General features: G+C 35.5%; 1 protein-coding gene and 4 pseudogenes across 11 annotated transcripts; 4 read left to right on the top strand and 1 right to left on the bottom strand.

Moving 5' to 3' along the window:
• Positions 1 to 22,652: 22,652 nt before the first annotated feature.
• LOC127090961 (polygalacturonase-like) lies at positions 22,653 to 28,021 on the top strand (annotated as a pseudogene).
• Positions 28,022 to 31,231: 3,210 nt separating this feature from the next.
• On the top strand, positions 31,232 to 51,608 carry LOC127101216 (polygalacturonase). 11 transcript variants are annotated; one of them, XM_051039251.1, is made up of 4 exons: positions 31,232 to 31,380; positions 31,455 to 31,775; positions 31,861 to 32,379; positions 46,493 to 46,932. In XM_051039251.1, exons 1-4 carry the CDS (start codon positions 31,261 to 31,263, stop codon positions 46,727 to 46,729), a joined length of 1,197 nt encoding a protein of 398 aa, XP_050895208.1. In that variant the 5' UTR covers positions 31,232 to 31,260; the 3' UTR covers positions 46,730 to 46,932. The 11 variants fall into 11 exon arrangements, with proteins under 11 accessions (XP_050895208.1, XP_050895154.1, XP_050895113.1 ...); XM_051039197.1 differs by lacking the exon at positions 46,493 to 46,932 and adding an exon at positions 41,815 to 42,252; XM_051039156.1 differs by lacking the exon at positions 46,493 to 46,932 and adding an exon at positions 37,137 to 37,571.
• A 2,995-nt stretch (positions 51,609 to 54,603) lies between these two features.
• LOC127101862 (polygalacturonase-like) lies at positions 54,604 to 56,283 on the top strand (annotated as a pseudogene).
• Positions 56,284 to 59,727: 3,444 nt separating this feature from the next.
• Positions 59,728 to 60,738, top strand: LOC127101933 (polygalacturonase-like; annotated as a pseudogene).
• A 944-nt stretch (positions 60,739 to 61,682) lies between these two features.
• On the bottom strand, positions 61,683 to 63,627 carry LOC127090953 (uncharacterized; annotated as a pseudogene).
• Positions 63,628 to 72,089: the final 8,462 nt, after the last annotated feature.

Below are 72,089 nucleotides of genomic sequence, written 5' to 3'. Positions count from 1 at the left end.
CTCGTGACTCTCAACAAACCCATGATTCATGGTTGAGTCGTTCAGACATCCTTAATATCAATGGAACTTGGGTGTTGATAAGGTGAAAACCGTAATCCACCAAAATGGATGATTGATATTAAGGATGATTGCGCCGGTTCATGTACCGTTAATATCAATGGAACTTGGGTGTTGATAAGGTGAAAACCATAATCCACCAAAATGGATGATTGATATTAAGGATACTATGAGCTTTCCCATGACCTTTGTATGGTGTGATTTGATTGATCCTTGAGTGTGATTGCTGCATTCATGCATTCATGCATTCATCTGCATTCATGTCATCAGAAAATGAGAAAATTTTCAAGGAACTTAAAGGGCTTATTTGCAAAATTTTCAGACATAGAAAGACCAAAAAGGCATACAAAGAAGTACAGCTTTAGACAACCCGATGTGAAAGAGTTAAGGAATCTAACATCTTATGTACTAGATCCCTTGGGTTTCAAAGCTCGTTATGGGAAGCTTCTACCTCTGTTGACTACTCAGGTTGATGAAGGGTTGATGAGTACTTTGGCACAGTTCTATGATCCTCTGTATCACTCTTTCTCTTTTCTGGACTTTCAGTTGTTGCCTACGCTTGAGGAGTATGCTCATCTTGTGGGTATTCCTATTTTGGATCAGGTGTCGTTCAGTGGCTTAGAGAGTATCCCGACTTCTCGAGAGATCGCAGACTTGTTGCACATAGATGAATCCCTGATTAAAGCTCATATGACCACCAAAGGTGGAATTTAGGGTCTTGCTTCTGAGTTCCTCATCGCTCAAGCTACCGTTTATGGGAAGGCCATGAGTGAGGATGCCTTTGAGGCTATATTTGTGCTACTCATCTATGGATTGGTATTGTTCCCCAACATCGACAAAGTTGTGGATATGAACGTTATTAGGATCTTCTCTGTTCTTAATCCCATTCCGACTCTGTTGGGTGATGCCTATTTCTCTTTGCATCTGAGGAATACAAAAGGTGGAGGAGTTATTATGTGTTGTTTTCCTCTGTTGTATAAGTGGTTTATTTCTCACTTACCGCAGACGGTCACTTTCAAGGAAAACAAGGGATGTCTACGGTGGTCTACGAGACTCATGTCTCTCACTAATGATGATATCTCTTGGTATGATCGTGTGTATGATACCGTTCAGATCATTTATTATTATGGTGAATTCCCTAATGTGCCTCTTCTCGGTACATGTGGTGGGATCAGCTACAACCCTATCTTGGCACGTCGTCAGCTTGGGTTCCCCCTAAAGGATAAACCTCATAACATTCTGTTAGAAGGTGTGTTCTTTCAGGAGGGTAAAGATCCCCAAGGCCTGAAAGCCAGGATAGTTCGCGCTTGGCGCAAGATTCACAAGAAGGGTAGAACTGAGATGGGTCCGAAGAACTGCATTGCTTTGCAGCCGTATACTTCTTGGGTCAGACAGAGAGCATCAGAGTATCTTATGCCATATGATTATTCGAGACCTACACCTTTGGATGTGGCTGGGCCTTCAACCCTCCCTAACCAAGGCGTAGAGGAGTTGAGAGAAGAAGACCTTTCACGTGCCTGGATCCGTGAAAGAGAAGAGTTGCTTCAGCAGCTCAAGGAGAAGAATGCTCTGATCGAATTCCTCGAGCATCAGGTGATAGATGATCCGAATGATACCTGGACTTCTCTGCTTCCTCAGTCTTCCAAAATACTGGAAGAGGAAGTATGATTGACTCGCTAAGGAGAAAGCGAATATGGAGGCAGCATATGAGAGAGAGATCAAGAAGCTTTATGCATCTCGTCTTCCATCATCTCGAGCTTCTAGGGATCCATAGAATGTTTATTTTCCTTCTCTCTTGTAATAATTGACAATGATGTACTTCTTTGTTTCGAATATATTTGATGAGATATTTTCCATATGCGATTAAAATAATTAATATTCAAAAATTGCAAATAATACCCTAAAAGTTCCTTGAAATAAAAATAAAGCATATGCACGAGCATTGCATGCATCATTTTGCATAAGCAGGTGTTGTTCCGGTCTTCTTGTCTATGGCCTAACTCTGTGCTCTTCATTTATTTTGAAGACAAGCTGACTCATCGGTACTACACCCGAGCTAATTCTGCAAGAGTGATGGATCAGTTAGACCAAGAGAACCGAGAGCTGAAGGAAGAGGTCGCCAGACTGAGCGCTCTGATGGAACAATTCTTAGCTATACAGAATCAACCATCTCCACCTCCTGCAACTCCTCCCCAGAGGACTGTTATATCTGAAGTAGTTGCGTCAACTGTGCCAGCTGCCAGTGCCCATTTCATGCCAGCCATGCCAGCCGGATTTTCGTGGGGTATGCCTCCTGGTTTTATGCCTGATATTCTAGCTCCTACGTTTGCGTCCATGCCGGCATCTAGCCCGGTCCTTGCGATGCCTCCTTCTGTCGTGCATACCATTCCTAGGGTAGACGACACCATCTATCATTCTGAGCTATCTGAGGGCCCAGATGTTAACGAAAAGATGGATGCGATGAACGACCAATTCCGTGAGCTCCGTAAGGAATTGAAGACCCTCCGAGGGAAAGATCTGTTCGGCAAGTCTGCTGCTGAATTATGTTTGGTTCCCGGTGTTAAGATTCCTGTCAAATTCAAAGTCCCTGACTTTGAGAAATATAAGGGGAACACCTGCCCTCTCAACCACCTGGTTATGTATGCCAGGAAAATGTCTACTCAGACTGATAATGATCAACTGCTGATTCATTATTTTCAGGATAGTTTGTCTAGTGCAGCTCTTTGTTGGTATATGAGCCTTGATAGCGAAAACATCCGTTCCTTCAACGATCTTGGCGAAGCCTTCGTCAAGCAGTACAAGTACAATGTTGATATGGCTCCTGACCGTGATCAACTCAGAGCTATGTCCCAGAAGGATAAAGAGACATTTAAGGAATACGCCCAGAGGTGGCGAGAGCTGGCAGCTCAGATTACTCCTCCGCTGGAAGAGAAGGAGATGACTAAGATCTTTTTGAAAACTCTTAGTTCATTTTACTATGAGCGGATGGTCGCTAGTGCTCCCTCTGATTTCACTGAAATGGTGAATATGGGGATGCGATTGGAGGAAGGAGTCCGTGAAGGACGTTTGACTAAGGATGAAGGCTCTTCAAGCAAACGGTATGGGGCGTTTGCGAAGAAGAAAGATGGGGAGGCACATGTTGTGCAGTCCCATGCTAAACCTAGAAGACCCTCTGCCAAGAGGAAGCCTGTGTGTCATGCCAGCAATCAGCATCAGGTGGCTCACATAGCACCTGTCTTCAGAGACAACAATCAGCATAATCATCAACAACCTCAGTATCAACAGCAACATCGCCCACAGTAACAGGCTTACCAGCCTCGTGGCAACAGTAATCAGGCTAATTTGAATTATGAGAGGAAGAAGATCACTTTTGATCCTATTCCTATGTCATATGCTGAGCTATATCCCTCTTTAATAGAGCGGAAACTGATTACCCCGAGGGATCCTCCGGCTGTACCTGCTAACCCGCAGTGGTGGTACAAGCCCAACCAACATTGTGTTTATCATTCCGGTGCTCCGGGTCACAATATAGAGAACTGCTATCCGTTGAAGACCAAGGTTCAAGACCTTATGCGATGCGGCTTTCTGAGCTTTGAGGACTCAGGCCCCAATGTTACGAAGAACCCATTGCCCGAGCATGGGAAGTCGGTTAACATGGTCCAGGGGTGACCTGGTAAGTATAAAGTCAAATATGTAAGCCATATTCGACAGTCATTGGTTGAGTTGCATCGTATGCTGTGTGAGTACAGTTATATGGAGCATGGCCATGACAAATGCCGTATCTGCTCCGTCAACAGATTGGGTTGTCGCTAGGTACGGCGAGAGTTGCAAGAGCTGTTGGATGAAGGGACTATAGAGATTCTTCAAAACAGAAATGTTGATGAAGATGAACCAGAAGTAAATGTGATTTCTCCTGTGTTCAAATTACCCGAGCCTGTTGTCATCCGTTATGATGGTAGCAAGCCAAAGGTCTCTCCTTCTTTGGTAATCAAACCTGCAGGCCCTGTGCCTTATGCTTCGGATAGAGCAATTCCCTTCCGCTATAATCCAGTCGCTGTTGAAGATGGGAAGGAAGTGTCGTTGCCTTCAACTTCTGTGGTCAATATTGCTGATGTGAGCGGGTTGACCCGTAGTGGTCGCGTGTTTTCTTCACCCCCGAAGCCTCACGTTGTTTCTGATTCTGTTGAACGTCCAGTTGGGACTGCGGTGAATGTTCTGAATCCGGCACCTGTTGCCAAACCTTCCTCTGTACAAAAGACTCCTGTTTCTTCTGTTTGCCCGAGTGGCATTGTGAATGAAGAATGTGATGAGATGCTGAGGCTCATCAAGAAGAGTGAGTACAATGTTGTAGACCAGCTTCTACAAACGCCGTCCAAGATCTTTGTGTTATCTTTGCTTCTGAATTCAGAACCCCATAGGGAGGCTCTGCAGAGAGTATTGGATGTGGCTTATGTTAATCATGACGTCACAATTGAACAGTTTGATAGTATTGTTGCAAACATTACTGCTTGCAACACTTTGAGTTTTTGTGATGCTGATCTCCCTGAGGAGGGAAGAGACCACAACTTGGCTTTACATATATCCATGAATTGCAAAAACGACGCCATGTCCAACGTGCTGGTGGACATTGGGTCATCTTTGAATGTATTGCCGAAGACCACTCTTTCGAGATTGTCATATCAAGGGCCTCCCATGAGGCAGAGTGGTGTTGTTGTGAAGGCTTTTGATGGGTCACGTAAGACTGTGATTGGGGAAGTTTATCTCCCAATCAAGATTGGACCAAGTGATTTCCAAATTACCTTCCAGGTTATGGATATCCACCCATCTTATAGTTGTCTCCTTGGTAGACCATGGATTCACGAGGCTGGCGCCGTGACATCCACCCTACACCAGAAGCTGAAATTCGTCAGGAATAAGAAACTGGTTGTGGTAAGGGGAGAAAGGGCTCTCCTGGTTAGCCACCTGTCTTCTTTCTCATATATTGATGTTGAAGACGACGTTGGAACGCCTTTCCAAGCTTTGTCTATTGTTGAGCCAATTGAGAAGAAGTCTCCTTCATTTACTTCCTATCGTGATGCGAAACTGGCCATTGAATGTGGTGCAGTTGCTGGTTTAGGGAAGATGATTGAGCTTGAAGACAATAAATCCCGGGCTGGCATTGGCTATTCTTCTGGGGTTTTCAATGAGAAAGGGCTGTTCAAGACTGGAGGTTTCATCCATGCTGATCAAGCTGAAGAAGCTGCTGCTATCTTGGAGGAGGATACAGAGGATTTGGGCAACTTCGTCATCCCTGGCGGTGTGTGCCATAATTGGGTCGCTGTGGATGTTCCTACGGTCATTCATAAGTCAGCGTAATATGCTCACTTTGTTCAAAACCCTTCTCCCATGCCAAAAGGAGAAGTGATGACATTGTTGGCGTCATATATACAATGATATTTCATTCAATTAATGCATTGTTAAACATTTGTTTTCCATTTGTTTTCACTTTTTGCTTTTGCATGAAATCGGCGATCACAAAAAACCCTAAAAACAAGAATAAAAACAATCTTTTTTCATCTGCATAATGGTTTGCTTGTTTAAATTCTAAAGTTTTTTATCCAAAATCATTATGCAGGTTGATTCTAAAACCCATTGAACATAATGATCTAACGCCATCTCCCAATTTTGAATTCCCTGTATTCGAAGCAGAGGAAGATGATGTTGAAGGAATTCCTGATAAGATTACCCGTCTCCTTGAGCACGAAGAGAAGATCATTCAGCCGCATCTCGAAGATCTGGAAACAGTCAACTTGGGGTCTGAAGATTGTGTTCGTATGGTGAAGATTGGGGCACTCCTTGAAGAGTCTGTCAAGAAGGGGTTGATCAGTCTGCTACAAGAATATTCTGATATCTTTGCTTGGTCGTATGAAGACATGCTAGGGTTAGATACAGATATTGTGCAACATTTCCTGCCGCTGAAGCCTAAGTGCGTGCCTGTGAAGCAGAAGCTCATAAAAACTCATCCAGATATGGCAGTGAAGATCAAAGAGGAAGTTCAGAAGCAAATTGATGTGGGGTTTCTGGTGACTTCTACATATCCTCTATGGGTGGCCAATATTGTGCCTGTGCCTAAGAAAGACGGAAAAGTTCGTATGTGTGTTGATTACAGAGATTTGAATAAAGCTAGTCCGAAAGATGATTTCCCTCTACCCCACATTGACATGTTGGTAGACAATACAGCTAAGTTCAAAGTCTTTTCCTTTATGGACGGATTTTCTGGATATAATCAAATTAAGATGGTACCCGAAGATATGGAGAAGACAACATTCATCACACCTTGGGGAACATTCTGTTATCGAGTGATGCCCTTCGGTTTGAAAAACGCCGGAGCCACGTATCAACGAGCTATGACTACCTTGTTTCATGATATGATGCACAAGGAGATAGAGGTCTATGTTGATGATATGATTGCTAAGTCCCGAACGGAAGTTGAACATGTTGAGCATTTGTTGAAGCTTTTTCAGCGTCTGAGGAAGTTCACACTTCGCCTGAATCCGAACAAATGTACATTTGGAGTCCGTTCCGGCAAGTTGTTGGGTTTTGTTATCAGCGAGAGAGGTATTGAGGTTGATCCTGTAAAGGTCAAAGAAATACAAGAGATGCCTGCACCGAAAACTGAGAAGCAAGTCCGAGGTTTTCTTGGCCGCTTGAACTACATTTCCAGATTTATATCCCACATGACTGCCACATGTGCGCCAATATTCAAGCTCCTCCGGAAAGATCAGTCTCATGATTGGACCGAGGATTGCCAGAAAGCTTTCGACAGTATCAAAGAGTATCTGTCTGAACCTCCGATCTTGTCGCCGCCTGTAGAAGGAAGACCTCTGATCATGTATTTGACTGTTCTTGAAGACTCGATGGGTTGTGTACTCGGTCAGCAAGATGAATCAGGGAAGAAAGAATCTGCTATCTACTACTTGAGTAAGAAGTTCACTGATTGTGAATCTCGGTACTCAATGCTTGAGAAGACGTGTTGTGCTTTGGCTTGGGCTGCTAAGCGTCTGCGCCAGTACATGATAAATCATACAACTTGGTTGATATCTAGAATGGATCCGATCAAGTATATCTTCGAGAAGCCTGCTCTAACTGGGAGGATTTCCCGTTGGCAGATGTTGTTGTCTGAGTATGACATCGAGTATCGAGCTCAGAAGGCTATCAAAGGTAGTATATTGGCTGACCACTTGGCACATCAGCCGATTGAAGACCATCAGTCTGTTCAGTACGACTTCCCAGATGAAGAGATTCTGTATTTGAAAATGAAAGATTGTGATGAGCGTACACTTGATGAGGGTCCGGAACCTGGTTCCAAATGGACGATGGTGTTTGATGGCGCTGTGAATCAGTATAGAAATGGAATTGGGGCAGTAATCATTACTCCTCAGGGCACACATATTCCGTTTACAGCAAGGCTAACTTTCAAATGCACGAATAACATGGCTGAGTACGAGGCCTGTATTATGGGATTGGAAGAATGCATTGATTTAAGGATCAAGCATCTCGATGTGTATGGTGATTCGGCCCTGGTTGTTAATCAGATCAAGGGAGGGTGGCAGACGAATCAACCTAGTCTTATTCCATATAGAGATTATCCGAGGAGGATTTTAACATTCTTTACAGAAGTTGACTTTCATCATATTCCTCGAGAAGATAATCGGATGGCAGATGCTCTTGCTACGCTTGCTTCCATGATTGTAGTCAAGTATTGGAATGAGGTTCCCAATATTACCGTGATGCGCTTGGATAGACCAACTCACGTATTTGCAGTTGAAGAAGTCAAAGATGACAAACCTTGGTATTTTGATATCAAGAATTTCCTTCAGAACCAGGTCTACCCGCCTGGGGCATCTGTGAAAGATAAGAAAACTTTGAGAAGGTTGTCAGGCAGTTTCTACCTCAGTGGTGAAGTGCTGTACAAGAGAAATTTTGACATGGTTCTGCTCAGATGCGTGGATAGACACGAAGCAAACCTGTTGATGACTGAGGTCCATCAGGGTTCATTTGGTACTCATTCCAATGGACATGCTATGACTAGAAAGATGTTGAGAGCAGGCTACTATTGGCTGACAATGGAGTCTGACTGCTGCAAATATGTGAAGAAATGCCACAAGTGTCAGATTTATGCGGATAAGATTCATATTCCTCCGACACTTCTGAATGTGATTTCATCACCATGGCCTTTCTCCATGTGGGGAATTGACATGATCGGCATGATTGAACCGAAAGCGTCCAATGGACACAGGTTTATTCTCGTAGCAATTGATTACTTCACCAAATGGGTTGAAGTCGCTTCGTATGCGAGCGTGACCAGGCAAGTGGTCGTGAAGTTTATCAAGAATCAACTTATTTGCCGTTATGGTGTGCCAGATAAGATCATTACTGATAATGGATCTAATCTGAATAATAAGATGATGAAAGAGTTGTGCGCTGAGTTCAAGATTGCACACCATAACTCCTCTCCTTACAGACCAAGGATGAATGGGGTTGTTGAAGCTGCTAATAAGAATATCAAGAAGATTATCCAGAAGATGACAGTTACGTACAAAGATTGGCATGAGATGCTGCCATTTGCTTTGCATGGATATCGTACGTCTGTCCGCACTTCAACAGGGGCAACCCCTTTCTCTCTTGTTTACGGCATGGAGGCTGTTCTCCCAGTAGAGGTGGAGATTCCATCAATGAGAGTCTTGATGGAAGCCAAGTTGACTGATGCTGAATGGATTCAAGAGTCGTTACGACCAGTTGAATTTGATTGAAGAGAAAAGATTAACTGCCATGTGCCATGGACAGTTATATCAGCAGAGAATGAAGAAAGCATTCGATAAGAAGGTCAAGCCTCGTGTGTTCCGAGAAGGTGACCTCGTGCTCATGAAAGTCTTGTCTTTCGCGCCCGATTCCAGGGGCAAGTGGACTCCAAACTACGAGGGTCCATATGTTGTTAAGAGAGCCTTTTCAGGCGGTGCTTTGATGCTTACAACAATGGATGGGGAGGATTTCACTCGTCCTGTGAATTCAGATGCAGTCAAGAAATACTTTGCCTAAAAAGAAAAACAGAATAGCTCGCTAAGTTGAAAACCCGAAAGGGCGGCTTAGGCAAAAATGAGCGTCTCGGTGGAGAACCCGAAAGGGCGATCCAGGCAAAAATTAGAGACATGAAAAGGGTATATTTGCATCCCGCTAGATTGAGTACCTCACCCTGGGGCAAATCTAGGCAAAAATTAGGGATTTGGCAAGTAACTGCATCCTGACAAGACTTTCTGTGTCACACCTGTCATTTCGTCAGAGATTCTTGATTCGTCGTCAACTGAAGCTTCGAATACATCGGATTCAAATTGGTAGAGAAATGGTCATTATGTTCAATGTAGCCCTCTTCCAATATATATCACTGATTTCAAATTTGTATAGATCTATGGAGTCTTGCCATTTGTAGGCTACCATTCCATTAAATAAATTTGAGCTTTTATCCAATTATTTGCACTATTCCCCAACGGAGTTGGTATTCTCAGCAGAGATGCTTTTGTGGCAGTTTCTGCTTGTTGTGGACTTCTGTCCCCTAGTTGGTTTGATTGGTAATCTATCGTTCATAGATTTGGCTGATTTCCTGATGCTTTTGATCCCCAGTAGTGTGGCCTGTTGCAGAATACTTGTGTGATCTATTTCCCCTCAGTGGATTTATCCCTAATGGAATGGCTGACAGTATCCCCAGTAGAGTTGCTTGTGCGGCCAGATTCTACTTGTGTGTTCTGTTCTTTTCGGCAGTTCTTGCCTGTTGTGAACTCATGTTCCCCAGTTGGGTTGATCGATGATCCATCACTCAGAGATTTTGTGATTTCTTTGACATCTCTGATCTTCTGTCTTTTTTAGCAGATCTTTGCTTTTAGCATTCAGATCCCCAGCAGATTGGCTTTCCAGTTGGATTTCTTTGGATTTTCCTTTGGAAGTGTGGTGTCGGGCGTTTGATTCCTGGGCCTGTTTGTGTTAGAAATGTATGTTTTGTCGGCATTCATCAAACATAAATTACGCATATTCATGCATACTCATAAACATTTAGATATTCATGTTGCATTTTTTGCCATATATCTTTTGTTTGTTGTCTCCTGCTATGGTGATTTAGATCCTCAGTAGATCTCCCCCAAGCAGAGGTCGGGTGTTTAATCTCAATATAAAAGTCAGCCCCATAAGCAGAAAGTGTCTGTCTTTCCTTCTGCAATTCCCCACTGAGATGTATCCTCGTGGACGACGGTTGTTTCCGTTTCCTCCCAACACATATATTGGGATGGATCTTCCGATGAGTTATATCCTCATCAGGACGAGTCTTGATTCAGTTTGCCTTTTTGGTTTGATCCTGAATTGGCATTTTTCAACTGTCTCTTGTGCTTCCCTGCGGAATAAATGAATGAATTGCCCAGTAGCCGGCAATGGTTCTTTTGATCCCCAGCGAAGTTTGGGCCTCTACCCAGTAACCGGTAGTTGTAAGTCCTCTGTTCCTTTTTCCCTCCTGGCGGAATTTGTGGTTATATACCTTTTGTCCCCAGTTGAGTTGTCTGGTTTTCTACCCAGTAGCTGGTAGTTATAAACCCTATTTGTTGTTCCCTGTGCGGAGTCGTGAATTCTTTTGCTCCCCACGCAGAGGTGTTGGTTTTCTACCCGATATTCGGTAGTTATAAATCCTACTTTTATCCCCTAGCAGAGGTAACCTTTGTGGTTCATTCTGGTTGATGGTGGATTTTCTGGTCTTCTACCCCGTATTCGGTAGTTGTAAACCCCAATTTCTCCCTTTTGCAGAGTTAACCTGGTGGTTCATCCTAACCGATGATGGTTACTCTTTGTGGTTATCTTCATCCAGTATTCGATGTTGATATTTCCTCTCTCTTCTGGGTAATTGCCGTATGCTAGCAATTGTATCCCCAACAGATCTTTCCTTGTGGATAATTTCCGGATGCTAGCAATTTTATCCTCAGTGGGTCCTTTCACCGTTTGCCAGTGATTTGTTCCCCGGATCATTGATTGTGTATCAATGCATCCCCAGTGAGTCCCCTTTCATTTACCCTTTTTGTCGGTAATGATTGTTGCTCCCTTTAATCGGTCATCATTATATACCTAGTTTTGGTATCCCGATGCCTTTCTTTTCGGTTGATTTATCCTTTTTTAACCTATTAACCGGTTGTGGATAATCTTCCATGCGAGTATATTATCCACGTTCTGACAGTAATGGATATTATATCTCTTTCACTCTTCGGTCGAAGCCTGTTGTGTTTCCCCAGTCGAGTAAGATTCATATCCCTTTGTGGAATCGAATATTCTTTGTTCTCCATTTTTGAGCATATCTCCCAGTAATCGGTGGTATGTCTCCTGGATGATTGTCAGATGCTTGCAATTTATCCCCGGTGAGTTATCTTTCGTTTACCCTGTTGTTGTTGGTAACGATTGTTTCTCTTTTCGGTCGGTCACCTATTATATACCCAGTAACCGGTATCCCTGGTGTTTCCTTCCATGCGAGTATATTATCCACGTTCTAACGGTAATAGATAATATATCTCATGCGAGTATACTATCCATGTTCTGACGGTAATGGATATTATATCTCATGCGCTCTTTGGGTTTTTTCCCAACTGAGTAAGATTCGTTTTCCCGTTGCGGAGTCGAATGTCCATCCTGTAAATTGAGTTTGCTTTTTCAAGCCCTCCTTTCGGATGATGAGTGTTTTGGCATATATACCAATTCACGCTTTGGTCGGTCACCTATTATATACCCAGTAACCGGTATCCCTGGTGTTCCTTCTTTTCTGCTCCCTATTATGACCTTGGTCCCCTGTGGAGTCAGATTTTCCTGAGTTGGTATACCTTTTTCAGGTCTTTCTCAGATGTTGGTTGATTGATATCTCTCACCCTTATACCGGTCTTAGATATTCATTCTTCCTGAGCTTGTTACCCAGTAACCGGTAACACCTCACCTTGCAGTTTTTCTCCAGGAGGGTCTCTTTGTTAGACATTCCCCGGTGGAGTTTCCTGTTGAGATTTTACCCTTTTGCTGTATTGGTGTTTTCCCCAATATATGCAGTTTTCCTTGGCAGGGAGGTTCTGTGTGAATCTTTTCCCCAGTCCGAGTCCGAATTTTCATCCGAAGTATCCTTTGTGGATAGTTTGAGTCAGCTTGAGTCCTTTCATCCGATGTGTCTTCCTTTGGAATTCTTCTTTTTCCCAGTTTGAGTCCTTTACTCCCCGGTGATGTCTCCAGTCCAGTCGTGTCCTGCTCACGTTGTGTCTAGTCCTTGTTTCCCCTAATTCAAAGTCGTGTCCTGCTCCCACATTCGTAGTCTTTTTCTTTTTTCTTATCCCCGTGAGAGTCCTGTTAGACTTTCTGTTCCTGGTGAGTGTATCGCTCCGATGGATCGTCTTTTCTTCTTTGTGGACCCATTTTCCCCACAGAGTTTTGTTTGTTTTGCATACATATATCTGCATCATGAGGTCTCTTAGGGACCAAAATTTGTCTCATTATTGTTATTTAAGCCCATTCTACCGCGTCGAGATGAAGATTTTAACCTTCACTTCTCCGGCTAGAATGACCTTAAATAGGGGCATCTGTAAGACCCCAATTTTGTCCCTAAGATCCCTCATGGCATCATATCATATCATTGCATTGCCTCAAGGATCATTGTGTACCTTGCTTCCTTCCTTATGGGTGGGTTATCTTTTTGAGAGTGATTCTTGATCACCAAGCATGTTTGCATGTGTATATTATTGCTTTTCTTTTAATCACTAACTAAAAGTTCAAAAATATGTCATCTAACCTTTGTCTTGCAGATGAAGCAATAACAGGTCAAAGCAATTAAAGACATTCATTGAGCAATAGATGATGGTCATTCTTGAGATTTGGACCCCACAATCATTCACAAGAGTTCATATAAGCTATGATGTCATTTTTAAGCAAAATCCCAAGTGGTAGAGGCTTGAATTTCATCAGAACACTTCCAAGTCATCTGAAGACCTAGAAAGTCAACTGCAAAGTCAATTGTGGATTTGGAGGTGGGAAGTGGTTAAAAATACTTCATTCATGTTCAAACAAGTCTCATTGGACATTTCAAACACTTACATTGAATAATTTGAGGTCCAGTAAAAAATTTCCCAAAATAGAAAGTGACCCATAATTTGAACTTTCCAAAAATGGAAAGGTTTTGGACAAACTTCAACTTCATCTTACACCATCAAAAAAGCTTAAAATGAAATTTTGTTGAACATGAAAGTTGTAGATCTTTCTCTCCTTTTTCCAAAATGCCCAAGATCATGAGCATATGATGTGTGGTTAAGGAGATATGATCCAATCATGGCAAAATGTGCATGGGACTTCAAATGAGCATAACTTTTCAACCAAATCTCCAAAATGAGTGGTTCTTTTTGCAATATTCTCCACTTGACCTCTAATTTCCAAATCATGCATCACATTACATCAATTATCATCACATGATCACTTGTTAATCCATGCTTTTTTTGGAGGGAAATTACAAAATTTAAAAATGGTGCATTGTGTGAAGTTTTTATCATTGCCATTGGATTTAAAAGAGGATTTTAAGTGGTTTTGATGGGAGAAAGAGTATTGTTCACGTGCAATTGGTACATGCACCATGCAAAACTTGATTTTTGGCAAAACACCTCATTTCACTTAACCAAGCTAATTAGGGATTAACATGTTGATTAGCATAGCATATAAATACCTAAACCCTAACAGAATTGAGGGAGATTAATCATTTTTCACACTTCAAGATCCAAATTTCTCTTTCACTTCAAATTTTTTCTCTCATTCATAATCCCATTTTATTCGAAATAGCATTGCATTTTGACTTCAGATTCTTGTTCCTGAGCTTGGATTTAGTAGAGATCAAGGTTTGTTGTGCTGAATTCGTGGAAGAAAAGTGCAGTTCATGTTCATGAAGATGCAAACGGAGTTTCTATTTTGAGCTAGATCTAGAGCCATCCAAGCTTCCATTGATTCATCAAACTTCATTTCAAGCACTGTGGAGTAGATTTGAACACTACAAGGCTGTAGATCGTGTGAATTCAAAGGCTATGCACTTCAAGAGGTACCTAAGTTGCTTTAAGTTCATTTTGAACTTTGCTTTGCTTGGTTGCTTAACCACTTAGGTATAATCCCTCTTCTTCATGTAGTCTGGAAGACCTACTGTTATTGGTAGGCACATGTCTGAAGTCCTCCTTAAGAGGCAATGTTTGTGCTTGTTTAATTTTGTGCCAAGCAGGAAAAGTCCTCTTATGAGGCAATTGGCAGATAAAAGGGATGTGTAATCCATCCCCTGCTATTCAGTTGTGTCATTCACTTTGCTCACACCATGTGTTGATGCATTGTGGATAAGAACCCAAGATCTTATAGAGTCAATCATTTGTGGAGAAGAGTTCCTACTTTCTGAACTCCCACATCTTCTATTGTTTAAAGCTCTCCCTGACCAGAGATAAGAGCTATGAGGCACACCCCTCATCTCCATTTCATCTGCTTCACCCTAACTCTCAATGTTAGGGTTAAGAGCTCAAAATACCCCATTCCAGTTGGCTGTAAAGCCTAACCTTGCTTGAGCCCAATTGATTGTATATAGTGTGTGCTAACTGACTTGTTTGATTGCTTACCTGATTCATCTGTGCATATTTGCTTATGTGTGCCTTTATGCATTTATCATCATTAATTGTATATCATTTCATGATCATTGTTCATATCTTTGTGACATCTTTGTTTGTCCATTGAGGAGTCAATTGTAAGTCCATTTATTGGCAGTTGTTTCCTATGATCTGGAAGTAGTTGGGACTAAGACCATTGATTGGCATCCTATTTCCTTGGAGTCGAGTGTAAGACCATTTATTGGCAACTTGTTTCCTCTTGATTATTGCATTTGTTTTTGTTTTAGGAGATTGGTATAAGTCCAGTGATTGGCATCCGGTATCCACTTTTTGTTTTAGGAGATTGGTATAAGTCCAGTGATTGGCTTCCGATATCCATTTTTTGTTTTGGGAGATTGGTATAAGTCCAGTTGATTGGCATCCGGTATCCATTTTTTGTTTTAGGAGATTGGTGTAAGTCCATTGATTGGCATCTGGTATCCATCTTTGTTGGCTTTGCCTGATACTTTGTTTATCTGTTATTTGCTTGTTGCCTTTTCCAAAGGAATCACTTGGATCATCTACATATGATCTCAAGAGGTGAACATCTAAGAAGTTTTACTTTCCCACCCTCCCATCCTTTTGTTTCTTTAAACCTCCATTTGCATGTTAACCCAAACTTGAAAACTATTGTGCAAACATTTTCATTTCTTTTTAAATTAGAAACCTAGGCCTTAAGCCTCTGATTTTTCAAACTTCATTTTCACAATACTTCTTTTGAATTGAATTCTAATCACACTTTAACCATCTCTTGTGAATAAATTCTAATTGATTAATTCCACTCATTCAATTGTTTTGTGGCTCAAGTCCACTTTCTTGATAAGTTTTCATACATTAGCCATAGGTTTGATTTATCCTAGTTGGTTGATGTTAATCTCACCTTTTGTCCTTAGTGATTGAATTGTAAGACTTCCTTGCTTATTATAGGGTTAACCCCTTACTAGCAAGTTGAAGCTTTTCTCACATGGTGGACTTGTTTGTTGTATAGGTTGAGTTTTCTCCTGTGGATAACGAAAGACCTTAGTGCTTGTGTTTAAAATCAATTCACATATTTTTGGAAATCTTTTAGCCGAACTACGAGGTTTTGATCCTGTAAAGGTACGTAGGCAATGGTTATACATCCAAACACAAAAATAATAACTTGTACATTCTTTTCTCATCCCTTCAATCATGTTTGCACAATAAATATTTCATAAACAAATAACATTTCATACAACAAGTTGTGAAAAGGGATCCCTAGGAGTACCTAGGAAGTTGTGGGTGCCTAACACCTTCCCATTGCGTAATTAACCCCTTACCCCGATCTCTGATCTTTCATTAGTTTTCTATGTGTAAAACTTCTTAGGCTTTTGTTCGCTTTTTAGCCATTCCTTTGGATAAATAAAAGTCCGGTGGCGACTCGATTCCTTGTATGCTTTGCTTTTGGTTTAATCAATAAATCATAAGGTGACGAATACACCGCTACACACACCTTTTGCATATTTTTTGTGTGTGGTATGTTTAATGAGCATAGTTCATAATACTATGTCTCCAAAATGCATTAACCCCAAAATTCTATTGCCCGTCCCCAAATAGTTGTGACTTCTACATAAGTCCAATTACGATTGCTTAACATAGCGCTAAATTTGTGACATAAAAGGCATAAGCATTCTAGTTAGTCAGATTGTAAGTCTCCCCTCTTCCATGGTATTGTGTGGAAACTTGGCCTTCTTTTCTTCCTTTTGAAGATGTTTTGGTTCAAGGATCCATGCTTGTGGAAAGTGGGTTGAGTGTTCTCCAAAGAATGTCTTGAAATCAAAAGCAAAACAAAACTAACTTCTAACTTACTAACCATTAACGTTTAATTTCAAGCTTTTACTTTAATGCAATTTATTTTTAGCACTTTATTTCATTTGCTATTGTACATATCATTCTAATTGTTTATATTAATGTAATTTTCACTTTGTCCATTTGGACCATATTGTGTGATATATTTTGTTTGTGTTGCTTTATTTGCTTGTGTGGTCTTTGACCATTAATGTACATAATAATATCAAAAACCCTAAAAAACTTTTGAGTGGACTGTTGGCTTAATCTGTGGACCAATTGGACTTAGAACTTAAGCAACATTCCTTCGCTAGTGGACTTGGCCAATGCCAATTTGTTGAAGGACCAAATACTTGCAAATTTGAAATTCATCTGATACATCATTCTAGATATCTCCAGATTCATCTGCAACATTAATCATTATGAAGTTGTTACGTTGAACCTGTGACTTGTGGAATTCATCTGTTGCATGGGCTATTTTGAAGAAGATCATTGAAGTGGATAAGCTTGGATGAGGCCATCTTTATTTGATGCCTTTTCTCTTCAAGATTGATGCAATTGTGCATTTGTGTGTTGCTTGATTCTAAAAAGTCCAGGGGAATTCTGGGTTTTTATTGACATACTTGTCTATTGGATTGCTACCCATATGGTCAGATCTTTTCAACTTTAAACTTTTAAATTTTGTGCATAGGGTAGTCCCTTCATCTCCTCCTCATTTCTTTAATTTCGAAATCTCTCCCTCCATTTTCAAAACCTTCTTTGTGTGAATTACTTTTGTCCTAAACCTTTACCATTTTTGCAAAAAGATAGAAACTTTGGCCTTATGCCATTGCATTTTCAAACTTTTTTTCTTAAATCAAACTTGTAAATAAACTTAACTATACTTGACTTAAACTTTCAAAAAGACAAAAAAGAACTAACCCATTCAAAACATTTTAGGCCTTTGTGCCTTTTAAACCTAATTTTGTTAAAATCAATACACTCATTTTGAAGTTTATAGCACGAACTACGAGGTTTTGATCCCTTATTTTTATGTTGTTACGTAGGCACAAGATCGAAGATCTTGTCAAACACAAAAATATAATTAATGAACTCTTTTCTCATCCCCCCATTCTATTTGTTTGTAAACATCACTTTGTACAAAATACATATGCACACAAAAAGGGCTCCCTAGGAGTACCTAGGACACTTTGGGTGATAATACCTTTCCTCTATTTAACCAACCCCCTTACCTGTGATCTCTGACTTTTATTAGTTTTTATTTGAAAACTTCTTACTATTTGGGTTTTGTTCGTACTTTTTCCCTTTTCCCTTGGAAACAATAAAAGCGCGGTGGTGACTCTTGTTAATTGATCTCTAGCTTGTCAATAGTTTGATGATCCTGAATTTCCCGGTACAAAAATTAAGTGGCGACACTGCTGGGGAGTAGTCTCCAGTGGATTTAGCCTACTTTTTGTGTGAATATATTTGTATATATGTGATGTTTGTATATATGTATGTGTGATATAATCTGCTTGTTGTGCTTGGTGATCTCTGAGTGGTGAGATAAGTTCTAACCCGAACTTGAGTGCAATTAAGATAGGAGGATGGTATAGTCATGTTCGACTTGTGTGGAGTAGACCTTAACAAGTTGGCTTGAGACCCATCTGCTGAGTGGAGACTCCTTTAGATTTGGAAATGTCACACAAGTATTTATGGTTAGGAATTACTATTTCTAATTGGGTCTAAGAAGCTGAGGACCTTATAACACCTAACCCATCTTGGCCTATTTAGGATGTAGTGGGGAAACTGTTCAAGTGTAGGCTTGATAACATTTGTTACGCGATACTACACTCAGACGAGTTTCTCTTGAGAATATTATGGGTCGATGAGTCAGTCATCTTAACTTGTAATATTCGATAGATGGAATTAAGACTCTTGGAACTTTTTACAACATGATCTACAGGTTTTATCCTTAGTTCACTCCTTTGGGATGGTTCTTACCCAGACTCCATGCTCGTGACTTGCAATAAACCCTTGATTCTTGGTTGATCCAATCAAGTCTTGTCAATATCATTGGAACTTGGATCTTGATAAGGTGTAAACCATAATCCACCAAAATGGATGATTGATCTTGACAATGACTTGATTCATCCTTTGACCTTTGTTTTCCTTGTGTGTGATCCCGTATTTGTGATTGTTGCATTCATGCATTCATGCGCATCATAACATTCATCACACGAAATTTTCAAGGAACTAAGGTATCACTTGCAAATATTTTCAGACCATGGATTGTGGACAAAGGAACACTAAGAAGTACAGTTTCAGATGTCCAAATTTGAAAGAGTTAAGGAAGCTAGGATCTTTTGTATTAGATCCCTTGCACTTCAAACAACGTCATGGGAAGCTTCTGTCAATTTTGTCTGCTGATGTAGTTGAAGGACTCTTGAGTGTGTTGGTGTAGTTATATGATCCTCTCTACCATTATTTCACTTTCTCAGATTTTCAGCTTGTGCCTACCTTGGAGGAGTATTCTCATCTTTTGGGGATACCTATTTCTAGTAGAGTTCCTTTTAGTGGATTGGAGGAGATTCCCCAGTCTAGTATTATTGCTGAAGCTCTTCACTTGAAGAAGTCTAAGATAGAGGCTCATTGGGTGAAGAAAGGAGGGTTATTTGGGTTTCCATCTGTTTTCCTCATCAAGGAAGCTATCACTTTCGCTCAAGCTGGTAGTGTTGATGCTTTTGAAGCTATCTTGGTGTTGCTCATCTATGGATTAGCTTTGTTCCCTAACATTGACGGTTTTGTTGATGTTAACGCCATTAGACTTTTCTTGGTTAGGAATCCTATGCCTACTTTGTTGGGTGATATATATTTCTCTTTGCATCTAAGGAATTCTAAGGGTGGTGGAACGATTGTCTGTTGCATTCCTCTTCTGTACAAGTGGTTTATTTCGCACTTGACTCAGACACCTTCTTTTATGGAGAACAAACAATATCTAAGGTTGTCTCAGAGACTTATGTCAATCATTAATGATGATATATTTTGGTATGACCCATCTTTAAGCAGTTTGGAGATTATTGATAGTTGTGGTGAATTCTCTTATGTGCCTCTTATTGGTACACAAGGAGGAATTAACTACAACCCTGCTTCGGCTCGTTGTCAACTTGGGTTCCCCTTGAGAGACAAACCTAATAACCCTTTGTTAGAAGGTCTTTTCTATCAAGAGGGTAAAGATCCCTAACATTTGAAGCAGAAGATTATGCATGCTTGGCATAATGTGCATAGGAAAGGAAGATTTGAGCTTGGTCCGTGCAATCGTGTAGCTTTGGAAGCTTACACTCTTTGGGTGAAGAAGAGAGCTATGGAGTTGAAGATGCCTTATCTTTGTGAGAGACCTATGTCTATGGGTGTGGTTAAGCCATTAACTCTCCCTAACCAAGATGTAGAGGGGTTGGAAGACGCACTCACCAAGATGAAGCAAGAAAATGATATGTGGGAAGAGTGTTTCCATGCTTTGAGCAAAAAGCATGAAGAGTTGCAGTTGGAGTCTAAGGACAAGGATGCACTGATTGAGCTACTTGAAAACCGAGTGACAAAGAGACAGAGAAAGCCAGAGATTTCATCTTCTAGCATGCCTCAACCTTCCGTTGCTTGGAAGAAGATTGTTGACCAGCTTGTCCTCGAGAAGACTCCGTGAAGGCTTCTTTTGAGACCGAGATTCGTCGCATTCGAAGCAAGTACGCTCCTTCAGCCAGATCTTCTAACATTATTATTAGGGATCCTTGGGATGACTAGTCTCCTTTTCTCTTGTATCTTTTTATTTTGGTTTATGAAATTGTACTCAGTGTATTCCTTCCAATTTAAATAAATAAAAAGAGATTCTTGGTCATATCAAAATTTATTGTAATTGCCATTTCAATTTTATATATTTGCAAATGATATAGTAAGTTCCTTGGAAATAAAAATAGTCAAGCATTGCATTTCATGCATCATTTGCATAAGCAAGTTTTTTCCAGGTGTCTGATTGGTGTTCTTCTGTGCTTTAGCCAATCTGACTCACTGGTACCACAACAGAGCTAATCGTCCAAGAATCATGGAACACCTTGAGCAAGAGAACCGAGATTTGAAATAGGAGATTTCCCGACTGACTGCCATGATGGAGTCAGTTCTTGCTGCCCAAAGTCAAGCTTCTCCACCACCTGCAACTCCGCCCGCAAGGATAACTATTTCAGAAGTGGTTACCTCTACCGTGCCTGCTGCCACCGCCCACCTTGCGCCAAACCTGCCTGCCGGATTCCCGTGGGGAATGCCGCCTAATTTTGTGCCAGAAGGATTCGCTCCTACTTTTGCTTCCATGCCGGTATCTAGCCCGGTCATGTGTGTGCCACCTCACATTGTGCACACTTTGCCTCACATAGAGGACATCATCTATCATTCCGAGCCATCTGAGGGCCCGGACGTCTATGAGAAGATGGACGATATGAAAGACCAATTCCTTGAGGTGCATAAGGAACTGAAAACACTGAGAGGCAAAGATCTTTTTGGGAAGAGTGTTGTTGAACTGTGCTTGGTACCCAATATGAAAATCCCAGTGAACTTCAAAGTGCCTGAATTTGAAAAATACAAGGGAAACTCGTGTCCGCTCAGTCATCTTGTGATGTATGCCCGCATGATGTCAACTCAAACAGATCATGATCAATTGTTGATTCACTACTTCCAGGATAGCCTGACAGGTGCTGCACTCCGTTGGTATATGGGGTTAGATAGTGCAAGCGTCCGCACCTTCAATGACCTAGGTGAGGCTTTTATGAAGCAGTACAAGTACAATGTCGATATGGCGCTAGATATGGACTAGCTGAGGTCCATGTCTCAGAAAGATAAGGAGACATTCAAGGATTATGCCCAATGTTTGAGGGAGTTGGCTGCCCAAATCACTCCTCTTTTGGAGGAGAAAGAGATGACAAAAATCTTTCTAAAAACCCTGAGTTCATTTTACTATGAAAGCATGATCGTTAGTGCTTCCAGTGATTTTACCGAGATGGTAAATATGGGGATGAGACTTGAAGAGGGCTTTCGTGAAGGACGATTGTCAAAGGAGGAGGCGTCAACCAACAAGAATTATGGGAGTAGTTTCAGCAAGAGGAAGGATAATGAAACTAACGCAATTTCAAGTGGGAGGCAAAGGAGGCCTCAAGCAAGAAGAAACCTACCACCCCGTCAACATCATCATCATCAAGTATCTTTCGTCATTCCAGTGTTCTCTAATCAGCAAACAACACCAATTTAACATCAACAACAACATCAATATCAAAATCAACGTCAACAACAACAACCACAACAAAGAACAAACACCTACAACAACAACAATTCCAACAACAATCATCACCAGCAACAGAACTTCGAGAGGAAAAAGGTCTCTTTTGACCCAATTCCTATGTCATATGCAGAACTGTACCCATCATTAGTCCTCAAAAACTTGATTCAACCGAGGAACCCACCGCAGATCTCAGAACCACTTCCGTGGTGGTGTAAACTTGAGCTTCGCTGTGCTTTTCACCAGGGTGCACCTCGGCATGACATTGAAAACTATTATCCATTGAAGTATGAGGTGCAAAAGCTTATGAAGAGTGGCATGGTGTCTTTTGAAGACCGCATGCCTAATGCGAAAGCTAACCCTTTGCCCGTTCATGGGAACTCTTTAGTTAATATGGTGGACGGTTGTCCTCGTGAGTACAAAGTTTTTGATGTGCGTTTTATCCGTGGATCCTTGGTGCAAATACACAAGGACATCTGTATGGTTAGTGACTGTGAACATGATCACGATGGTTGTGATATTTGTAGCGTGAACCTAAGAGGGTGTCTTGTTGTGAAAAGGGACATCCAGTGTCTGATGGATGAATGCATGATTCAAATTTGTGAATCCCGTCATGTAGATGACGACGTCAATGTCATAGTGCCCGTCTTAAAGCAACAAGAGAGATTGTAATTCAGTATGATAACAACAGTAACAAGAACGTCAGTAATAGATCAGTTTCACAGTTGATAATACGGTTAGCGGGCCCAGTCCTTAATGCATCTGATAAGGTTGTATTGTATCAATACATTGCTACCATGATAAAGAATGGTCACGAGGTCCCGTTGCCTATGACTAGTTTAGTGGTGAGCATTGTAGATGTTACGATGGTGACCCGTAGTGGTCGAGTTTTTGGATCGGTGTTCCCGGAAAGTAAGAAGAAACAATTGTTGGTAAGAAGGTGGAGTTACCTAATGTAGATCCGGTTGGTTGTTCAAAGGATAAGTCTGGTGAATCCAACAATTTGAAAGCCAATGATGATGATGAGGCACTACGACTGATTAAGAGGTGTGAATTTAATATGGTTGAGCAGCTGCTCCAAACCCCCTCAAAGATTTTTGTGTTGTCTCTGCTTTTGAATTCTGAAGCGCACAGAGAAGCACTCTAGAGAGTTCTTGAACAAGCATATATGGAGAAGGATGTTACTATGGATCAATTTGATCACATTGTGGCTAACATCACTTCATGCAATAATCTAAGCTTTTGCGACGAAGAACTCCCTGAGGAGGGAAGAAATCACAATCTGGCTTCGCATATTTCAATGAATTGCAAGGAAGATGCTTTGTCAAACGTGCTCGTTGACACCAGTTCGTCACTCAATGTGCTTCCGAAGTCAACATTGTCAAAGTTATCTTATCAAGGAGCTCCCATGAGGTACAATGGAGTAATTGTCAAAGCCTTTGATGGCTCACGCAAAACAGTTATTGGAGAAGTGGACCTTCCAGTCAAGATAGGTCCGCGTGATTTTCAGATTACTTTTCAGGTAATGGATATTCACCCGGCCTACAGCTATTAGGAAGGCCATGGATTCACGAGGCAGGGGCTGTTACTTCCACTCTGCATCAGAAACTCAAATTTGTGAAGAATGACAAGCTGGTAATTGTGGGTGGAGAAAAGGCATTGTTGGTTAGCCATCTGTCATCTTTCTCGTATGTTGAAGCTTAGGATGAGGTTGGAACTTTGTTCTAAGACTTATCCATTACTGTTGAGAAGAGAGTTGGGGCACCTATGTCCTCTCTGAAAGATGCACAGAAGATTGTTGAAGAAGGTGTTGTTGATTCATAGGGGCGCGGGGTAGAGGTCGCCGACAACAAAGGAAGAACTGGTTTGGGGTTCCAGAAGGGCTCGTTGGCCGTTAGATCTGAAGATATGCAACTTAGCTTCCGTAGCGGAGGGTTCATTCATGGCAATGAACAACACTTAGCTGTTGCGGTAGAGGATAATGAAGAGGAAGACTGCACCAACTTTGTGGCGCATGGAAAGACGTGTAACAATTGAACTGTCGTTGATATTCCTATTATTTTGCACCGATATAAGTAATTACTTTTATATTTTGAAAATCCTTCTTTTATGCCTAAGGGAGAGTAAACATTGTTGGGCGTTTTAAATTGATCATCAATAAAATTAATTCTATTCATCCACATCTTTGATGTATATTTTTACTTTTTTCCTTTATTCTGAAAATGGTAATCACAAAAAACACAATTAAACAATATAATTATCCATCTGCATAATATTTGGTCACCAATTCACTTCTCTAAAATCAAAATATCAAATTATTATGCAGGTCGGTTCCTAACCCCATTGAATACAATGATCATTCTCCTTCTCCAAATTTTGAGTTCCCTGTGTTTGAAGCCGAGGAGGAAAGTGATATAGAAGTGAGTGAGGAATTGTCTCGTCTTCTTGAGCAAGATGAAAAGATTATTCAACCATTTGAAGAACAGATTGAGCTAGTCAACTTGGGTTCCGAAGATGATGTAAAGGAAGTCAAGATTGGGTCTCGACTGTGTCCAGATGCTAAGAAGGGGTTGATTGATCTTCTTCGAGAGTATTCAGATGTGTTTGCTTGGTCCTATCAAGACATTCCTGGGTTGGATTCTGAGATTGTGGAGCATAGATTTTCGTTGAAGCCAGAATGCCCTCCAGTCAAGCAGAAGTTGAGAAGAACGCATCCTGATATGGCTGTGAAGATCAAAGAGGAAGTGCAGAAGCAGATTGATGTCAGTTTCCTTGTGATCGCTGAGTATCCGCAATGGGTAGCCAACATTGTGCCTGTGCCAAAGAAAGATGTAAAAGTCCGCATGTGTGTCGATTATAGAGATTTGAATAAAGCCAATCTGAAAGATGATTTCCCTCTGCAACACATTGATATGTTGGTAGACAATACTGCTAAATTCAAAGTCTCCTCGTTTATGGAAGGACTTTTGGGATATAACCAGATCAAGATGGAACCCGAGGATATGGAGAATACCATATTCATTACACCCTGGGAACATTCTGTTATAGAGTGTTCATGGCATCACTACGACAAATAGGTAATCATCATTATTTCATAATCTTACCACATGTTTGTTTAAAATTATTTCAAAAAGATAAATATTTTGTTCATTTGTTGTATGGTGTAAAATCCATAGAAAATAAAGATAAGCAAGGTTTCATTCAATAACATTCATGGAACTGCAAAAGCAAAAGAGGGAGTGGTTCTTAAATGCAGTAGTGGGGTACCGTGCGAGGGAGTGGTTCTCAAATTTAATGGAAAACCAACAAACGTTGTATGTTCTAATGTCAACCATATAATTAAAGTAAATGCTCTTTTTTGTGAAGCTTATGGACCACCTCCAAATCATTCGGGTCCTTTAAATCCGGTTGATCAATATTTTGTAGTTTTTAATTTCAAGAGTACTAGACAAATAATCCCTATAATGCCGATGATGTTTATCATTAGTAGTTTAGTCCTTTGGATAGAAATAAATCGACATATGTATTAGAAGTATTGTCATATATATGTCACCCTTCTTCTATTAAAATTAAATTATTATTTATTATTGAAGGAGATCATATTTTTTATTGTTAAATTTCATTTCAACCAAGGATGTCAGCCAAGGCTTAGTATTCTTATGCAATCAACTTTTTTTAATAGTACAAAAAATCTTGACTAAAACTTAAGAAGACAAATAAAACAAAAAGGAAAACAACAAATCAGCTAGAAGAAAAAAAAACAAAAGTCAACGCAGATTAACTGTCTGAACAATCTTGAATCGATGAACACATCAGAACTTCAGAGAGAGAAAGCTGAAAGAAGAAAGACGGGACTAGTTGCATAAAACACAAAGCAAAGGACAACAACTATCCACCCTACATGTAATACCCCTTACTACTTTAGGGATTACCGACTGACAACAACTATCCACCCTACATGTAATACCCCTTTCGAGGAAAATTTCTAAGAAGATCACCCTTCTAAATACTACTCCAAGTCAAACACACTTAACTATGGAATTCTTATTTGTTAGTCTACCTAAGAGAAGATGCATCTTATTGGTATATGTAGTAGCAATCAACTGTTAAAAGCATTCCTTCAACCATGTAGTCACAAACATACAAAACCTTAATATCCTCCCATTCCAGTGTAAGTTAGGACGACCACTCCCCAGCCTCTTAGGCCTCGGATATTACAACCACTTTCATTCCCTCTTCGGCCTCAGGTGTTACACAACACACTATTAAATTCCTATCCATTTTACATGGTCATAGTCCTAGTAAACCACAGAAAAAATAAAACATGGAGTATGGGCACTAACCCACTTCTGAGTCAAGCGTACACTTGAAGACATCTACCGAGTAATTTTGAAGCTTTTCAGATAAAAAAATATATTAGTTTTTCATTTTTCAAATAGCTCATACCATAAAATCTTTGCCGTAAGTTATTTTATTGACAAATCATCGTCTAACCTGCCACATCAATTAAAATTTGATGTGACACTCTTCAAAATGTAACCATCTAAAACTTTTAATATAAATTTCACTATAATGTGTAACCATCCATCCATAAAATATAAAAAAAAAACACATTTATATATTTCACTATACTATAAATAACTCTGTTTAATGAAAAAATAATAATTCATATTTAACCGTTTTAAAACTCTAATACAATAAATCTTATGAGAATCCTTAAAATAAAATGGTCATATGATGTTTGTAAGTTTAATTATAACTTTTAAACTGACGTACTAATGCTTCAAATTTGTTTCTAAAATATAATTTTTAATTATATCAACAATTACATATTACAAAATTCTATTCAAAATAGAAAATTAGACAATAATTTTTTTAGCTACTATATATAATCCTTAACATATAGATTTTCTACTATATATTAAAAAACTGCATTTAAATATTCCACTAGAATTGTAAATAATTTTGTTAATGAAATAATAATAATTTATATTTAACCGTTTTATAACTATAGTACAAAAAATATTATGACAAGGCTCCAATTGAGGTTCAAGTTGATGGCATATTTCAAGCACCTTCAGACATAAATAGTATGCCAAAAAGTGATCAATGGATCAGGTTTGGAACTATGGACCATTTAACCATATCAGGAAATGGAGTTTTTGATGGTCAAGGCGCAGCTACTTGGAAACAATCTTCAGCTGCTTGGAGCAAAAATCATAATGTTAACCAAAAAGTTTCCCAGGTAATTATTAATCATTAAATCAAATCATTATAACACTTGTTTAATAATCATTTCATAATTGATTTTATTGGTTGAATTTCAACAGAAATTGGGTTTTTATTTTGTTAACAACTCCGTCGTCACTGGAATTACATCTAAGGACAGCAAAAATTTCCATTTTATGATTTACGGCTGCGAAAATATCACATTGGATGCTGTCAAAATTAGTGCTCCTGCTGACAGTACAAACACCGATGGAGTTCATTTGGGAAAATCAACTGATGTTAAAATTCTTAATATCGACATTGCTACTGGAGATGATTGTGTTTCATTGGGTGATGGTAGTAGAAAAGTACTAGTACAAAATGTGAAATGTGGACCTGGTCATGGTATTAGTGTTCGAAACCTTGGAAGGTTTACAAAAGAAGATAACGTAGAAGGTCTTATAGTTAAGAATTGTACTATATCAGATACTGATAATGGTTTGATGATTAAAACTTGGCCAACTGGACCAGGAACAATTACTATTACTGATATGAATTTTGAAGATGTTACCATGGTTAGTGTCAGGAACCCTATCATCATTGACCAAGAGTATTGTCCATGGAACACGTGCAACAAAAAGGTAATCATCACTATAAATTTTGAAGATGGTTAATTATGTAGGTATAGTTTAAATGACTTATATTTTCTTGCATGGTGTAGATTCCATCAAAAATAAAGATAAGCAAGGTTTCATTCAAGAACATTCATGGAACTACAAAAGCAGATGAGGGAGTGGTTCTAATATGAAGTAGTGGTGTACCGTGCGATGGTGTGGAGTTGAGTAATATTGATCTCAAATTTAATGGAAAACCAGCAAAATTTGTATGTTCTAATGTCAAACCTATAATTAAAGGAAATCCTCCTATTTGTGAACCTTATAAACCACTTCCCTCCTGATCTTCCAAATCCTCGGGGTCCTCTAAACTCGACGAATCCGATTGATCAATTTTTTGTACTTTTTAATTTCAAGAGTACTAGACAACCATCCCTATAATGCAGAGGGTGTTGATTATTAGTAGTTTAGTCTTTTAGAAATAAATAACTCGACTTATGTATTAGAAATACTGTCATGTATATGTCACCCTTCTTTTAATAAAATTAAATTATTATTTTTTATGGAAAATTTTATATTAATTATAGTTATATTGTATGCATTTTTAAGATATAACCATGGTTTGTGTCACAATCTCTATCACCGTTGACTAAGAGTATTGTCCATGGCATCACTACGACAAACAAGTAATCATCTTTATTTCATAATCTTACCACATGTTTGTTAATAATTATTTCAAAAAAGAAAAATATTTTGTTCATTTGTTGTATGGTGTAAAATCCATAAAAAATAAAGATAAGCAAGGTTTCATTCAATAACATTCATGGAACTATAAAAGCAAAAGAGGGAGTGGTTCTTAAATGCAGTAGTGGTGTACCGTGCGAGGGAGTGGTTCTCAAATTTAATGGAAAATCAACAAACGTTGTATGTTCTAATGTCAACCCTATAACTAAAGGAAATGCTCTTTTTTGTGAAGCTTATGGACCACCTCCAAATCATTCGGGTCCTTTAAATCCGATTGATCAATATTTTGTAGTTTTTAATTTCAAGAGTACTAGACAAATAATCCATATAATGCAAATGATGTTGATCATTAGGTTTTTAGTCCTTTGGAAAGAATTAAATCGACATATGTATTAGAACTATTTCATATATATGTCACCCTTCTTCTATTAAAATTAAATTATTATTTATTATTGAAGGAGTTCATATTCTTTATTGTCAAATTTCATTTCAACCAAGGATGTCATCCAAGGCTTAGTATTCTTATGCAATCAACTTTTTTTAATAGTACAACAAATCTTGACTAAAACTTAAGATGACAAATAACACAAAAACAAAAACCACAAATCAGCTAGAAGGAAAAAAAACAAAAGTCAACGTAGATTACCTATCTGAACAATCTTTAATCGAAGAACACATCAGAACTTCAGAGAGAGAAAGCTGAAAGAAGAAAGACTTGACTAGTTGCATAAAACATAAAGCAAAGGACAACAACTACCCACCCTACACGTAATACCCCTTACTACTTTAGGGATTACCGACCGACTCCACAAACCAACACGGGTCTTTTCAGCATGCTTGGTATTCACTCATACACTTTTGAGGAAAATTTCCAAGAAGATCACCCTTCTAAATACTACTCCAAGTCAAACACACTTAACTATGGAGTTCTTATTTGTTATTCTACCTAAGAGAAGATGCATCTTATTTGTATATGTAGTAGCAATCAACCGTCAAATGCATTCCTTCAACCATGTAGTCACATACATACAAAACCTTAATATCGTCCCATTCCAGTGTAAGTTAGGACGACCACTCCCCAGCCTCTTAGGCCTCGGATATTACAACCACTTCCATGCCCTCTTCGGCCTCAGGTGTTACACAACACACTATTAAATTCCTAGCCATTTTACATGGTCATAGTCCTAGTAAACCACAGAAAAAATAAAACATGGAGTATGGGCACTAACCCACTTCCGAGTCAAGCATATAATTGAGGACATCCACTGAGTAATATTGAAGCTTTTCAGATAAAAACTATATTAGTTTTTCATTTTTCAAATAGTTCATACCACAAAATCTTTGGCGTGAGTTATTTTATTGACAAATCATCATCTAACCTGCCACATCAATTAAAATTTGATGTGACACTCTTCAAAATATAACCATCTAACACTTTTAATATTCATTTCACTATAATGTGTAACCATCCATCCATAAAATCTATAAGAAAACACATTTATATATTTCACTAAATTATAAATAACTCTGTTTAATTAAAAAATAGTAATTCATATTTAACCGTTTCAAAACTCTAATACAATAAATCTTATGACAATGCTTAAAATAAAATGGTCATATGATGTTTGTAAGTTTAATTATAACTTTCAAACTGACCTACTAATGCTTCAAATTTTTTTCTAAAATATAATTTTTAATTATATCAACAATTATATATTACAAAATTCAATTCAAAATACTAAATTAGACAATAATTTTTTTAGCTACTATATAATCCTTAACATATAGATTTTCTACTATATATTAAAAAACTACATTTATATATTCCACTAGAATTGTAAATAATTTTTTTAATGAAATAATAATAATTTATATTTAACCGTTTTATAACTATAGTACAAAAAGTATTATGACAAGGCTTAAAATAAAATGACCATACAATATTTTAAAGTTTAATTATAACTTCCAAATAGATATATAAATGATTCAAATTCTTTCTAAAATATAATTGTTAATTATATCTATAATTACATGTTACAAATTTAAATTCAAAACAACAAATTAGACAATTATTTTTTCAGCTAAAATATATAATCTTTTACTCATAAACTTTCTACAACATATTAATAAATTATATTTATTTAACATTATAAAAAATTTAAATGAATTAAATAATATTTATATATGTTAAAAGTAAATGACATAGGCAAATACACACAAACAATATCATTGTACTTGGTTTAAAACCCATACTTAATTTTTTCTATACCCATTCAAATATATTAGAATATCGAGAGTTTCATTTGAAGTTTTATTATTAAGAGTGATGATTATTTGAATGATATTTGAATTATAAACATTAAATTATCTTCAATCCACAAAATGATGAATATATATTCTTAGAGAGTATAAAAAAATAACAATTTTTTATGCACTTATTTTACATTTTAAATTTTAATTTTAATATTTTATCTTATATTTACAAGATTCTAACATATTTATTATTCACAATTTTTTTTATTCTCTTCATCCTATTATCTTGATGACAAAAAATTTATACTCAAAAAATAATTTTGTATCAAAATCATTCTACTTAAATAATTCATCTAAGTTCCGTGCAGCGCACGAGTTTCAATCTAGTTTATTGTTATTTGTTATTCATAAGTGATGAAAAACAATTGTTATTAATAGAAATTTAAAACAACCAAAGAATTTAAAAAAGGAAAGAGACATATTTAGACAATAGTTAGTTTCCATTCAACTATAAATAGTGTTCGATATTACGTTATCTTGAAATCAAACATTCATTAACGAGATAGTAACAATAATCAAACAAGACATGAAGAAGTTCAGTATTGACATTATTGTTTCATTCATATTTCTAGCTTACTTTGGTGTAGTTCAAGGGGACCTTAACATAAATGATTATGGTGGTAAACCAAATTCAGATATTACTGAGGTATTAATTATTATTGAATTGATAATGAGAAAATAATTGTTTTCTAATTGATTGTGTTTTTTTTCTTTCTTAAGGCTTTCAAAAAAGTTTGGACTGAAGCATGTGCATCAACATCTGCAGTTAAGATTGTGATTCCATCTGGTAATTATAGGACAAATGGAATAGTTGCTGAAGGTCCATGTAAGGCTCCAATTGAGGTTCAAGTTGATGGCATATTTCAAGCACCTTCAGACATAAATAGTATGCCAAAAAGTGATCAATGGATCAGGTTTGGAACTATGGACCATTTAACCGTATCAGGAAATGGAGTTTTTGATGGTCAAGGCGCAGCTACATGGAAACAATCTTCAGCTGCTTGGAGCAAAAATCATAATGTTAACCAAAAAGTTTCCCAGGTAAATATTAATCGTCAAATCAAATCATTATAACACTTGTTTAATAAACATTTTATAATTGATTTTATTGGTTGAATTTCAACAGAATTTGGGTTTTTATTTTGTTAACAACTCCATCGTCACTGGAATTACATCTAAGGACAGCAAAAATTTCCATTTTATGATTTACGGCTGCGAAAATATCACATTGGATGCTGTCAAAATTAGTGCTCCTGGTGACAGTACAAACACCGATGGAGTTCATTTGGGAAAATCAACTGATGTTAAAATTCTTAATATCGACATTGCTACTGGAGATGATTGTGTTTCATTGGGTGATGGTTGTAGAAAAGTACTAGTACAAAATGTGAAATGTGGACCTGGTCATGGTATTAGTGTTGGAAGCCTTGGAAGGTTTACACAAGAAGATAACGTAGAAGGTCTTATAGTTAAGAATTGTACTATATCAGATACTGAAAATGGTTTGAGGATTAAAACTTGGCCAGCTGGACCAGGAACAATTACTATTACTGATATGAATTTTGAAGATGTTACCATGGTTAGTGTCAGGAACCCTATCATCATTGACCAAGAGTATTGTCCATGGAACACGTGCAACAAAAAGGTAATCATCACTATAAATTTTGAAGATGGTTAATTATGTAGGTATAGTTTAAATGACTTATATTTTCTTGCATGGTGTAGATTCCTTCAAAAATAAAGATAAGCAAGGTTTCATTCAAGAACATTCATGGAACTACAAAAGCAGAAGAGGGAGTGGTTCTTATATGCAGTAGTGGTGTACCGTGCGATGGTGTGGAGTTGAGTAATATTGATCTCACATTTAATGGAAAACCAGCAAAAGCTGTGTGTTCTAATGTCAAACCTATAATTAAAGGAAATGCTCCTACTTGTGAACCTTATAAACCACTTCCCTCCTGATCTTCCAAATCCTCGGGGTCCTCTAAACTCGACGAATCCGATTGATCAATTTTTTGTACTTTTTAATTTCAAGAGTACTAGACAACCATCCCTATAATGCAGAGGATGTTGATTATTAGTAGTTTAGTCTTTTAGAAAGAAATAACTCGACTTATGTATTAGAAATACTGTCATGTATATGTCACCCTTCTTTTAATAAAATTAAATTATCATTTATTATGGAAAAGTTTATATTAATTATAGTTATATTGTATGCATTTTTAAGATATAACCATGGTTTGTGTCACAAACTCTATCACCGTTGACTAAGAGTATTGTCCATGGCATCACTACGACAAACAGGTAATCATCTTTATTTCATAATCTTACCACATGTTTGTTAAAAATTATTTCAAAAAAGATAAATATTTTATTCATTTGTTGTATGGTGTAAAATCCATAGAAAATAAAGATAAGCAAGGTTTCATTCAATAACATTCATGGAACTACAAAAGCAAAAGAGGGAGTGGTTCTTAAATGCAGTAGTGGTGTACGGTGCGAGGGAGTGGTTCTCCAATTTAATGGAAAACCAACAAACGTTGTATGTTCTAATGTCAACCCTATAATTAAACGAAATGCTCTTTTTTGTGAAGCTTATGGACCACCTCCAAATCATGCGGGTCCTTTAAATCCGGTTGATTAATATTTTGTAGTTTTTAATTTCAAGAGTACTAGACAAATAATCCCTATAATGCAGATGATGTTGATCATTAGTTATTTAGTCCTTTGGAAAGAAATAAATTGACATATGTATTAAAACTATTGTCATATATATGTCACCCTTCTTCTATTAAAATTAAATTATTATTTTTTATTGAAGGAGTTCATATTCTTTATTGTCAAATTTCATTTCAACCAAGGATGTCAGCCAAGGCTTAATATTCTTATGCAATCAACTTTTTTTAATAGTACAAAAAATCTTGACTAAAGCTTAAGATGACAAATAACACAAAAAGGAAAACAACAAATCAGCTTGAAGGAAAAAAAAATAAAAGTCAACGTAGATTAACTGTCTGAACAATCTTTAATCGAAGAACACATCAGAACTTCAGAGAGAGAAAGCTGAAAGAAGAAAGACTTGACTAGTTGCATAAAACACAAAGCAAAGGACAACAACTACCCACCCGACACGTAATACCCCTTACTACTTTAGGGATTACCGACTGAATCCACAAACCAACACGGGTCTTTTCAGCATGCTTGGTATTCACTCATACACTTTCGAGGAAATTTTCTAAGAAGATCACCCTTCTAAATACTACTCCAAGTCAAACACACTTAACTATGGAGTTCTTATTTGTTATTCTACCTAAGAGAAGATGCATCTTATTGGTATATGTAGTAGCAATCAACCGTTAAAAGCATTCCTTCAACCATGTAGTTACATACATACAAAACCTTAATATCGTCCCATTCCAGTGTAAGTTAGGATGACCACTCCCCAGCCTCTTAAGCCTCGGATATTACAACCACTTCCATGCCCTCTTCGGCCTCAGGTGTTACACAACACACTATTAAATTCCTAGCCATTTTACATGGTCATAGTCCTAGTAAACCACATAAAAAATAAAACATGGAGTATGGGCACTAACCCACTTCCGAGTTAAGCATACAATTGAGGACATCCACTGAGTAATATTGAAGCTTTTCAGATAAAAAATATATTAGTTTTTCATTTTTCAAATAGTTCATACCACAAAATCTTTGCCGTGAGTTATTTTATTGACAAATCATCATCTAACCTGCCACATCAATTAAAATTTGATGTGACACTCTTCAAAATATAACCATCTAAAACTTTTAATATTCATTTCACTATAATGTGTAACCATCCATCCATAAAATCTATAAAAAAACACATTTATATATTTCACTAAATTATAAATAACTCTGTTTAATGAAAAAATAATAATTCATATTTAACCGTTTTAAAACTCTAATACAATAAATCTTATGACAATGCTTAAAATAAAATGGTCATATGTTGTTTGTAAGTTTAATTATAACTTTCAAACTGACCTACTAATGCTTCAAATTTTTTTCTAAAATATAAATTTTAATTATATCAACAATTACATATTATAAAATTCAATTCAAAATACTAAATTAGACAATAATTTTTTTAGCTACTATATAATCCTTAACATATAGATTTTCTACTATATATTAAAAAACTACATTTAAATATTCCACTAGAATTGTAAATAATTTTTTTAATGAAATAATAATAATTTATATTTAACCGTTTTATAACTATAGTACAAAAAGTATTATGACAAGGCTTAAAATAAAATGACCATACAATATTTTCAAGTTTAATTATAACTTCCAAATAGATATATAAATGATTCAAATTCTTTCTAAAATATAATTGTTAATTATATCTATAATTACATGTTACCAATTTAAATTCAAAATAACAAATTAGACAATTATTTTTTCAGCTAAAATATATAATCTTTTACTCATAAACTTTCTACAACATATTAATAAATTATATTTATTTAACATTATAAAAAATTTAAATGAATTAAATGATATGTATATATGTTAAAAGTAAATGACATAGGCAAATACACACAAAAACAATATCATTGTACTTGGTTTAAAACCCATACTTAATTTTTTCTATACCCATTCAAATATATTAGAATATCGAGAGTTTCATTTGAAGTTTTATTATTAAGAGTGATGATTATTTGAATGATATTTGAATTATAAACATTAAATTATCTTCAATCCACAAAATGATGAATATATATTCTTAGAGAGTATAAAAAAATAACAATTTTTTATGCACTTATTTTACATTTTAAATTTTAATTTTAATATTTTATCTTATATTTACAAGATTCTAACATATTTATTATTCACAATTTTTTTTTCTCTTCATCCTATTATCTTGATGACAAAAAATTTATACTCAAAAAATAAATTTGTATCAAAATCATTCTACTTAAATAATTCATCTAAGTTCCGTGCAGCGCATGGGTTTCAATCTAGTTTATTGTTATTTGTTATTCATAAGTGATGAAAAACAATTGTTATTAATAGAAATTTAAAACAACCAAAGAATTTAAAAAAGGAAAGAGACATATTTAGACAATAGTTAGTTTCCATTCAACTATAAATAGTGTTCGATATTACGTTATCTTGAAATCAAACATTCATTAACGAGATAGTAACAATAATCAAACAAGACATGAAGAAGTTCAGTATTGACATTATTGTTTCATTCATATTTCTAGCTTACTTTGGTGTAGTTCAAGGGGACCTTAACATAAATGATTATGGTGGTAAACCAAATTCAGATATTACTGAGGTATTAATTATTATTGAATTGATAATGAGAAAATAATTGTTTTCTAATTGATTGTGTTTTTTTTCTTTCTTAAGGCTTTCAAAAAAGTTTGGACTGAAGCATGTGCATCAACATCTGCAGTTAAGATTGTGATTCCATCTGGTAATTATAGGACAAATGGAATAGTTGCTGAAGGTCCATGTAAGGCTCCAATTGAGGTTCAAGTTGATGGCATATTTCAAGCACCTTCAGACATAAATAGTATGCCAAAAAGTGATCAATGGATCAGGTTTGGAACTATGGACCATTTAACCGTATCAGGAAATGGAGTTTTTGATGGTCAAGGCGCAGCTACATGGAAACAATCTTCAGCTGCTTGGAGCAAAAATCATAATGTTAACCAAAAAGTTTCCCAGGTAAATATTAATCGTCAAATCAAATCATTATAACACTTGTTTAATAAACATTTTATAATTGATTTTATTGGTTGAATTTCAACAGAATTTGGGTTTTTATTTTGTTAACAACTCCATCGTCACTGGAATTACATCTAAGGACAGCAAAAATTTCCATTTTATGATTTACGGCTGCGAAAATATCACATTGGATGCTGTCAAAATTAGTGCTCCTGGTGACAGTACAAACACCGATGGAGTTCATTTGGGAAAATCAACTGATGTTAAAATTCTTAATATCGACATTGCTACTGGAGATGATTGTGTTTCATTGGGTGATGGTTGTAGAAAAGTACTAGTACAAAATGTGAAATGTGGACCTGGTCATGGTATTAGTGTTGGAAGCCTTGGAAGGTTTACACAAGAAGATAACGTAGAAGGTCTTATAGTTAAGAATTGTACTATATCAGATACTGAAAATGGTTTGAGGATTAAAACTTGGCCAGCTGGACCAGGAACAATTACTATTACTGATATGAATTTTGAAGATGTTACCATGGTTAGTGTCAGGAACCCTATCATCATTGACCAAGAGTATTGTCCATGGAACACGTGCAACAAAAAGGTAATCATCACTATAAATTTTGAAGATGGTTAATTATGTAGGTATAGTTTAAATGACTTATATTTTCTTGCATGGTGTAGATTCCTTCAAAAATAAAGATAAGCAAGGTTTCATTCAAGAACATTCATGGAACTACAAAAGCAGAAGAGGGAGTGGTTCTTATATGCAGTAGTGGTGTACCGTGCGATGGTGTGGAGTTGAGTAATATTGATCTCACATTTAATGGAAAACCAGCAAAAGCTGTGTGTTCTAATGTCAAACCTATAATTAAAGGAAATGCTCCTACTTGTGAACCTTATAAACCACTTCCCTCCTGATCTTCCAAATCCTCGGGGTCCTCTAAACTCGACGAATCCGATTGATCAATTTTTTGTACTTTTTAATTTCAAGAGTACTAGACAACCATCCCTATAATGCAGAGGATGTTGATTATTAGTAGTTTAGTCTTTTAGAAAGAAATAACTCGACTTATGTATTAGAAATACTGTCATGTATATGTCACCCTTCTTTTAATAAAATTAAATTATTATTTATTATGGAAAAGTTTATATTAATTATAGTTATATTGTATGCATTTTGAAGATATAACCATGGTTTGTGTCACAAACTCTATCACCGTTGACTAAGAGTATTGTCCATGGCATCACTACGACAAACAGGTAATCATCTTTATTTCATAATCTTACCACTTGTTTGTTAAAAATTATTTCAAAAAAGATAAATATTTTGTTCATTTGTTGTATGGTGTAAAATCCATAGAAAATAAAGATAAGCAAGGTTTCATTCAATAACATTCATGGAACTACAAAAGCAAAAGAGGGAGTGGTTCTTAAATGCAGTAGTGGTGTACGGTGCGAGGGAGTGGTTCTCCAATTTAATGGAAAACCAACAAACGTTGTATGTTCTAATGTCAACCCTATAATTAAAGGAAATGCTCTTTTTTGTGAAGCTTATGGACCACCTCCAAATCATTCGGGTCCTTTAAATCCGGTTGATCAATATTTTGTAGTTTTTAATTTCAAGAGTACTAGACAAATAATCCCTTTAATGCAGATGACGTTGATCATAAGTTGTTTAGTCCTTTGGAAAGAAATAAATCGACATATGTATTAGAACTATTGTCATATATATGTCACCCTTCTTCTATTAAAATTAAATTATTATTTATTATTGAAGGAGTTCATATTCTTTATTGTCAAATTTCATTTCAACCAAGGATGTCAGCCAAGGCTTAGTATTCTTATGCAATCAACTTTTTTTAATAGTACAAAAAATCTTGACTAAAACTTAAGATGACAAATAACACAAAAAGGAAAACAACAAATCAGCTAGAAGGAAAAAAAACAAAAGTCAACCTAGATTAACTGTCTGAACAATCTTGAATCGAAGAACACATCAGAACTTCAGAGAGAGAAAGCTGAAAGAAGAAGGACTTGACTAGTTGCATAAAACACAAAGCAAAGGACAACAACTACCCACCCTACACGTAATACCCCTTACTACTTTAGGGATTACCGACTGACTCCACAAACCAACACGGGTCTTTTCAGCATGCTTGGTATTCACTCATACACTTTCGAGGAAAATTTCTAAGAAGATCACCCTTCTAAATACTACTCCAAGTCAAACACACTTAACTATGGAGTTCTTATTTGTTATTCTACCTAAGAGAAGATGCATCTTATTGGTATATGTAGTAGCAATCAACCGTTAAAAGCATTCCTTCAACCATATAGTCCCATACATACAAAACCTTAATATCGTCCCATTCCAATGTAAGTTAGGATGACCACTCCCCAGCCTCTTAGGCCTCGGATATTACAACCACTTCCATGCCCTCTTCGGCCTCAGGTGTTACACAACACACTATTAAATTCCTAGCCATTTTACATGGTCATAGTCCTAGTGAACCACAGAAAAAATAAAACATGGAGTATGGGCACTAACCCACTTCCGAGTCAAGCATACAATTGAGGACATCTACTGAGTAATATTGAAGCGTTTCAGATAAAAAATATATTAGTTTTTCATTTTTTAAATAGTTCATACCACAAAATCTTTGCCGTGAGTTATTTTATTGACAAATCATCATCTAACCTGCTACATCAATTAAAATTTGATGTGACACTCTTCAAAATATAACCATCTAAAACTTTTAATATTTATTTCACTATAATGTGTAACCATCCATCCATAAAATCTATAAAAAAACACATTTATATATTTCACCAAATTATAAATAACTCTGTTTAATGAAAAAATAATAATTCATATTTAACCGTTTTAAAACTCTAATACAATAAATCTTATGACAATGCTTAAAATAAAATGGTCATATGATGTTTGTAAGTTTAATTATAACTTTCAAACTGACCTACTAATGCTTCAAATTTTTTTCTAAAATATAAATTTTAATTATATCAACAATTACATATTACAAAATTCAATTCAAAATAGAAAATTAGACAATAATTTTTTTAGCTACTATATATAATCCTTAACATATAGATTTTCTACTATATATTAAAAAACTACATTTATATATTCCACTAGAATTGTAAATAATTTTTTTAATGAAATAATAATAATTTATATCTAACCGTTTTATAACTATAGTACAAAAAGTATTATGACAAGGCTTAAAATAAAATGACCATACAATATTTTCAAGTTTAATTATAACTTCCAAATAGATACATAAATGATTCAAATTCTTTCTAAAATATAATTGTTAATTATATCTATAATTACATGTTACAAATTTAAATTCAAAATAACAAATTAGACAATTATTTTTTCAGCTAAAATATATAATCTTTTACTCATAAACTTTCTACAACATATTAATAAATTATATTTATTTAACATTATAAAAAATTTAAATGAATTAAATGATATGTATATATGTTAAAAGTAAATGACATAGGCAAATACACACAAAAACAATATCATTGTACTTGGTTTAAAACCCATACTTAATTTTTTCTATACCCATTCAAATATATTAGAATATCGAGAGTTTCATTTGAAGTTTTATTATTAAGAGTGATGATTATTTTAATGATATTTGAATTATAAACATTAAATTATCTTCAATCCACAAAATGATGAATATATATTCTTAGAGAGTATAAAAAAATAACAATTTTTTATGCACTTATTTTACATTTTAAATTTTAATTTTAATATTTTATCTTATATTTACAAGATTCTAACATATTTATTATTCACAATTTTTTTTTCTCTTCATCCTATTATCTTGATGACAAAAAATTTATACTCAAAAAATAAATTTGTATCAAAATCATTCTACTTAAATAATTCATCTAAGTTCCGTGCAGCGCATGGGTTTCAATCTAGTTTATTGTTATTTGTTATTCATAAGTGATAAAAAACAATTGTTATTAATAGAAATTTAAAACAACCAAAGAATTTAAAAAAGGAAAGAGACATATTTAGACAATAGTTAGTTTCCATTCAACTATAAATAGTGTTCGATATTACGTTATCTTGAAATCAAACATTCATTAACGAGATAGTAACAATAATCAAACAAGACATGAAGAAGTTCAGTATTGACATTATTGTTTCATTCATATTTCTAGCTTACTTTGGTGTAGTTCAAGGGGACCTTAACATAAATGATTATGGTGGTAAACCAAATTCAGATATTACTGAGGTATTAATTATTATTGAATTGATAATGAGAAAATAATTGTTTTCTAATTGATTGTGTTTTTTTTCTTTCTTAAGGCTTTCAAAAAAGTTTGGACTGAAGCATGTGCATCAACATCTGCAGTTAAGATTGTGATTCCATCTGGTAATTATAGGACAAATGGAATAGTTGCTGAAGGTCCATGTAAGGCTCCAATTGAGGTTCAAGTTGATGGCATATTTCAAGCACCTTCAGACATAAATAGTATGCCAAAAAGTGATCAATGGATCAGGTTTGGAACTATGGACCATTTAACCGTATCAGGAAATGGAGTTTTTGATGGTCAAGGCGCAGCTACATGGAAACAATCTTCAGCTGCTTGGAGCAAAAATCATAATGTTAACCAAAAAGTTTCCCAGGTAAATATTAATCGTCAAATCAAATCATTATAACACTTGTTTAATAAACATTTTATAATTGATTTTATTGGTTGAATTTCAACAGAATTTGGGTTTTTATTTTGTTAACAACTCCATCGTCACTGGAATTACATCTAAGGACAGCAAAAATTTCCATTTTATGATTTACGGCTGCGAAAATATCACATTGGATGCTGTCAAAATTAGTGCTCCTGGTGACAGTACAAACACCGATGGAGTTCATTTGGGAAAATCAACTGATGTTAAAATTCTTAATATCGACATTGCTACTGGAGATGATTGTGTTTCATTGGGTGATGGTTGTAGAAAAGTACTAGTACAAAATGTGAAATGTGGACCTGGTCATGGTATTAGTGTTGGAAGCCTTGGAAGGTTTACACAAGAAGATAACGTAGAAGGTCTTATAGTTAAGAATTGTACTATATCAGATACTGAAAATGGTTTGAGGATTAAAACTTGGCCAGCTGGACCAGGAACAATTACTATTACTGATATGAATTTTGAAGATGTTACCATGGTTAGTGTCAGGAACCCTATCATCATTGACCAAGAGTATTGTCCATGGAACACGTGCAACAAAAAGGTAATCATCACTATAAATTTTGAAGATGGTTAATTATGTAGGTATAGTTTAAATGACTTATATTTTCTTGCATGGTGTAGATTCCTTCAAAAATAAAGATAAGCAAGGTTTCATTCAAGAACATTCATGGAACTACAAAAGCAGAAGAGGGAGTGGTTCTTATATGCAGTAGTGGTGTACCGTGCGATGGTGTGGAGTTGAGTAATATTGATCTCACATTTAATGGAAAACCAGCAAAAGCTGTGTGTTCTAATGTCAAACCTATAATTAAAGGAAATGCTCCTACTTGTGAACCTTATAAACCACTTCCCTCCTGATCTTCCAAATCCTCGGGGTCCTCTAAACTCGACGAATCCGATTGATCAATTTTTTGTACTTTTTAATTTCAAGAGTACTAGACAACCATCCCTATAATGCAGAGGATGTTGATTATTAGTAGTTTAGTCTTTTAGAAAGAAATAACTCGACTTATGTATTAGAAATACTGTCATGTATATGTCACCCTTCTTTTAATAAAATTAAATTATTATTTATTATGGAAAAGTTTATATTAATTATAGTTATATTGTATGCATTTTGAAGATATAACCATGGTTTGTGTCACAAACTCTATCACCGTTGACTAAGAGTATTGTCCATGGCATCACTACGACAAACAGGTAATCATCTTTATTTCATAATCTTACCACTTGTTTGTTAAAAATTATTTCAAAAAAGATAAATATTTTGTTCATTTGTTGTATGGTGTAAAATCCATAGAAAATAAAGATAAGCAAGGTTTCATTCAATAACATTCATGGAACTACAAAAGCAAAAGAGGGAGTGGTTCTTAAATGCAGTAGTGGTGTACGGTGCGAGGGAGTGGTTCTCCAATTTAATGGAAAACCAACAAACGTTGTATGTTCTAATGTCAACCCTATAATTAAAGGAAATGCTCTTTTTTGTGAAGCTTATGGACCACCTCCAAATCATTCGGGTCCTTTAAATCCGGTTGATCAATATTTTGTAGTTTTTAATTTCAAGAGTACTAGACAAATAATCCCTTTAATGCAGATGACGTTGATCATAAGTTGTTTAGTCCTTTGGAAAGAAATAAATCGACATATGTATTAGAACTATTGTCATATATATGTCACCCTTCTTCTATTAAAATTAAATTATTATTTATTATTGAAGGAGTTCATATTCTTTATTGTCAAATTTCATTTCAACCAAGGATGTCAGCCAAGGCTTAGTATTCTTATGCAATCAACTTTTTTTAATAGTACAAAAAATCTTGACTAAAACTTAAGATGACAAATAACACAAAAAGGAAAACAACAAATCAGCTAGAAGGAAAAAAAACAAAAGTCAACCTAGATTAACTGTCTGAACAATCTTGAATCGAAGAACACATCAGAACTTCAGAGAGAGAAAGCTGAAAGAAGAAGGACTTGACTAGTTGCATAAAACACAAAGCAAAGGACAACAACTACCCACCCTACACGTAATACCCCTTACTACTTTAGGGATTACCGACTGACTCCACAAACCAACACGGGTCTTTTCAGCATGCTTGGTATTCACTCATACACTTTCGAGGAAAATTTCTAAGAAGATCACCCTTCTAAATACTACTCCAAGTCAAACACACTTAACTATGGAGTTCTTATTTGTTATTCTACCTAAGAGAAGATGCATCTTATTGGTATATGTAGTAGCAATCAACCGTTAAAAGCATTCCTTCAACCATATAGTCCCATACATACAAAACCTTAATATCGTCCCATTCCAGTGTAAGTTAGGATGACCACTCCCCAGCCTCTTAAGCCTCAGATATTACAACCACTTCCATGCCCTCTTCGGCCTCAGGTGTTACACAACACACTATTAAATTCCTAGCCATTTTACATGGTCATAGTCCTAGTGAACCACAGAAAAAATAAAACATGGAGTATGGGCACTAACCCACTTCCGAGTCAAGCATACAATTGAGGACATCTACTGAGTAATATTGAAGCGTTTCAGATAAAAAATATATTAGTTTTTCATTTTTTAAATAGTTCATACCACAAAATCTTTGCCGTGAGTTATTTTATTGACAAATCATCATCTAACCTGCTACATCAATTAAAATTTGATGTGACACTCTTCAAAATATAACCATCTAAAACTTTTAATATTTATTTCACTATAATGTGTAACCATCCATCCATAAAATCTATAAAAAAACACATTTATATATTTCACCAAATTATAAATAACTCTGTTTAATGAAAAAATAATAATTCATATTTAACCGTTTTAAAACTCTAATACAATAAATCTTATGACAATGCTTAAAATAAAATGGTCATATGATGTTTGTAAGTTTAATTATAACTTTCAAACTGACCTACTAATGCTTCAAATTTTTTTCTAAAATATAAATTTTAATTATATCAACAATTACATATTACAAAATTCAATTCAAAATAGAAAATTAGACAATAATTTTTTTAGCTACTATATATAATCCTTAACATATAGATTTTCTACTATATATTAAAAAACTACATTTATATATTCCACTAGAATTGTAAATAATTTTTTTAATGAAATAATAATAATTTATATCTAACCGTTTTATAACTATAGTACAAAAAGTATTATGACAGGGCTTAAAATAAAATGACCATACAATATTTTCAAGTTTAATTATAACTTCCAAATAGATATATAAATGATTCAAATTCTTTCTAAAATATAATTGTTAATTATATCTATAATTACATGTTACAAATTTAAATTCAAAATAACAAATTAGACAATTATTTTTTCAGCTAAAATATATAATCTTTTACTCATAAACTTTCTACAACATATTAATAAATTATATTTATTTAACATTATAAAAAATTTAAATGAATTAAATGATATGTATATATGTTAAAAGTAAATGACATAGGCAAATACACACAAAAACAATATCATTGTACTTGGTTTAAAACCCATACTTAATTTTTTCTATACCCATTCAAATATATTAGAATATCGAGAGTTTCATTTGAAGTTTTATTATTAAGAGTGATGATTATTTTAATGATATTTGAATTATAAACATTAAATTATCTTCAATCCACAAAATGATGAATATATATTCTTAGAGAGTATAAAAAAATAACAATTTTTTATGCACTTATTTTACATTTTAAATTTTAATTTTAATATTTTATCTTATATTTACAAGATTCTAACATATTTATTATTCACAATTTTTTTTTCTCTTCATCCTATTATCTTGATGACAAAAAATTTATACTCAAAAAATAAATTTGTATCAAAATCATTCTACTTAAATAATTCATCTAAGTTCCGTGCAGCGCATGGGTTTCAATCTAGTTTATTGTTATTTGTTATTCATAAGTGATAAAAAACAATTGTTATTAATAGAAATTTAAAACAACCAAAGAATTTAAAAAAGGAAAGAGACATATTTAGACAATAGTTAGTTTCCATTCAACTATAAATAGTGTTCGATATTACGTTATCTTGAAATCAAACATTCATTAACGAGATAGTAACAATAATCAAACAAGACATGAAGAAGTTCAGTATTGACATTATTGTTTCATTCATATTTCTAGCTTACTTTGGTGTAGTTCAAGGGGACCTTAACATAAATGATTATGGTGGTAAACCAAATTCAGATATTACTGAGGTATTAATTATTATTGAATTGATAATGAGAAAATAATTGTTTTCTAATTGATTGTGTTTTTTTTCTTTCTTAAGGCTTTCAAAAAAGTTTGGACTGAAGCATGTGCATCAACATCTGCAGTTAAGATTGTGATTCCATCTGGTAATTATAGGACAAATGGAATAGTTGCTGAAGGTCCATGTAAGGCTCCAATTGAGGTTCAAGTTGATGGCATATTTCAAGCACCTTCAGACATAAATAGTATGCCAAAAAGTGATCAATGGATCAGGTTTGGAACTATGGACCATTTAACCGTATCAGGAAATGGAGTTTTTGATGGTCAAGGCGCAGCTACATGGAAACAATCTTCAGCTGCTTGGAGCAAAAATCATAATGTTAACCAAAAAGTTTCCCAGGTAAATATTAATCGTCAAATCAAATCATTATAACACTTGTTTAATAAACATTTTATAATTGATTTTATTGGTTGAATTTCAACAGAATTTGGGTTTTTATTTTGTTAACAACTCCATCGTCACTGGAATTACATCTAAGGACAGCAAAAATTTCCATTTTATGATTTACGGCTGCGAAAATATCACATTGGATGCTGTCAAAATTAGTGCTCCTGGTGACAGTACAAACACCGATGGAGTTCATTTGGGAAAATCAACTGATGTTAAAATTCTTAATATCGACATTGCTACTGGAGATGATTGTGTTTCATTGGGTGATGGTTGTAGAAAAGTACTAGTACAAAATGTGAAATGTGGACCTGGTCATGGTATTAGTGTTGGAAGCCTTGGAAGGTTTACACAAGAAGATAACGTAGAAGGTCTTATAGTTAAGAATTGTACTATATCAGATACTGAAAATGGTTTGAGGATTAAAACTTGGCCAGCTGGACCAGGAACAATTACTATTACTGATATGAATTTTGAAGATGTTACCATGGTTAGTGTCAGGAACCCTATCATCATTGACCAAGAGTATTGTCCATGGAACACGTGCAACAAAAAGGTAATCATCACTATAAATTTTGAAGATGGTTAATTATGTAGGTATAGTTTAAATGACTTATATTTTCTTGCATGGTGTAGATTCCTTCAAAAATAAAGATAAGCAAGGTTTCATTCAAGAACATTCATGGAACTACAAAAGCAGAAGAGGGAGTGGTTCTTATATGCAGTAGTGGTGTACCGTGCGATGGTGTGGAGTTGAGTAATATTGATCTCACATTTAATGGAAAACCAGCAAAAGCTGTGTGTTCTAATGTCAAACCTATAATTAAAGGAAATGCTCCTACTTGTGAACCTTATAAACCACTTCCCTCCTGATCTTCCAAATCCTCGGGGTCCTCTAAACTCGACGAATCCGATTGATCAATTTTTTGTACTTTTTAATTTCAAGAGTACTAGACAACCATCCCTATAATGCAGAGGATGTTGATTATTAGTAGTTTAGTCTTTTAGAAAGAAATAACTCGACTTATGTATTAGAAATACTGTCATGTATATGTCACCCTTCTTTTAATAAAATTAAATTATTATTTATTATGGAAAAGTTTATATTAATTATAGTTATATTGTATGCATTTTGAAGATATAACCATGGTTTGTGTCACAAACTCTATCACCGTTGACTAAGAGTATTGTCCATGGCATCACTACGACAAACAGGTAATCATCTTTATTTCATAATCTTACCACTTGTTTGTTAAAAATTATTTCAAAAAAGATAAATATTTTGTTCATTTGTTGTATGGTGTAAAATCCATAGAAAATAAAGATAAGCAAGGTTTCATTCAATAACATTCATGGAACTACAAAAGCAAAAGAGGAGTGGTTCTTAAATGCAGTAGTGGTGTACGGTGCGAGGGAGTGGTTCTCCAATTTAATGGAAAACCAACAAACGTTGTATGTTCTAATGTCAACCCTATAATTAAAGGAAATGCTCTTTTTTGTGAAGCTTATGGACCACCTCCAAATCATTCGGGTCCTTTAAATCCGGTTGATCAATATTTTGTAGTTTTTAATTTCAAGAGTACTAGACAAATAATCCCTTTAATGCAGATGACGTTGATCATAAGTTGTTTAGTCCTTTGGAAAGAAATAAATCGACATATGTATTAGAACTATTGTCATATATATGTCACCCTTCTTCTATTAAAATTAAATTATTATTTATTATTGAAGGAGTTCATATTCTTTATTGTCAAATTTCATTTCAACCAAGGATGTCAGCCAAGGCTTAGTATTCTTATGCAATCAACTTTTTTTAATAGTACAAAAAATCTTGACTAAAACTTAAGATGACAAATAACACAAAAAGGAAAACAACAAATCAGCTAGAAGGAAAAAAAACAAAAGTCAACCTAGATTAACTGTCTGAACAATCTTGAATCGAAGAACACATCAGAACTTCAGAGAGAGAAAGCTGAAAGAAGAAGGACTTGACTAGTTGCATAAAACACAAAGCAAAGGACAACAACTACCCACCCTACACGTAATACCCCTTACTACTTTAGGGATTACCGACTGACTCCACAAACCAACACGGGTCTTTTCAGCATGCTTGGTATTCACTCATACACTTTCGAGGAAAATTTCTAAGAAGATCACCCTTCTAAATACTACTCCAAGTCAAACACACTTAACTATGGAGTTCTTATTTGTTATTCTACCTAAGAGAAGATGCATCTTATTGGTATATGTAGTAGCAATCAACCGTTAAAAGCATTCCTTCAACCATATAGTCCCATACATACAAAACCTTAATATCGTCCCATTCCAGTGTAAGTTAGGATGACCACTCCCCAGCCTCTTAAGCCTCAGATATTACAACCACTTCCATGCCCTCTTCGGCCTCAGGTGTTACACAACACACTATTAAATTCCTAGCCATTTTACATGGTCATAGTCCTAGTGAACCACAGAAAAAATAAAACATGGAGTATGGGCACTAACCCACTTCCGAGTCAAGCATACAATTGAGGACATCTACTGAGTAATATTGAAGCGTTTCAGATAAAAAATATATTAGTTTTTCATTTTTTAAATAGTTCATACCACAAAATCTTTGCCGTGAGTTATTTTATTGACAAATCATCATCTAACCTGCTACATCAATTAAAATTTGATGTGACACTCTTCAAAATATAACCATCTAAAACTTTTAATATTTATTTCACTATAATGTGTAACCATCCATCCATAAAATCTATAAAAAAACACATTTATATATTTCACCAAATTATAAATAACTCTGTTTAATGAAAAAATAATAATTCATATTTAACCGTTTTAAAACTCTAATACAATAAATCTTATGACAATGCTTAAAATAAAATGGTCATATGATGTTTGTAAGTTTAATTATAACTTTCAAACTGACCTACTAATGCTTCAAATTTTTTTCTAAAAGATAAATTTTAATTATATCAACAATTACATATTACAAAATTCAATTCAAAATAGAAAATTAGACAATAATTTTTTTAGCTACTATATATAATCCTTAACATATAGATTTTCTACTATATATTAAAAAACTACATTTATATATTCCACTAGAATTGTAAATAATTTTTTTAATGAAATAATAATAATTTATATCTAACCGTTTTATAACTATAGTACAAAAAGTATTATGACAGGGCTTAAAATAAAATAACCATACAGTATTTTCAAGTTTAATTATAACTTCCAAATAGATATATAAATGATTCAAATTCTTTCTAAAATATAATTGTTAATTATATCTATAATTACATGTTACAAATTTAAATTCAAAATAACAAATTAGACAATTATTTTTTCAGCTAAAATATATAATCTTTTACTCATAAACTTTCTACAACATATTAATAAATTATATTTATTTAACATTATAAAAAATTTAAATGAATTAAATGATATGTATATATGTTAAAAGTAAATGACATAGGCAAATACACACAAAAACAATATCATTGTACTTGGTTTAAAACCCATACTTAATTTTTTCTATACCCATTCAAATATATTAGAATATCGAGAGTTTCATTTGAAGTTTTATTATTAAGAGTGATGATTATTTTAATGATATTTGAATTATAAACATTAAATTATCTTCAATCCACAAAATGATGAATATATATTCTTAGAGAGTATAAAAAAATAACAATTTTTTATGCACTTATTTTACATTTTAAATTTTAATTTTAATATTTTATCTTATATTTACAAGATTCTAACATATTTATTATTCACAATTTTTTTTTCTCTTCATCCTATTATCTTGATGACAAAAAATTTATACTCAAAAAATAAATTTGTATCAAAATCATTCTACTTAAATAATTCATCTAAGTTCCGTGCAGCGCATGGGTTTCAATCTAGTTTATTGTTATTTGTTATTCATAAGTGATAAAAAACAATTGTTATTAATAGAAATTTAAAACAACCAAAGAATTTAAAAAAGGAAAGAGACATATTTAGACAATAGTTAGTTTCCATTCAACTATAAATAGTGTTCGATATTACGTTATCTTGAAATCAAACATTCATTAACGAGATAGTAACAATAATCAAACAAGACATGAAGAAGTTCAGTATTGACATTATTGTTTCATTCATATTTCTAGCTTACTTTGGTGTAGTTCAAGGGGACCTTAACATAAATGATTATGGTGGTAAACCAAATTCAGATATTACTGAGGTATTAATTATTATTGAATTGATAATGAGAAAATAATTGTTTTCTAATTGATTGTGTTTTTTTTCTTTCTTAAGGCTTTCAAAAAAGTTTGGACTGAAGCATGTGCATCAACATCTGCAGTTAAGATTGTGATTCCATCTGGTAATTATAGGACAAATGGAATAGTTGCTGAAGGTCCATGTAAGGCTCCAATTGAGGTTCAAGTTGATGGCATATTTCAAGCACCTTCAGACATAAATAGTATGCCAAAAAGTGATCAATGGATCAGGTTTGGAACTATGGACCATTTAACCGTATCAGGAAATGGAGTTTTTGATGGTCAAGGCGCAGCTACATGGAAACAATCTTCAGCTGCTTGGAGCAAAAATCATAATGTTAACCAAAAAGTTTCCCAGGTAAATATTAATCGTCAAATCAAATCATTATAACACTTGTTTAATAAACATTTTATAATTGATTTTATTGGTTGAATTTCAACAGAATTTGGGTTTTTATTTTGTTAACAACTCCATCGTCACTGGAATTACATCTAAGGACAGCAAAAATTTCCATTTTATGATTTACGGCTGCGAAAATATCACATTGGATGCTGTCAAAATTAGTGCTCCTGGTGACAGTACAAACACCGATGGAGTTCATTTGGGAAAATCAACTGATGTTAAAATTCTTAATATCGACATTGCTACTGGAGATGATTGTGTTTCATTGGGTGATGGTTGTAGAAAAGTACTAGTACAAAATGTGAAATGTGGACCTGGTCATGGTATTAGTGTTGGAAGCCTTGGAAGGTTTACACAAGAAGATAACGTAGAAGGTCTTATAGTTAAGAATTGTACTATATCAGATACTGAAAATGGTTTGAGGATTAAAACTTGGCCAGCTGGACCAGGAACAATTACTATTACTGATATGAATTTTGAAGATGTTACCATGGTTAGTGTCAGGAACCCTATCATCATTGACCAAGAGTATTGTCCATGGAACACGTGCAACAAAAAGGTAATCATCACTATAAATTTTGAAGATGGTTAATTATGTAGGTATAGTTTAAATGACTTATATTTTCTTGCATGGTGTAGATTCCTTCAAAAATAAAGATAAGCAAGGTTTCATTCAAGAACATTCATGGAACTACAAAAGCAGAAGAGGGAGTGGTTCTTATATGCAGTAGTGGTGTACCGTGCGATGGTGTGGAGTTGAGTAATATTGATCTCACATTTAATGGAAAACCAGCAAAAGCTGTGTGTTCTAATGTCAAACCTATAATTAAAGGAAATGCTCCTACTTGTGAACCTTATAAACCACTTCCCTCCTGATCTTCCAAATCCTCGGGGTCCTCTAAACTCGACGAATCCGATTGATCAATTTTTTGTACTTTTTAATTTCAAGAGTACTAGACAACCATCCCTATAATGCAGAGGATGTTGATTATTAGTAGTTTAGTCTTTTAGAAAGAAATAACTCGACTTATGTATTAGAAATACTGTCATGTATATGTCACCCTTCTTTTAATAAAATTAAATTATTATTTATTATGGAAAAGTTTATATTAATTATAGTTATATTGTATGCATTTTGAAGATATAACCATGGTTTGTGTCACAAACTCTATCACCGTTGACTAAGAGTATTGTCCATGGCATCACTACGACAAACAGGTAATCATCTTTATTTCATAATCTTACCACTTGTTTGTTAAAAATTATTTCAAAAAAGATAAATATTTTGTTCATTTGTTGTATGGTGTAAAATCCATAGAAAATAAAGATAAGCAAGGTTTCATTCAATAACATTCATGGAACTACAAAAGCAAAAGAGGGAGTGGTTCTTAAATGCAGTAGTGGTGTACGGTGCGAGGGAGTGGTTCTCCAATTTAATGGAAAACCAACAAACGTTGTATGTTCTAATGTCAACCCTATAATTAAAGGAAATGCTCTTTTTTGTGAAGCTTATGGACCACCTCCAAATCATTCGGGTCCTTTAAATCCGGTTGATCAATATTTTGTAGTTTTTAATTTCAAGAGTACTAGACAAATAATCCCTTTAATGCAGATGACGTTGATCATAAGTTGTTTAGTCCTTTGGAAAGAAATAAATCGACATATGTATTAGAACTATTGTCATATATATGTCACCCTTCTTCTATTAAAATTAAATTATTATTTATTATTGAAGGAGTTCATATTCTTTATTGTCAAATTTCATTTCAACCAAGGATGTCAGCCAAGGCTTAGTATTCTTATGCAATCAACTTTTTTTAATAGTACAAAAAATCTTGACTAAAACTTAAGATGACAAATAACACAAAAAGGAAAACAACAAATCAGCTAGAAGGAAAAAAAACAAAAGTCAACCTAGATTAACTGTCTGAACAATCTTGAATCGAAGAACACATCAGAACTTCAGAGAGAGAAAGCTGAAAGAAGAAGGACTTGACTAGTTGCATAAAACACAAAGCAAAGGACAACAACTACCCACCCTACACGTAATACCCCTCACTACTTTAGGGATTACCGACTGACTCCACAAACCAACACGGGTCTTTTCAGCATGCTTGGTATTCACTCATACACTTTCGAGGAAAATTTCTAAGAAGATCACCCTTCTAAATACTACTCCAAGTCAAACACACTTAACTATGGAGTTCTTATTTGTTATTCTACCTAAGAGAAGATGCATCTTATTGGTATATGTAGTAGCAATCAACCGTTAAAAGCATTCCTTCAACCAAATAGTCCCATACATACAAAACCTTAATATCGTCCCATTCCAGTGTAAGTTAGGATGACCACTCCCCAGCCTCTTAGGCCTCAGATATTACAACCACTTCCATGCCCTCTTCGGCCTCAGGTGTTACACAACACACTATTAAATTCCTAGCCATTTTACATGGTCATAGTCCTAGTGAACCACAGAAAAAATAAAACATAGAGTATGGGCACTAACCCACTTCCGAGTCAAGCATACAATTGAGGACATCTACTGAGTAATATTGAAGCGTTTCAGATAAAAAATATATTATTTTTTCATTTTTTAAATAGTTCATACCACAAAATCTTTGTCGTGAGTTATTTTATTGACAAATCATCATCTAACCTGCTACATCAATTAAAATTTGATGTGACACTCTTCAAAATATAACCATCTAAAACTTTTAATATTTATTTCACTATGATGTGTAACCATCCATCCATAAAATCTATAAAAAAACACATTTATATATTTCACCAAATTATAAATAACTCTATTTAATGAAAAAATAATAATTCATATTTAACCGTTTTAAAACTCTAATACAATAAATCTTATGACAATGCTTAAAATAAAATGGTCATATGATGTTTGTAAGTTTAATTATAACTTTCAAACTGACCTACTAATGCTTCAAATGTTTTTCTAAAATATAAATTTTAATTATATCAACAATTACATATTACAAAATTCAATTCAAAATAGAAAATTAGACAATAATTTTTTTAGCTACTATATATAATCCTTAACATATAGATTTTCTACTATATATTAAAAAACTACATTTATATATTCCACTAGAATTGTAAATAATTTTTTAATGAAATAATAATAATTTATATCTAACCGTTTTATAACTATAGTACAAAAAATTATAACAGGGCTTAAAATAAAATGACCATACAATATTTTCAAGTTTAATTATAACTTCCAAATAGATATATAAATGATTCAAATTCTTTCTAAAATATAATTGTTAATTATATCTATAATTACATGTTACAAATTTAAATTCAAAATAACAAATTAGACAATTATTTTTTCAGCTAAAATATATAATCTTTTACTCATAAACTTTCTACAACATATTAATAAATTATATTTATTTAACATTATAAAAAATTTAAATGAATTAAATGATATGTATATATGTTAAAAGTAAATGACATAGGCAAATACACACAAAAACAATATCATTGTACTTGGTTTAAAACCCATACTTAATTTTTTCTATACCCATTCAAATATATTAGAATATCGAGAGTTTCATTTGAAGTTTTATTATTAAGAGTGATGATTATTTTAATGATATTTGAATTATAAACATTAAATTATCTTCAATCCACAAAATGATGAATATATATTCTTAGAGAGTATAAAAAAATAACAATTTTTTATGCACTTATTTTACATTTTAAATTTTAATTTTAATATTTTATCTTATATTTACAAGATTCTAACATATTTATTATTCACAATTTTTTTTTCTCTTCATCCTATTATCTTGATGACAAAAAATTTATACTCAAAAATAAATTTGTATCAAAATCATTCTACTTAAATAATTCATCTAAGTTCCGTGCAGCGCATGGGTTTCAATCTAGTTTATTGTTATTTGTTATTCATAAGTGATGAAAAACAATTGTTATTAATAGAAATTTAAAACAACCAAAGAATTTAAAAAAGGAAAGAGACATATTTAGACAATAGTTAGTTTCCATTCAACTATAAATAGTGTTCGATATTACGTTATCTTGAAATCAAACATTCATTAACGAGATAGTAACAATAATCAAACAAGACATGAAGAAGTTCAGTATTGACATTATTGTTTCATTCATATTTCTAGCTTACTTTGGTGTAGTTCAAGGGGACCTTAACATAAATGATTATGGTGGTAAACCAAATTCAGATATTACTGAGGTATTAATTATTATTGAATTGATAATGAGAAAATAATTGTTTTCTAATTGATTGTGTTTTTTTTCTTTCTTAAGGCTTTCAAAAAAGTTTGGACTGAAGCATGTGCATCAACATCTGCAGTTAAGATTGTGATTCCATCTGGTAATTATAGGACAAATGGAATAGTTGCTGAAGGTCCATGTAAGGCTCCAATTGAGGTTCAAGTTGATGGCATATTTCAAGCACCTTCAGACATAAATAGTATGCCAAAAAGTGATCAATGGATCAGGTTTGGAACTATGGACCATTTAACCGTATCAGGAAATGGAGTTTTTGATGGTCAAGGCGCAGCTACATGGAAACAATCTTCAGCTGCTTGGAGCAAAAATCATAATGTTAACCAAAAAGTTTCCCAGGTAAATATTAATCGTCAAATCAAATCATTATAACACTTGTTTAATAAACATTTTATAATTGATTTTATTGGTTGAATTTCAACAGAATTTGGGTTTTTATTTTGTTAACAACTCCATCGTCACTGGAATTACATCTAAGACAGCAAAAATTTCCATTTTATGATTTACGGCTGCGAAAATATCACATTGGATGCTGTCAAAATTAGTGCTCCTGGTGACAGTACAAACACCGATGGAGTTCATTTGGGAAAATCAACTGATGTTAAAATTCTTAATATCGACATTGCTACTGGAGATGATTGTGTTTCATTGGGTGATGGTTGTAGAAAAGTACTAGTACAAAATGTGAAATGTGGACCTGGTCATGGTATTAGTGTTGGAAGCCTTGGAAGGTTTACACAAGAAGATAACGTAGAAGGTCTTATAGTTAAGAATTGTACTATATCAGATACTGAAAATGGTTTGAGGATTAAAACTTGGCCAGCTGGACCAGGAACAATTACTATTACTGATATGAATTTTGAAGATGTTACCATGGTTAGTGTCAGGAACCCTATCATCATTGACCAAGAGTATTGTCCATGGAACACGTGCAACAAAAAGGTAATCATCACTATAAATTTTGAAGATGGTTAATTATGTAGGTATAGTTTAAATGACTTATATTTTCTTGCATGGTGTAGATTCCTTCAAAAATAAAGATAAGCAAGGTTTCATTCAAGAACATTCATGGAACTACAAAAGCAGAAGAGGGAGTGGTTCTTATATGCAGTAGTGGTGTACCGTGCGATGGTGTGGAGTTGAGTAATATTGATCTCACATTTAATGGAAAACCAGCAAAAGCTGTGTGTTCTAATGTCAAACCTATAATTAAAGGAAATGCTCCTACTTGTGAACCTTATAAACCACTTCCCTCCTGATCTTCCAAATCCTCGGGGTCCTCTAAACTCGACGAATCCGATTGATCAATTTTTTGTACTTTTTAATTTCAAGAGTACTAGACAACCATCCCTATAATGCAGAGGATGTTGATTATTAGTAGTTTAGTCTTTTAGAAAGAAATAACTCGACTTATGTATTAGAAATACTGTCATGTATATGTCACCCTTCTTTTAATAAAATTAAATTATTATTTATTATGGAAAAGTTTATATTAATTATAGTTATATTGTATGCATTTTGAAGATATAACCATGGTTTGTGTCACAAACTCTATCACCGTTGACTAAGAGTATTGTCCATGGCATCACTACGACAAACAGGTAATCATCTTTATTTCATAATCTTACCACTTGTTTGTTAAAAATTATTTCAAAAAAGATAAATATTTTGTTCATTTGTTGTATGGTGTAAAATCCATAGAAAATAAAGATAAGCAAGGTTTCATTCAATAACATTCATGGAACTACAAAAGCAAAAGAGGAAGTGGTTCTTAAATGCAGTAGTGGTGTACGGTGCGAGGGAGTGGTTCTCCAATTTAATGGAAAACCAACAAACGTTGTATGTTCTAATGTCAACCCTATAATTAAAGGAAATGCTCTTTTTTGTGAAGCTTATGGACCACCTCCAAATCATTCGGGTCCTTTAAATCCGGTTGATCAATATTTTGTAGTTTTTAATTTCAAGAGTACTAGACAAATAATCCCTTAATGCAGATGACGTTGATCATAAGTTGTTTAGTCCTTTGGAAAGAAAAAAATCGACATATGTATTAGAACTATTGTCATATATATGTCACCCTTCTTCTATTAAAATTAAATTATTATTTATTATTGAAGGAGTTCATATTCTTTATTGTCAAATTTCATTTCAACCAAGGATGTCAGCCAAGGCTTAGTATTCTTATGCAATCAACTTTTTTAATAGTACAAAAAATCTTGACTAAAACTTAAGATGACAAATAACACAAAAAGGAAAACAACAAATCAGCTAGAAGGAAAAAAAACAAAAGTCAACCTAGATTAACTGTCTGAACAATCTTGAATCGAAGAACACATCAGAACTTCAGAGAGAGAAAGCTGAAAGAAAGAAGGACTTGACTAGTTGCATAAAACACAAAGCAAAGGACAACAACTACCCACCCTACACGTAATACCCCTCTACTTTAGGGATTACCGACTGACTCCACAAACCAACACGGGTCTTTTCAGCATGCTTGGTATTCACTCATACACTTTCGAGGAAATTTCTAAGAAGATCACCCTTCTAAATACTACTCCAAGTCAAACACACTTAACTATGGAGTTCTTATTTGTTATTCTACCTAAGAGAAGATGCATCTTATTGGTATATGTAGTAGCTACCAACCGTTAAAAGCATTCCTTCAACCATGTAGTCACGTACATACAAAATCTTAATATCGTCCCATTCCAGTGTAAGTTAGGAGGACCACTCCCCAGCCTCTTAGGCCTTGGATATTACAACCACTTCCATGCCCTCTTCGGCCTCAGGTGTTACACAACACACTATTAAATTCCTAGCCATTTTACATGGAGTATGGGAACGAACCCACTTCCGAGTCAAGCATACAATTGAGGACATCTACTGAGTAATATTGAAGCGTTTCAGATAAAAAATATATTAGTTTTTCATTTTTTAAATAGTTCATACCACAAAATTTTGCCGTGAGTTATTTTATTGACAAATTATCATCTAACCTGCCACATCAATTAAAATTTGATGTGACACTCTTCAAAATATAACCATCTAAAACTTTTAATATTCATTTCACTATGATGTGTAACCATCCATCCATAAAATCTATAAAAAAACACATTTATATATTTCACCAAATTATAAATAACTCTGTTTAATGAAAAAATAATAATTCATATTTAACCGTTTTAAAACTCTAATACAATAAATCTTATGACAATGCTTAAAATAAAATGGTCATATGATGTTTGTAAGTTTAATTATAACTTTCAAACTGACCTACTAATGCTTCAAATTTTTTTCTAAAATATAAATTTTAATTATATCAACAATTACATATTACAAAATTCAATTCAAAATAGAAAATTAGACAATAATTTTTTAGCTACTATATATAATCCTTAACATATAGATTTTCTACTATATATTAAAAAACTACATTTATATATTCCACTAGAATTGTAAATAATTTTTTTAATGAAATAATAATAATTTATATCTAACCGTTTTATAACTATAGTACAAAAAGTATTATGACAAGGCTTAAAATAAAATGACCATACAATATTTTCAAGTTTAATTATAACTTCCAAATAGATACATAAATGATTCAAATTCTTTCTAAAATATAATTGTTAATTATATCTATAATTACATGTTACAAATTTAAATTCAAATAACAAATTAGACAATTATTTTTTCAGCTAAAATATATAATCTTTTACTCATAAACTTTCTACAACATATTAATAAATTATATTTATTTAACATTATAAAAAATTTAAATGAATTAATGATATGTATATATGTTAAAAGTAAATGACATAGGCAAATACACACAAAAAACAATATCATTGTACTTGGTTTAAAACCCATACTTAATTTTTTCTATACCCATTCAAATATATTAGAATATCGAGAGTTTCATTTGAAGTTTTATTATTAAGAGTGATGATTATTTTAATGATATTTGAATTATAAACATTAAATTATCTTCAATCCACAAAATGATGAATATATATTCTTAGAGAGTATAAAAAAACAACAATTTTTTATGCACTTATTTTACATTTTAAATTTTAATTTAATATTTTATCTTATATTACAAGATTCTAACATATTTATTATTCACAATTTTTTTTTTCTCTTCATCCTATTATCTTGATGACAAAAAATTTATACTCAAAAAATAAATTTGTATCAAAATCATTCTACTTAAATAATTCATCTAAGTTCCGTGCAGTGCATGGGTTTCAATCTAGTTTATTGTTATTTGTTATTCATAAGTGATAAAAAACAATTGTTATTAATAGAAATTTAAAACAACCAAAGAATTTAAAAAAGGAAAGAGACATATTTAGACAATAGTTAGTTTCCATTGGACTATAATAGTGTTCGATATACGTTATCTTGAAATCAAACATTCATTAACGAGATAGTAACAATAATCAAACAAGACATGAAGAAGTTCAGTATTGACATTATTGTTTCATTCATATTTGCTTACTTTGGTGTAGTTCAAGGGGACCTTAACATAAATGATTATGGTGGTAAACCAAATTCAGATATTACTGAGGTATTAATTATTATTGAATTGATAATGAGAAAATAATTGTTTTCTAATTGATTGTGTTTTTTTTTCTTTCTTAAGGCTTTCAAAAAAGTTTGGACTGAAGCATGTGCATCAACATCTGCAGTTAAGATTGTGATTCCACCTGGTAATTATAGGACAAATGGAATAGTTGCTGAAGGTCCATGTAAGGCTCCAATTGAAGTTCAAGTTGATTGCATATTTCAAGCACCTTCAGACATAAATAGTATGCCAAAAGGGATTGATCAATGGATCAGGTTTGGAACTATGGACCATTTAACCATATCAGGAAATGGAGTTTTTGATGGTTAAGGCGCAGCTACTTGGAAACAATCTTCAGCTGCTTGGAGCAAAAATCATAATGTTAACCAAAAAGTTTCCCAGGTAAATATTAATCGTCAAATCAAATCATTATAACACTTGTTTAATAAACATTTTATAATTGATTTTATTTGTTGAATTTCAACAGAATTTGGGTTTTTATTTTGTTAACAACTCCATCGTCACTGGAATTACATCTAAGGACAGCAAAAATTTCCATTTTATGATTTACGGCTGCGAAAATATCACATTGGATGCTGTCAAAATTAGTGCTCCTGGTGACAGTACAAACACCGATGGATTCATTTGGGAAAATCAACTGATGTTAAATTCTTAATATCGACATTGCTACTGGAGATGATTGTGTTTCATTGGGTGATGGTTGTAGAAAAGTACTAGTACAAAATGTGAAATGTGGACCTGGTCATGGTATTAGTTTGGAAGCCTTGGAAGGTTTACACAAGAAGATAACGTAGAAGGTCTTATAGTTAAGAATTGTACTATATCAGATACTGAAATGGTTTGAGGATTAAAACTTGGCCAGCTGGACCAGGAACAATTACTATTACTGATATGAATTTTGAAGATGTTACCATGGTTAGTGTCAGGAACCCTATCATCATTGACCAAGAGTATTGTCCATGGAACACGTGCAACAAAAAGGTAATCATCACTATAAATTTTGAAGATGGTTAATTATGTAGGTATAGTTTAAATGACTTATATTTTCTTGCATGGTGTAGATTCCTTCAAAAATAAGATAAGCAAGGTTTCATTCAAGACATTCATGGAACTACAAAGCAGAAGAGGGAGTGGTTCTTATATGCAGTAGTGGTGTACCGTGCGATGGTGTGGAGTTGAGTAATATTGATCTCACATTTAATGGAAAACCAGCAAAAGCTGTGTGTTCTAATGTCAAACCTATAATTAAAGGAAATGCTCCTACTTGTGAACCTTATAAACCACTTCCCTCCTGATCTTCCAATCCTCGGGGTCCTCTTACCTCGGCGAATCCGATTGATCATTTTTTGTACTTTTAATTTCAAGAGTACTAGACAACCATCCCTATAATGCAGAGGATGTTGATTATAGTAGTTTAGTCTTTTAGAAAGAAATAACTCGACTTATGTATTAGAAATACTGTCATGTTATGTCACCCTTCTTTTAATAAATTAAATTATTATTTATTATGGAAAAGTTTATATTAATTATAGTTATATTGTATGCACTTTGAAGATATAACCATGGTTTTGTGCCCAAACTCTATCACCGTTGACTAAGAGTATTGTCCATGGCATCACTACGACAAACAGGTATCATCTTTATTTCATAATCTTCCACTTGTTTGTTAAAAATTATTTCAAAAAGATAAATATTTGTTCATTTGTTGTATGTGTAAATCCATAGAAATAAAGATAAGCAAGGTTCATTCAATAACATTCATGGACTAAAAAGCACAAGAGGGAGTGGTTCTTAATGCAGTAGTGGTGTACGGTGCGAGGGAGTGGTTCTCCATTTAATGGAAAACCAACAAACGTTGTATGTTCTAATGTCAACCCTATAATTAAAGGAATGCTCTTTTTTTGTGAAGCTTATGGACCACCCCAAATCATTCGGGTCCTTTTAAATCCGTTGATCATATTTTGTAGTTTTTAATTTCAAGAGTACTAGACAAATAATCCCTTTAATGCAGATGACGTTGATCATAGTTGGTTAGTCCTTTGAAAGAAATAAATCGACATACGTATTAGAACTATTGTCATAATATGTCACCCTCTTCTATTAAAATTAATTATTATTTATTATTGAAGGAGTTCATATTCTTTATTGTCAAATTTCATTTCAACCAAGGATGTCAGCCAAGGCTTAGTATTCTTATGCAATCAACTTTTTTTAATAGTACAAAAAATCTTGACTAAAACTAAGATGACAAATAACCAAAAAGGAAACAACAAATCAGCTAGAAGGAAAAAAAAACAAAAAGTCAACCTAGATTAACTGTCTGAACAATCTTGAATCGAAGAACACATCAGAACTTCAGAGAGAGAAAGCTGAAAGAAGAAGGGACTTGACTAGTTGCATAAACACCAAGCAAAGGACAACAACTACCCACAGGGGAATTTTCACAAACATGACTGGAGCAAGAAGGTAACTGTTTTTTCTCGAAGCTTCTTTGTAGGACTATGCAGGCCTGTTACCTGCTATGCCTGATGTTATGGTGTTGGTTTTGGAGAGTTTGGAGACATCTAGATATTCTATCTTTATCTACGATGTTACCTGACATGTGTAGCATAGATGATTGAGTAAGAGAGCAAAGAACCTTGTGGGTAGACTATACGGTTAGATCAGCACCTTGCTGCAGGGCTGACCTAGGCAGTTTAGGATGAAACCCTAGATGTGCGCCGTGAGCTTCATCAACTATCAAAGGAATTTTCCCAGAATGACAAATCTCAGAAATCTCAGCCAAGTTACTGCAAACACCATGATAAGTAGGTGAAGTGATGAAAACTGCTCCTAGTTTTTTTCTTCCAGTTCTAGTTCGTTGATAGCTTTCAATACCTGTAACGGAGTGACGCCACTAGGGAGATCCCAATCGTTTTTACAGTCAGGAACAATGTACTTAGGCACTGCACCAGATAACACCATGGCAGATATAGCTCATACATGACAGTTCCGGGGAAGAATGAGATAATCTCCAGGTGAACAGGTTGCCATAATTGCTGCATGGATCCCACAAGTAGTACCTCCGACGAGAAACCATGTGTGTGATGATCCAAACAGTTTGGCTGCTTCTTTTTGTGCTTCTAATATGGGGCCTTGAGGACAAAAGAGGTTATCAAGTTCTGAAAGCTCGGGCAAATCATGAACATATGGTCTTATTCCAATGAGTTGAGTCATCGAAGCAGGTGCGGCATGGCCTCTGTTATGTCCAGGAAAGTGAAAAGAAGCAGCATTTTGTTCAGTTGAGGCTTTCAATGCACTCACTAGAGGAGGTAGACCTCTCGGCGGAAGCTCGGGTGAATTACTGCATTCAGCGGGTTTGTTTGCGATGGATACATTGCTCGCCGTCCCAGTGTTCTCGTTTTGTCTGCATTCGGGAAGTGTAATACTTCTTACCTGAAAGCAATAGGATAGAATCGTTGGTGAAGGTTTAAAACTCAATTTGTTGGGAAATTCTGAAAAAATGGGAAGGTGAAAAGTAGTTTGTGTTTTTTCCTTGTGCAGGTCACAGGTTGTAACTTTGGTGAAATTCGTTGGATGGTTGGAAGTTCGGTTTCACGAGCAAGGCATTCAGTAGCATCCAATGCATTGCCGGTTTGAGTTGTAGAAAAGGGATGATAAGCTACTGCTAACATACTGTCAAGATTGGAACTGAAGGTTAATTTAATTGGAATATTAATGAACTTCCATGCTATTGGTTTCAAATTGAAGTCAGCTTGTGAACATTGTGCCTGCTGCTAACTTTGTTGTTTGTTGCAGGCTATGTGAGCTTGGACTCTGTACCGCAAGTGTGGTACCATTCCAGCAGAAGGAATTGTTTTCAAAAATTTTCTACAGGCTGTGAATAAGCATGTTTAGGTTGCTGCTGCTGATAGCTGTTATAGTAGCCCGAGTATCCCGTACTGCTGCCATAGCCATATGGATTAGAAGAATTTGCATATGATGTGTATGCATTGTAATCTTGTGGTGTATTAGCTGTTCCCAAATTTGATGTCTTACCAGCAGCTAAGAACCTATTCTTAGTGGTATCAAATTGCACAACACCTACAGATCTTTTCCCAAGACCATGGTATGTACGCTTCATAGCTCCTTCACTTTCATTCCATTCAACTAGAAATGACTCCCCTTCTTTATTTGAGCCACACGAAAACAATCTTGTTCCATCAGCGTTATATGACATTGTGGTAGATGAATGGCTTTACTTTATGGCTTGGATTTTATGTTGGTCATGACTTTGGTCTGTGCAGGTTAGGCGTTGCAGCAGGTTGGTATAGCAGGGCAAATGCAGCATGATGGAAGTTAATTGGCAAAGCAAGATTCCAAAGGTTCAAGGTGTGACCATGTTGACATTAAAGTGAAGAAGCCAAGCACAAGTGGTTAAACCAAAGATAACAGGGACATGGATAATGTCATGAGAGTTAGGACTAGTCATTTAGTGATTAGGGATGACCAATGGCATAGGGTTGACTTTGGTCAAAGTTGACCAAAAAGTCAACTGTTGACCAAAGTCAACAAATGGTTAAAATTCAATTTTATTTGCATTTTTCTTGTAAATGGACAAATGATTGATGATTGTGGTGAAAATTTAGAGTTTTTGGATTTTGGGTGACTTTGGTCAATGTTGACCAAAAAGTCAACTATTGACCAAAGTCAACAATTGGTCAAAAATTGTCAAGACTTGTATTTTCTTGTGTAGAATCAAATGTAATGGTTTACAATGACATGAACTAGATTGAAATGGATTAACAAATGGTTTGAAGTTGGCTTCCAAATTGTTTTGTCTTATGACTTGAATGTTTGACTTTTGAAAAATAACTTGACTGATAATGTACATGAACAAGGCCATGAAATGAGACCATAAGGTTAGGGTTTTGACATAGTATCCATGAACCAATAACATGACTAGCAAGTGGCTTGAAACACAAGAAGCTTGGTTGTTTGGATGACCAAGACCATATGAGTATTAACAATCACATGAACCACACCATGACTTTGGACCAAGACCAATCCTCATATAAGACCAAAGTAAGGTTAGGCCAAACATGCTAAACAAAAGTAAAAACATAAAAAATTTAGGACCAAAATCGGGGTATAACAGTTGCCCCTATTTAAGCGTCTTCAACTAGAGAATATGAAGCAGGACGTTCTTCATATGATCATAGTGGGAGATGGTTAAATACTAAGAAGACCCGGATTTTGATCCTGAATCCCTATGAAGCAATGCCTGTCAGAATCGTCAAAGAAGCAATCTCAAAAGAATAATCCGTCTGGTACGGTGAAAATCGGCCTGAGTACCGAAACAGAAAGTTGACCTGGATACCAAAATAAATGGTAACACAGGAATACCCATGGCCTGAACGCCGCACATTAGTCTGAACACTTAGCATCAGAATATGAGAGTATCAATGTTGGTCTGATCACCGGAAATCTGGTCTGAACACCACTTCGATCTGGAAATCGGAAAACTGGCCTGAATGCCACAAGTACTTCGACTTGATCGTCGGAAACTTCTTCGATCTGAATATCAGAAAAAACTGGCCTGAATGCCACAAGTACTTCGACCTGATTGTCGGAAACTTCTTCGATCTGAATATCAGAAAAAACTGGCCTGAATGCCACAAGTACTTCGACCTGATTGTCGGAAACTTCTTCGATCTGAATATCGGAAAAAACTGGCCTGAATGCCACAAGTACTTCGACCTGATTGTCGGAAACTTCTTCGATCTGAAAATCGGAAAAAACTGGCCTGAATGCCACTTCAGTCTGAATACCGGAAAATTGGCCTGAATGCCACTTCGGTCTGAATACCGGAAAATTGGCCTGAATGCCACTTCGGTCTGGATACCGGAAAAACTGGCCTGAATGCCACTTCGGTCTGGATACCGAAAAACTTCATGCCTGTCAGCATCGGCAGAAATAGGGAAAATGATAATTGAGGCGGCACGTGGGCCAACGATCCCTGCTGGGGATAATAAGTCATGAACAACCTTCAGTCCGAGCACTGGATAATAATGCCGAGAATGTTTTATGCTTACATGCGTATGTTTGAATTTTTCAATGGCGTAATGCTCCATGAGAATGGAAATGCTACGCGATTTGGGAGGATGCAATGCAATATGATTCTACATGCAGGGATGCGAAATGCTAGGGAAAATGCCAAGCTGAAGCAAGGAATCCCGTTGGGGAAATGATTATAATCTTCCGGACCCTGGCACTACTGTTGGAGATGCACAGCATAATGAACTATGTGGGGAAATGTCCGGCCACGCGGTGTTCTGGCAATGACGAGATACCGAGACTCTGACTGGGGAGAGAACCGCGCTGGAAACCTGTTGTTGGGGAAAGCGATAATGGTTCTGGCAACCATAATCTACGAGAGATGACTCAGCAGGGGGGAGCAAACACTGATACGCTACCGAGGTTATGCTTCTAGGAAAGAGATCATCGATCTGGGATTGAAATCCTCGATCTGGCATCGAACTCTGAGGAGCAGCTGCTTCTGCTGGGGATATACAGTCTGGTACTGTCAACTCTACTGGGGAGTGTATAGTCTGAAGCACATGCTTGGGAAGCACCGTAGTGAGAACCTGCTGGGAATCTTAAGGAAATGCCCTGAGTGTACCTGTTCTGAATAGATGATTCAAATTACTTAAGATTTACAGCAATTTTAAATGTTCATTGAGCATGTACCTGTAAAGCTCTTATGTTTTATGATGCAATGTTTATCAAAAATCCGGACGTCATTTTTGCAAACAAAACAGTAAAATGAAAATGAACACAGAGATGTACTGAATAACATGATTTTATTGATTGAATGGCCTCTGAAAAGGCATTTACATCAGGAAGCAATCCCTGGAAAGAGGTAATCGCAAAACAAGAATTAATCTGATGGCAATGTGAAATGGATTTCTATTGGGTTCCAATTCTGCTATGACTTGCTCGTCTTCAAGATCCTCCAGATGATCAGCTTTCTGAAAAAGTGATTGGACTGTTTCCTACCCTTTTGAAAGTTTCCAGTCACCGACATGAGATGAGATTCAGAACTAACTCAGAACGTAGTCATTCGCTTAATCCCTAACTTTTGCCTGGATCGCCCTTTTTGGGTTTTCAATCCACCGGGATACCCATTTTTGCCTAAGTTGTCTTTTCAGGTTTTCAACTTACCGGATGTACGATCTTTTCATTTTTAAATCCCTAATTTTTGCCGGAACCTTTTCATCTTCTTGGTTCTTCGGGATGCCCATTTTTGCCTGGACTGTTCTTTTTACCGTCCAGCGGGTCTATTTCATGCGAAGTATTTTTTTAACTGCGTCTGAGTTTACCGGGGAAGTGAAGTCTTCACCATCCATCGTTGCAAGCATTAAGGCCCCACCATCGAAAACCTTGGTGACGATATACGGCCCCTCATAGTTAGGAGTCCACTTGCCCTTGTGATATGTCTGAGGAGGAAGGATCCTTTTCAACACCAAATCTCCGACTTGGAAACATCGAGGGCGCACTTTCTGGTCAAAGGCTCTCTTCATCCGACTCTGATACAACTACCCATGACAAATGGCTGCCATTCGCTTCTCTTCAATAAGACTTAACTCATTGAACCTTGTCCGAATCCATTCAGCTTCATCTAGCTTGACATCCAACAGGACCCTTAGAGAAGGAATCTCCACTTCAACAGGTAGAACTGCTTCCATACCATACACAAGGGAGTAAGGGGTTGCCCCGGTCGATGTACGTACTGAAGTGCGGTACCCATGCAAGGCGAAGGGTAGCATCTCATGCCAATCTCTGTACGTAACGACCATCTTCTGCACAATCTTCTTTATGTTCTTATTTGCTGCCTCAACAACACCGTTCATCTTAGGACGATAGGGGGAAGAATTGTGGTGCTGAATGTTGAAGTTCTGGCACAACTCCTTCATCATTTTGTTATTGAGATTGGAACCATTATCCGTGATGATTCTTTCAGGAACCCCATAACGACAAATGATTTTTTTCTTAATGAATCGGGCAACCACATGTCTGGTGACATTCGCGAACGACGCTGCTTCGACCCACTTGGTGAAATAGTCGATGGCAACAAGGATGAAGCGATGCCCATTGGAAGCAGTCAGCTCAATCTTTCCAATCATGTCAATTCCCCACATAGCAAACGGCCACGGCGAAGACATCACATTCAGAGGATTCGGCGGTACATGCACCTTTTCAGCATAAATCTGGCATTTATGACACTTCCGAGCATACTTGAAACAATCTGATTCCATGGTCATCCAATAATAACCCGCCCTCAACAATTTCTTAGCCATTGCATGTCCGCCGGCGTGAGTACCGAGGAACCTTCATGAACTTCCTGCATTAACATGTCCGCCTCGTGTTTGTCCACGCATCTGAGCAAAACCATGTCGAAGTTCCTCTTATACAACACATCGTCTTTGTTCAAGAAGAAACTGCCTGCCAATCTTCTCAAAGTCTTTCTGTCATTGTTGGATGCCCCTGCAGGGTACTCTTGATTCTTCATAAAGCACTTGATATCGTGATACCAGGGCTTGTCATCAACCATTAGTTCAGCAGCAAACACATACGCGGCCCTATCAAGGCGCATAACATCGATCCTAGGAGCATGATTCCACCGAACCACCTTGATCATGGAGGATAGAGTAGCAAGAGCATCTGCCATCTGGTTCTCATCACGAGGTATATGATACAGCTTTACTGTTGTGAAGAAAGTCAACAGTCTTCTCGTGTAATCTCTGTAGGGGACCAGAGTGGGCTGGAGAGTGTTCCAATCACCATTTACTTGATTGATCACTAGAGCTGAATCTCCGAAGATGTCCAGAGTCTTGATTCTCAAATCAATGGCTTGCTCAATACCCAAGATACAGGCCTCGTACTCAGCTTCATTATTGGTGCACTCGAAAGTCAGACGAGCGGTGAAAGGCATGTGGGCACCTTTCGGAGTAGTAATGACAACGCCAATTCCACTTCCTTTGGCGTTGACGGCCCCATCAAACGTTAAAATCCACTTTTCATCTGGATCAGGTCCCTCCCCAACAACTGGCTCTTCACAGTCTTTCATCTTGAGGAACATGATGTCTTCATCTGGAAAATCAAACTTCATCGGCTCATAGTCTTCAATCGGTTGTTGAGCAAGATAGTCTGACAGAATACTCCCCTTGATGGCTTTCTGGGATGTATACTGGATATCATACTCTGTCAGTACCATTTGCCAACGAGCAACCCTTCCGGTGAGAGCTGGCTTCTCGAATATATACTTGACTGGATCCATCTTGGAGACCAGTAAGGTTGTGTGAGTCAGCATGTATTGTCTCAATCGCTTAGCAGCCCATGCAAGTGCACAACATGTCTTTTCAAGCATTGAGTATCTCGACTCGCAGTCTGTGAATTTTTTACTCAGGTAGTAGATGGCATGCTCTTTTCTACCTGTCTCGTCGTGTTGACCGAGAACACAACCCATGGAATTGTCGAGTATGGTCAAGTACATAATCAGCGGTCTCCCTGGGACTGGAGGCATGAGGATAGGGGGATTCTGCAAATACTCTTTTATCTTTTCAAAAGCCCTTTGACAATCGTCGTTCCACCTGATAGCCTGATCTTTCCTCAACAATTTGAAAATTGGCTCACACGTGGCTGTTAGGTGAGAGATGAACCTTGCAATGTAGTTCAACCTCCCTAAGAAACCATGGACTTGCTTCTCTGTTCTTGGCTCAGGCATTTCCTGTATTGCTTTAACTTTGTCAGGATCCACCTCAATCCCTTTTCCGTTAACAATAAAACCCAACAATTTTCCAGATCTCACCCCGAAAGTGCACTTGTTCGGATTAAGCCTCAACTTGAATTTCCTTCACCGTTCAAACAGCTTCTGCAGATTCACCAGATGTTCTTCTTCTGTCTGAGATTTGGCAATCATATCGTCCACATAAACCTCGATTTCATGATGAATCATATCATGGAATATAGTCACCATAGCTCATTGATATGTTGCCCCAACGTTTTTCAGACCAAACGGCATCACCTTGTAGCAGAAGGTGCCCCATGGGGTTATAAAAGTTGTCTTCTCCATGTCTTCTGGTGCCATCTTGATTTGGTTATAGCCAGAAAAGCCATCCATGAAGGAGAATACCGAGAACTAAGCTGTGTTATCCACCAAAACATCGATGTGAGGTAATGGTAAATCATCTTTAGGGCTAGCTCTGTTCAGATCCCGGTAGTCGACACACATCCGTACCTTTCCATCCTTCTTAGGTACTGGAACAATATTTGCGACCCATGGCGGATAATTGGTAACCGCTAGGAACCCTGCATCCAACTGTTTTTGCACTTCTTCCTTTATCTTTACAGCCATCTCTGGTCTTGTTCTTCTGAGCTTCTGCTTTACCGGAGGACAACCCTCTTTGAGAGGTAAACGGTGTACCACAATGTCTGTGTCAAGCCCTGGCATATCCTGATAAGACCAAGCGAAGACGTCAACATACTCTTGCAACAGTTCAATCAACCCCTTCTTCACATCATCTTCCAAAGCAGCCCCTATCTTGATTTCTTTCTTGACATCCTCGGTGCCAAGATTAATCACTTCAGTAGACTCTTGATGTGGTTGAATGACCCTTTCCTCCTGTTTTAACAGCCTGGCAAGTTCTTCAGGGAGTTCACAGTCTTCATCACCCTCTTCTTCAGCTTGGAAGATTTGGTTTTCGAAGTCGAAGCGAGCCATAGCAGAACTGTTATCAATAGGATCCGGTGATGTGCATCTGCATGAGTGATGGTATGTGCTTATGAGTGTGAACAGTGAGTGAAAACTAAACAAAACATTGCCAAATATTTTTATTCTTTTGAAATTTTGAAAACTGTAAAAATAGAAAAACAGTGAACAAAACATTTGAATGCAAAAGAAGTCCTTCATTTATGATAAATAATGCAGGTATTCACATAGATGAGCCCTACAATGAGTCATTACGCCCTGGGCGGAACGTGAGACTTGGACATGCATGAATAAACAAAGAAAAATTACTCCTCTAGAAGAGTGACTTGGACAATTTCCTCGGAAGACCAATTGTTGATGACTTCACCAGGGATCCTCGGACGCACCCAGTTGTCGATGTCGCAATCACTATCTCCATTTTCATCGTTGATCGCAGAGATCTGGCCATATTGGATGACGCCAGCACTAGATAAAGTAATCGACCCCTAACGAGTCTGAAGTGCTGAAGTTGTAGAAGTCAGCGCTGGTTGATACCCAATCCCGAACTTGTCGTCCTTCATTGGTAAATCCAACAGACGTCCCCAACCGGGAGCAACACCTGAATCCACCAAGGCTTGCGCCTGCTTGAAAGATGAGATAGGGGCTCCTGCTTTAGCCCCTTCCACCGGAGCTGCGTCCTTGATTTGAACTGACTCAAAGGCCTGACTGAGAGTCTCATGAATTTCACCTTCTACCTCTACGTACTTGAAGGTAGACAGGTTACTTACCAGTATGTCCTCCTCACCACAGACGGTGATAATTCTTCCATTGACTGGGAACTTGATCTTCTGATGCAGTGTTGAGGAGACTGCCCCAGCATTGTGGATCCAAGGACGACCCAGAAGGCAACTGTACGAGGGACTGATATCCATCACATAGAATACGGTGTTGAAGGTTTGTGATCCAATCTGAATTGGCAATTCTACCTCTCCAAACACCGACCTCTTAGAACCATCGAAGGCTCTCACCATGAGATCGGAAGGTTTCAAGATCAAACCTTCTACTTCTAACCTTGATAGGGCTCTCTTGGGTAGCACATTGAGAGAGGAACCTGTATCCACCAGAACGTGAGATAACACGGTGTCTTTGCATTCCATTGAGATATGCAAAGCCTTGTTATGGTTGCGTCCAGCTGGTGTTAAGTTAGAATCAGTAAAACCCAACCCGTTGCTTGCATGAACATTTGCAATGATCCCTTCTAGTTCGTTTACTGAGATCTCCTGAGGCACATATGCAGCGTTAAGGACCTTCAGAAGTGCCTCCCTGTGTGCCTCTGAACACAACAGGAGTGAGAGAATGGATATCTTGGACGGAGTCTGAATCAACTGATCGACTACCTTGTAATCGCTTTTCTTTATGATTCTCAGAAGCTCGTCCACATCCTTCGCAAAAGTGGGCTCAAAACCAGCTTGGGGTGCAGAGGTACCCTCATTCATAACTTGTTTGCCTTTGGCCTTAGCAGCGGCATCAACACTATTATTTTGGGTAACGGGTGGCGAGAATAGCCTGCCACTCCTGGTGAATCACCCGATTCCACCAACATTGTCCACTGCGGGACCTTCAGCTTCGAGTTCAGACTTCTGACCCTCTTCTACCTTCAAAGGTTGTTCCACCCCATGATCGTGTGTGTATACACTCCCCCCATAATGCCACGGAATGGCCCTTTCACTGGTGAAAGGTAAAGGACTAGGGGTTGTGATTGTCAAAGCGGCCGGCCGCACTGGTGGTACTGGTTGCGCTTCTGGCACACTGATCTGATTAGTCGGGTAAAAGATGGTGATAGTAGCGACATCATAGTCATACTCAGGAATCTCATTCATTGAAACAAAAACATCCGGAGTGATAACATGAAATTATATCATATTTTAGAACTTAATTCAATTAAATTATAT

The sequence above is a fragment of the Lathyrus oleraceus genome, chromosome 1 (assembly GCF_024323335.1).
Source record: "Lathyrus oleraceus cultivar Zhongwan6 chromosome 1, CAAS_Psat_ZW6_1.0, whole genome shotgun sequence".
NCBI lineage: Eukaryota > Viridiplantae > Streptophyta > Magnoliopsida > Fabales > Fabaceae > Lathyrus > Lathyrus oleraceus.
The sequence above is the reverse complement of the archived record's forward strand: the minus strand, read 5'-3'. Positions and strand labels throughout refer to the sequence as shown.

Excerpts from the sequence above, each read along its gene's own strand:
- LOC127101216 (XM_051038821.1), top strand. The coding sequence starts at position 49,971 with ATGAAGAAGTTCAGTATTGACATTATTGTTTCATTCATATTTCTAGCT. Across the intron at positions 50,091-50,164 it reads CAAATTCAGATATTACTGAG|GCTTTCAAAAAAGTTTGGAC; the intron begins GTATTAATTATT and ends TTCTTTCTTAAG. Across the intron at positions 51,090-51,169 it reads GGAACACGTGCAACAAAAAG|ATTCCTTCAAAAATAAAGAT; the intron begins GTAATCATCACT and ends TGCATGGTGTAG.